This window comes from Mirounga angustirostris, unplaced genomic scaffold (genome assembly GCF_029215605.1).
Source record: "Mirounga angustirostris isolate CCGP_5_RB_7025 unplaced genomic scaffold, mMirAng1.0.hap1 SCAF_17, whole genome shotgun sequence".
NCBI classification, from domain to species: Eukaryota; Metazoa; Chordata; class Mammalia; order Carnivora; family Phocidae; genus Mirounga; species Mirounga angustirostris.
Window position 1 is genome coordinate 40,043,876 of NW_026991725.1, and position 60,948 is coordinate 40,104,823.

Below are 60,948 nucleotides of genomic sequence, written 5' to 3' on the forward strand. Positions count from 1 at the left end.
GCCTTCGGCTCAGGTCATGGTCCTGGAGTCCCTGGATCGAGTCCCGCATCGGGCTCCCTGCTCGGCGGGGGGGGTCTGCTTCCCCCTCTGCCCTCTGCCCTCTGGTGCTCTCTGTCTCTCATTCTCTCTCTCTCTCAAATAAATAAATAAAATCTTTAAAAAAAAAAAAAAGACTGCTGGTTTGACCAATGCAGGAAGGAACTATGCAATAATTTCTGCTATAACATTACCTATGGATGCCTAAAAACCACCACACTATGCAAAATGGGTGCAGTCAAAACCACAGGGCTTTTGGGGAAATGGGATGAGTGGCACAACACTCAAAAGCTTTGTCAGTGATGGATGACAGGACAAACGAGGGGCCTAACAAAGATGGAGGCACAGCCTCACACGTCCTGTGGTTAAGATCTACCATGTTCCACTAAACATATGGCCCTTGACCTTGGAGAAGACTTGCCGTTTGCCTGTGTGAGTGAGCTTCAGGAGGCTGGCAGCTGGTGAGTTACTGTGAAGTAGTGCAAAGAGGGTTAGAGAACAATGAAGTGCATATCTGAAGGGCGCATGTGTGTACATTTTGTGAATTCCTTCGAGGCTCCCTTCGGTTGGGTGCAGTTCTCTGCATTTAACCTTAGTGTTCTCAATGACAGAGTCACTCAGAAGCAAACAAAAGTTTGTGTTATGCTCAAATTGTTTCCTAAGATACCCATCTTATTGGAACAAATTCACATTTTCAAAGCAAGCATTGTAGCAGAACCAACTACTAATTTCACTACCTTTCAGTTCATCTTTGGGATGTTTTCCAGGGCCTTCTTTAAGAGATGCCAGGAGAACACTCTTCAGTCTTTGTATTAGGAAAGGCTGTACTTCACTTGGGCAGCTGGCTTGCTATTACCTCATGGACACAATGGCAAATTTCCCTCTTCACTGTGGCCACCAGGAAGCTCAGAGCCAGATCTATGGCCTATTCCTTATTTATGGGATAGGGAATACGGAACGATGTGGCCCATCGTTCATGCACTTCTCTACATGACACTGTCTTATTCTCCTACCTTTATTTTTCCTTTGGCCATTTCTTCATTTTATTCTATTTTATATTTTTGCCTTGGTGTGTGTATCCAAAAGCCACCTCGAGTCCTTTTTTTAAAACCCAGTGGGGAGGGCGCCTGGGTGGCTCAGTCATTAAGCGTCTGCCTTCGGCTCAGGTCATGATCCCAGGGTCCTGGAATCGAGTCCCACATCGGGCTCCCTGCTCGGCAGGAGGCCTGCTTCTCCCTCTCCCACTCCCCCTGCTTGTGTTCCTGCTCTCGCTATCTCTCTCTGTCAAATAAATAAAAATCTTAAAAACAAAAAACAAAAAACCCAGTGGGGATATGTCCGTTCGCATCAAGCAGCTCAAGGTGCTCAGGGCTTTAGGAAACTTAAAAGATGTCCCATAAGATGCCTGAGGCTTCTTTTTAGCCTTGCAGGCCAAGTATCCACCCCACCTCTGTTCTCAAGACAGGGACCCCTCACCGGCCCAGGGCTACTTGCTCTGTCTCTAAAACAGCTTAGCTGTCACTACGTTCTACATGAAGTGGAATCTTTTTCCCCCGCAGGCCTCAGCTAACAAGTCCCAGGTTGGTCTCTTGGGCATGAACACAACTCTTAAACCCAGGACCTGATCTCTCTGTGCCTCGCTGTGTCCATCTGTAAAAGCTACAGGACAGGGTTGCCATGCGGCTTTTGTGAGAGAACATGGGTAAAGTGCTCGAGGCAGCACAATTTGTGATGGAGCAGGGCCTAGAAGGTTCTCAACCCCCTGTGCAAGCATGGAGCATCTTTCCAAGGTCGGCTTGTTTACTCCATGGAGAGCAGGTTAAAAATGTGTGAATTTTATAGTAAGAAGGCACCTGGCCAGCTCAGTCTGTACGGCATGTGACTCTTGATCCCGGGGTCGTTGAGTTCAAGCCCCACGGTGAGTGTAGATTACTTACAAATAAAATCTTAAAAAAAAAAAAAAGGTACTTTGAGTAGATTGTCAAATTCACATGCCTTTTTTTTTTTTTAAGATTTTATTTATTTATTTGACAGAGAGAGACACAGTGAGAGAGGAGCACAGGCAGGGGTAGTGGAGGCGGGAGAGGCAGGCCTCCCGCCAAGCAGGGAGCCCGATGCGGGGCTCGATCCCAGGACCCTGGGACCATGACCTGAGCCGAAGGCAGACGCTTAACGACTGAGCCACCCAGGCGCTCCTCACATGCCTTTTAAAGATAAGACTTCTGGGCTCCTGGGTGGCTCATTTGTTAAGCGTCTGCCTTTGGCTCGGGTCATGATCCCGGGGTCCTGGGATCGAGTCCTGCATCGGGCTCCCTGTTTGGCAGGAAGCCTGCTTCTCCCTCTCCCACTCCCCCTGCTTGTGTTCCTGCTCTTGCTATCTCTGTCAAATAAATAAAATCTTAAAAAAAAAAAAGTTAAGACTTCCTAAGAACTCTTCTCCTGGCTACACCCCTTCTCTGCTCCTGGGGTGCAGGGAACCCTGGTGGCCAGGACTGGCTGGCTGCTCAGCTTGACGTGTCATGTTTAGAGGGTCCAGAGAGCTCCTGCCCAACAGTCTCACGAGAATGTTCTCGTTTGCTCTTCTTTGTCCCCTCCTCCCCGTTAACTTGAAGATGCTAGACTGCCAGAAGAGTCGACCATTGTACCTTTCTTGTTCCAGCATTTGATGCCTTGCGTCCAAAGAATGCTCGAGACGATGTGGCGTTCCTGGGGGAGAAGCAGAAGTAAAGCAGGGGTCGGACCTGTCCCTCGGAACCTTCTGTCTGACTCTTAGCTCCAGGGGCTGACAAAGCCTGTCAAAGTCAAAGATGGCATTCCTTTGATCTTGCCAGGCTCTGATTTTTGCCCATGTCTCCCTCTTTAGGAACAAAAATATTGTCACATTAGTATGTTTTGCTCAGCCTTCTAAACCCAGAAATCCAAGAAATCCCATGGCAAGCAGCAGAAATGTGGAGTTTACAGAACAGTGAGATCTGGTTCAAGGATGAAAACATACACTAGGCAAGCTTGCCAGCCCCCTGCCGCCCTCTGAGGGAGCTCCCTGCCAAGGCCCCAGAGGGGTTGGTCCCAGATGACTGACGTGGTCCCCCTTCCTCTTGGGGTCAGTCGTCCTGCCGTTGTTCCTGGCTCCTGCCCTGTGGCTCCTTGTGGAGGCCAGGGGTCTGAAGCCTCACTCCCTAGGTTTGTATCCCGTGATCTAGGGAAGTTACTTCTCAGAGCCTCAGTGTCTGCATCTGGACCGCAGATATAATCAAGTGATTAATTATCATTATTAATCATATCACATCTCCAGTTGTTAGAAGGGTTCACATAGAGACTCAAGATTATCTCATACAAAAAGCATCCTCTAAATGGTAGCTATTGTTACCTAAAGGAAGAAGGGAAAGGACCTTGTACTGTCCCTTCGGGAGGGAGGGAAGGGGCTGATGTTACTCTCCACCCCCACTCCCACCTGCCAGGCGGCCCCTGCATCAGAGGAGAGAGCAAACAGAACAGAAGGACTAGGGGCCTTTGCCTATTCAAAAGGGTGTCAGGCTTCCCATGGAAGCCTGAGGCTTCTTTTTAGCCTTGCAGGCCAAGTATCCACCCCACCTCTGTTCTCAAGACAGGGACCCCTCACCGGCCCAGTCACAAGAAAGCAGGTGGGGAAGATTTTGGATCAGGAGGCAGTTTGCAAGGAAATAAAGGTCTCTTGTTACTTGCTTTTTTTTTTTTTTTTTTTTTTTGCTTCTGACAGTGCTGAGCCCATTGGGCTGCAAGGGAGCGTGCGACCTGCCTCACTTCAGGTTTCCAGAGGACCCTGGAGGGGCAGCCGGGGAAGAGCAGGGATGATTCCTTCCCGCATCCCTCTCTTTCCCCCTCGGATGGCCACCTGCCCCACCCCCCATCCTGTAGTTCTTCTCCTCAGCATAACAGGACCCCCTTTGAAGAGGAACTGGGACCCCAGTCAGGGCCGGTGAGAATCCCCAGGGAGCTTCTGAAAAACACCTTGAGCCCAGGGCCTCACCCCTGTAGTTCTGATCTGACCGGTCTAGGCCTCCTCCCCAGGTGATTCTAGCGTGAGCCAGGTTTGAGAACCAGATGAGGGAGCTGCTGGCCAGGGCAGCTTGGGGACGGGCTGGAGAGCCCCCCACCCCAGTTCTGTTTTGCTGTCCTGAACACCCCAGCCTCAGGGAGGCCTGCTCATCTCCAGAGCACCCCTCCGTGCTCAGTGACTTCTCCCAGACCTCCTTAGGAATCCCAGGGCTTCTAGACACACCTGCGTGGAGAGCCTGGAAGGGGTGGGCAAGGGAGCCAGTCCACCTATGCCCCTCCCAGAAGTGTCACCGGCCTGAGGAGAAATAAGGACCTTGTACAGTAGACCTCCCCTCCGCTTGGGTAAGCTCCAAGACCCACAGTGGATGAAACTGTGGATAGTACCGAACCCTGTACAAGCTATGTTTTTTCCTCTACATACATACGAATGATAAAGTTTAATTTATAAATGAGGCACAGTAAGAGATTAACAACCATAACTGATAATAAAATAGGACGATCGTAACAGTATAACGTGAGTGTGGTCTCTGTAAATATCTTACTCGGTAAATATCACCCTTCTTGTGACAGTGGGAGATGACAAAATAGGCCAGGTGAAGAGACGGAGGGGAGCGGTGGCCACATTGTTGACTACCATTAGGCTCCTACCGACCTCTGTCTCTATGTCAGGAGGAGGCTGATCTGCTCCCAGACCTGGTGTGCCTGGGGGTGACTGAAACCGGGGAAAGCCAAACTGCCATTTCTCATGAAAAGAAATCTACTCAATTTCGATCACATGCTTAGGAACTCTGGGCCCTTGGATGTCCTTTCTTTTACAAAATAATGTTGACAACAGATACTGGCAGCTAACTGGTGGCCTATATCTCTATCCTCACCACTGCCCCCTCCCCCACCAATGAAAAAGATTTATTTATTTATTTTTACAAGTCTAGCTATCCCAATGCCTGGAAACTCCTGACCCAGATTCTTCTGCCATGGTTAAATTCCTGGGCTGGGTTCCACTCTCTAGCCTTCAATGAGAGCTGTCAGGTGTGGTTAAGACCGGGTCCCAACACCACCCCTCATCCCTCCCGGGGCTCTCCAGCTAGCCAGGCCATCTGCTTTCCCACCCCAGGTGGGGGGTGGTGGGGGGCGGTCACACAGCCTGCTCCCAGTTGCTCCAGACGGTCCAGTTTCCCACCTCTCCCGGCACTAAATACCCTCCTCCTACAGTGAGGCCCTCCCAGCCAACCCCCGGGGTTCAGCTACATCGCCAACATTAGGGGAACAGCAAGAAAGCGGACAAGTTCTTGGCTTGTACTAGCTTTTTAAAAGATGAAAGACCTTTAGGGCACCTGGGTGGCTCAGTTGGTTAAGCGACTGCCTTCGGCTCAGGTCATGATCCTGGAGTCCCGGGATCGAGTCCCACATCGGGCTCCCTGCTCAGTGGAGAGTCTGCTTCTCCCTCTGACCCTCCTCCCTCTCATGCTCTCTGTCTCTCATTCTCTCTCTCTCAAATAAATAAATAAAATCTCTTAAAAAATAAAAAATAAATAAAAGATGAAAGACCTGTAAAAACTTTGTTGAGGCATAATGGATGTTCAACAACCTCACATTTAAAGTTTATTAGATACTTTCAAAGGATGCTGAAATATGTTTCAAAACATCTTTACGTAAAATTCACAAAGGATTCTCTTAACACCCTCAAATTTTCAGTCGCTCACCTTACGCAATTTCTGACTACAAGGGGATGAAGTAATTCCAGGTACCAGCGGCTAGAACACCCTTTGTTCTAGAGGGACTGGGCTCATAATGAGTTGCAGGTGTTTCGTGTTGTTTTGCAACTTTAGATGCCTTTTGACCACGTTTCCTGAGAACAGATAACTTTCCTTTCATCCCGTTATGCCTGGAGCAAGGTTTGGTGAGGGGCGCGCAGGTGGGAAAGTGCTCTGAGGGGAGAGCCCGGCCCCGAGGCCGGTGGGCGAGCCTGTGGGGGCCCTCGCGGCCTCCCAAATCCAGACTCCCGCACAGCTCGATCCGCCTCCCAGACGCAAAACCAAATTCTCTGGAGGCTTCCTCAGTAACTGGCACCATCACCTACCAGACACAGGCTCGTAGGTTTATCCTCGCGGAGCACAAATGCAAGGAAGGTGCGCTGGGCGAGCGGGAGGGAGGGGAGCCCGGAGGAGGCTCGAGAAGGGGAACTTGGATGGAGCCCAGGATCTGCCCCTGTTCCCGGGGGGGGGGGGGTCCGCCGCTTCGCCGGATCGCGCCCAGACGGCGCGTTATCCAAAATGAACAGAGCAAACAGCGGGTGGGCAAGAGCGGGGCGCCGGGCGCGGGGAGGGCGCAGGCCGAGCGAGCGGGAAAGGCGAGCCGCCGCAGGCGAGCCGAGGATCCCGGCAAAGTTGGAACCGGGAGTCTCGGGTCCCTCCCCCAAAAGTAGAGTCAGAGAAATGTGACGTTAGGGAGGGAGCCTTCCTGACAAAAACGGGGCTGTTTTTTATCGGACTCAGACGACCCAGCCAAATCTGGACAATAGAAAAAGTGTTTCGAATCACGGCCGGAGGGAACGAACCCACAAGGCTTTGGGGAGCGAGTGGCCGGTGCGCAAGGCGCGAGGTCCCTCTCGCACCCCGGCAGAGGCTGTGGCCCGGGCAGCGCAGGTTGGTCGCCCGGGTGGAGGCTCCGGGGACAAAAGGCCGCGGCCCGAGTCCCCGCTGCGAGCCACCCCAGCGAGGCCAACGCGGCGGGCGGACGGAGGGCCCGGGCTGGGCGCCCCGCGCGTCCCCCGCGCGTCCCCTGAGCCACCCCCGTCGGACCGCGCCGCAGCCCCTACCTGGCTCCGGACCGGGGCCCCGGGTACGGCCCCACTGCCGAGGAGTACAGAGTGAAGAGGACCCCCGAGCAGGCAGCCGCGAGCAGGAGCAGAAGCCAGAAGAGGGGGCCGCGCGGGAGCCCCATGCAGCCCCGGCCCGCGGGCGCCCGGTCCGCCGCCGTCCCGGGCGGAGGGCAGAGGCCCGGTGAGCCGGGCCGGCCTCCCCGAGGCTGCCGCCCTGCCCTCCTCCAGCCCCCGCGGCGCCTCCCCGCCCTGCCGCTCCGCGCCTGCCCGGGCTCGCAGCACCCTCGCGGGCCGCGTCGGCGGGCCCCGGGAGCGAGCGTGTCGCCCCCCGGCTCGCGGAGCTGCCCGCGCCCCTCCGGCGCTGCTCTCCGCCCCGGGCGCTGGGGCGAGCGGGGGTTTGGGCCGGCCGCCGTCCCGCTGCGGTCAAGGGCAGGCGCGCGCGGGCCGGGGGCCGGCGAGGGGGGCGGGGCGCCGGGAGACGCCGCCACCTGCCGGGTGGGCCGCGCCCTGCGGGCTCCCGGCCCGCACCCGCCGCTTCCGCGCGCCTGGCGCCGGGAAAGCCGCGGCAGGGGGGCTCCCCTCGGAAGGACCCTCAGGACCTGTCGGCCTGGCCCCGGCACCTCGGCTCCTTCCAGAAGGGCGGGAGAAATGAGGGGCCGGTTCTCGAGGACGGCTGAGGCGGGGCGGGGAGGATGGAGGAGCCCACCCTGGGTTGGAGGTGGAAGGGGCGGGGTAGGTAGGACTCCCGCCGGGGTGGAATGGATGGGGGGAGCTGGGACCATTCCTCCCCTCGTTTGGTGACTGTCCTGGGCCGCCGGGGTCTCTGGTGTCACCAGGTAGGGCGTCACCTAGAAGGGCAGGGCAGCTTTGCACCGCCCCCCCCCCCCCGCCCCGAAACAGAGCCCTCCGCAGGAGTGAGCAGTAGGTGGGACGGTATATTCTCCAGCAGGCAGTCCAGGGTCTTAGACCTCCAAAGCTTGTGAAATACCGCAGCCCCCAGCTGTCAGGAACTTCAAGGATGAAAGGGACCCCATCCCTTCCAGGAATGTTCTGCCCTCGCCTGTCCTTCACGTGTGCGAGAAGTCTGGGTGCAGCAACAGGTATCTGTCCCACTGCAAGTCTTCCCGAGAAGCTGGGGCCTGCGCCTCTGGGCAGGAATGGGTCATTCAGGCTCACCTCCTCCTATGTGGGCCAAATCAGGGGGGTCACAGGAGGGCACTCACAATGGGATGGCTCTTCCCTTCACTCCAAGACTGCCCTCCGGGTGAGCTGCTCCTTGCTACCCTCTTGGCAGGCACTACTCAGAATCAATGGCTTCAACTCTTTCATTTCCACCTTTGTGGGTTTTAGTCCTCAAAATCCCTGTGGATGTCACTTATCCCTTGATCAGCACCTTATCCCCTTTCTTCAGTGGTTAATAAAACGTCAGACCCTCTCTCTGAGCCTGTGAATCCCTCGCCCACCCTTGCTCTCACCAAATGTCTCTTCTACTTCATAGAGAAAAAGGGAATCCCTATTAATTTCTCCTCCTCCTCCTCTTCCTCCTCCTCCTCCTCCTCTTCCTCCTCCTCCTCCTCCTCCTTCTTTCAGTCTTTTCAAATTTACTGAGACTTGTTTTGTGGCCTAATGTGTGATCTATCCTGGAGAATGTTCCATGTGCACTTGAAAAGAATGTGTATTCCACTGTTTCTGGATGGAATATTCTGTATATATCTGTTAGGTCTGTCTGGTCTAAAGTGTCATTCAATGCCAACTATTCATTTCTTCAACTTTCCATCCTTAAAACTATAAACTTGACTCCCACCACAGCCCAGCCTCCACCTGTCTGGACTCCAGCCTTAAGGTGTGTGTGTGGGGGGGGGGGGGAGTTCTCTTCCTGTGTGGGAGTTGGCCCCCCACCTCCTGTGTTAATGACTCCAGTCTACCTCCTATGCCTTTAATACCTCAGACCAAGGCCTCCCATCTGTCCATCTAGTGTTCTTTTTTTTTTTTTTTTAAGATTTTATTTATTTATTTGACAGAGAGATAGAAGAGCACAAGCAGAGGGAATGGCAGAGGCAGAGGGAGAAGCAGGCTCTGCACTGAGCAGGGAACCCGATGCGGGGCTCGATCCCAGGACCCTGAGATCATGACCTGAGCCGAAGGCAGACGCTTAACCATCTGAGCCACCCAGGCGCCCTGTCCACCCAGTGTTCTTATTCCTCACCTACAACCTCACCCAGCTTCCATCTCTCTGCCCCTGTGTGCCTCCCAGCACATCAGCCCTGAAGCTTTCTTTCCTGTCCAGGCAGGAAAGATTATGACCCCTGGGGGTCATCATCTGAGCTACTCTCTCATCATAACCCCGATTCCCCTGTGTTCCTGGCTTTCTGCCCAGCAAAACCCTCACCTGGATTCATGCTCTGAGATCTGCCTGTGCAGCGTGCCCTCCACCCTGCTGCCTGCACCCTGGCCTGGCTGACAGGGCCTGGGAGTACCTCCTTCCAGAGTAGAATGGTGCCACGACGCGTTCAGCTTCAGCCGAGCTCTCTACACCTGCCATTTCCCGGTCCTTGGTCAGCTCCAGCCACCCTCCTGCTCCACTCTGGCTGGGGCAAGTCCATGCTGTCTCTATGGCTACCTACCGCACCCCTGAAACTGTCACCCCCCACCCCGTTGATGCCACCAGGGGCCTTCGTCATTCCTGAGAGAGCAGACGTTTTCCATTCTAATGCTGCTACTTCTGCCTCTGAATCTGAATTTGACAGTGTCCTCATGGCTACTTCAGGTCTTTGTCTGTTAAATCCAACATCTGGCCACAGTCACAGGCAGTTCCTGTGGCCGCCTTTTTCCAGTGTGAGAGCAGAGTCCTGCTTTCCTGCTTCTTTGCTTGTCTCATATGTTTTTGTTGGAAACTGAACACTTTAGATAATATATTGTAGCAACTCTGGATACTGGACCCCCACTCCCCATCTCAGGCATGTTATTTGCTTGTTTAATGACTGGCTGGCTTATTTTAGTGAAGCCTCCCACCCCCGACTCCCATGAAGTGTTAAACCTTTGATGTTGCCCCGCAGGGAAGTGTGGTTTGGGTTGTATGTCACCCTAGGTTGGCAGCGACTTGGGCTGGGCTCACTGCACTTCTTTCCCTGACCATATCCAGCTGTTCGGTTCCATTAATTGCTCTCTGATTGCTCTATGGTTTATAATAATGCCCTGGGGCAGAAATTGTTCGATAGACTCCCTCTCCTCTGAAGGAGTAGCACCTGAAGTTAGTGTTCCTACTCAGGAGGGTTCCTACTAGCTGTCACTTTCCCTGGTTCTCTCCTGCAAACCCGCTGGCTTACACTTGATCTTCATCAAATCTACCAATCTGCTCTCAGTTCCCTTCACCACAACCTCCACTGTTTCTGAGAGCACCCTTAGGCTTGAACTTCTCCACCCTCTTTGCAAATAAAGTCAATTCCTTTGGGAAGTGATTAGGACCTATGTATGTTATAGCCTGCTTCTGTTCCCCGCCCCCCACACACACCAAATCTCTGAGCCAGGGCTCTGGAGCTGGGGTGGGGACAACGGTGTGCTTCTCTCTGAGTGATACATTTAGGGGTTGAGCACGTGAAGGATGGGAGGCAGCTTGCCTCTCTTGGCGTGAAACCACCACCTTAACGAGTCAGGGCAGGGACGACAACGCTCAACGTGACACCACTCTCAACGCAGCCTCCATTCCATGAGTGGGGGCCTAACAGAAGAAGGGAGTCCCCACCTCTTGGCCACACTTACCCAGAACTTAGTCTCAACAACAGGGAGCTGGTGGAGGATGACAGATGCTGATGTCCTTCCTGTTCCTCCCTGGAAGAAACCCTCTGACAGGGAGCTGAGAGGGGAGAGGGGCCCTGGGTTCTCGGCTGCACCAATCTGGAGCAGGGGTAAGGAGAGAGAGAACAGTTTGGGCTCAAATACCACACACTCTTTTAAAATCCTAGTGGATTTTCTTGAATAGAGGTTTCTTCATTTGTGTATGCCTTTAGGATCACTTCTACATACTGTAAATGGTTGCCCTTTTATACTTTTTACCTGTCTCTCTGGACACTGGGTCTGTGGGGTCCCTCATATTGCCATGCTGAAGTCCATCTTTTTTTTTTTTTGAAGTGAGCTCTAGGCCAAACGTGGGGTTTGAACTCATGACCCCAAGATCAAGAGTTGCATGTTCTATGGACTTAGCCAGCCAGGCACCCCTGAAGTCAGGCTCTTATAATGGTTTTTGCAATTGTTACATCCTCTTGTTGGGTTGATCCTTTTTTGTTATATAAGGTCCTTCTTTGTCTCTTGTTATAGTCTTCATTATACTTATTTTCATTTTTTTAAAAGACTTATTTATCCATTTTAGAGAGAGAGAGAGCGTGTGGGCAGGGGGAGAGCAGAAGGAGAGGGAGAGAGAGAATCTCTAGAAGAGTCCCTGCTGACTGCAGAGCTGGACATGGGGCTCAATCCCAGGACCCTGAGATCATTACTTGAGCCAAAACCAAAAGTCAGATCCTCAACTGACAGAACCACCCAGGTGCCCCAACACAGTCTGTTTAAAGTCTATTTTGTCTGAGGGGCACCTGAGTGGCTCAGTGGGTAAAGCGTCTGCCTTCAGCTCAGGTCATGATCCCAGGGTCCTGGGATTGAACCCCGCATCGGGCTCCCTGCTCAGTGGGGAGCCTGCTTCTCCCTCTCCCTCTGCCTGCCGCTCCCCCTGCTTGTGCTTTCTCTCTCTCTATCAAATAAATAAATAAAACTTAAAAAAAAAAAAAGTCTATTTTGTCCGGTGTAAGAATTGCTAGCTTGACTTATTTTTCTCGTTTCCATTTACATGGCAAATGTTTTTCCATCCCTCACTTTCAGTCTGTATGTGTCTCTAATCTTGCAGTGATTTTTAAAAATATTTTATTTCTTTCTTTGAGAGAGAGAGAAAGAGCACAAGCAGGGGGAGGGACAGAGGGAGAGGGAGAAGCATGCTCCCTGCTCAGCAGGGAGCCCAATGTTGGGCTGGATCCCAGGACGGTCCTGGGATCATGACCTGAGCCGAAGGCAGACACTTAATGACTGAGCCACCCAGGCACCCCTTGTTTTTAAAAAAGATTTTATTTATTTATTTGACAGAGAAAGACACAGCAAGAGAGGGAGCACAAGCAGGGGGAGTGGGAGAAGAAGGCTCTTCCCTGAGCGGGGAGCCCGATGCGGGGCTCGATCCCAGGATCCTGGGATCATGACCTGAGCCGAAGGCAGACGCTTAACGACTGAGCCACCCAGGTGCCCCGATTTTTTTTTTTTAAGATTTATTTATTTGAGAGAGAGAGAGAGAGCATGAGTGGGAGGGGCAAAGGGAGAGGGAGAGACTCTCAAGCAGACTCCACGCTGAGCATGGAGCTGGACATGGGGCTCCATCTCACCACCCCGAGATCACAACCTGAGCCAGATGCTTCACTGACCGCGCCACCCAGGCGCCCCTCTGGCAGTGTTTTAATGTTGGCTTCATTGTTGATTTGTTATCTTAAAATTCTATTGTTGAATCAAGGAAATTTGAAATACAGACTGATTATTTGATGAATCTAAGGAATTGTTCACTTTTTTAGATGTGATAATAGTATTGCGGTGATTTTAAAGAGTTCTTGTGTGTTAGTAAAACATACTGAAGTATTTACAGATGAACAATATGATGCATGGGATTTGCTTAAAATAATCCAATCTGGGGGTGCCTGGGTGACTCAGTTGTTAAGCGTCTGCCTTTGGCTCAGGTCCTGATCCCAGGGTCCTGGGATCGAGTCCCACATCGGGCTCCCTGCCCCGCGGGAAGCCTGCTTCTCCCTCTCCCACTCCCCCTGCTTGTGTTCCCTCTCTCACTTGTCTCTCTCTGTCAAATAAATAAATAAAATCTAAAAAAAAAAAAAAATCCAATCTGAGCTGTAAGTGAGGAAGGCATGGGAGCTTCAGATGGAAGAAGATTGGCTCTGAGTTAATAATTATATTAATAATTACATTAATGTTTATTCATATAAGCTGTGCAGTGGGAGTTCATTATACTCTTCTACTTTTGTATATGTTTGAAATTTTCTAAAATAAGAAGTTATTTTTTCTTTTGTCTACATGTGAAATAGCCTTAGTTTTTTTGAGAAACATAAGGTCATCATTAAGTTGAATTAAAGTCTTGAAAAATATATATACATACTTTTCACTTAAGATGTGGATGGATTACGGCTTTATAAAACCAGAAACACTTCAAAACATGAAGTACTCTGTGTTCTGAAACAATCTTGTGTAAGCATCTTTGTAAAAATACATTTTTACTAAAATCAATTTTTATTTTTCAGTCTCTGAAGTGGCATGAATTTCAAGCAAGTTTCTAATCAAAATTTATTAGATATTCTAATTATGTATCAGAGGCTGGTTTTGTCATTTCAATCAAAACCTCTTTTAGATGATTAACTGTTTTATGAAAAAAAAAAGCCATGATGAAAATTGTCCCAGTTGTATTTCAAGTATTTATAAAAAGACAAATTGATGCACTGAATTGAAGCTGAGTAGAAATGAGCTTGCAAAAAGAAAACACATTTGATGACCAAATTTTGAATATCAGCTGGGATGTTCTGGATCAGTCAGAATATGGATTAGCATTTGTGACTCAAACAATTAGAACCTAATGCCTTTCAAGAGTTAAAAGATTTCTTTTTTTATATTTTTCTATAGGCCTATTAATGGGAAGGTTTTTTTTTCAACCTCTTGAAAATGTCAATTTCTTGAAAAACATAAATGTTATTTTATATGAAATGAGAAACTAGGTTTGACAATAGCTAATTTGCCCACTTTTATCACACAGCGCAACTGATAAAATTTTGTGCAATTATAATTGGTCTTGGTAACAATAGGAAACAAAAATGTTAAAATTACAGAACTTAAAATGATTTTATCGTTAATCTTTTTTTTTTCTTTTTTTTTTAAAGTAGGCTCCATGTCCAATGTGGAGCTTGAACTCATGACCTTGGGATCAAGAGTCGGATGCTGTACCGACTGAGCCAGCCAGGTGCCTCCACAGTGACTATTTTTTTTTTTTTTTTTGTTATTAGTTTGGAATCCAAATCTAACCCATTTGCCATCTTGATGCTAAATATTTTGCAAATCTGCTCATTTCTCCACCTCTACTATAAGTGGCCAATAGCCATAGGGATTATAACTGTCTTCTAATTCACTTCCCTGACTCCCAGTTTGTCCTCCCAAATTCACCTTGCACTCAGCTAGCTGCTGATGTGATTTATATAAAAGTCCACTGGACTGTTGGCAAATACCTGGTAGCCTAGACACAGTTGTCCCTAAAGGACAGTTCCAGTGGCAAGATTTGGCTACTGTCTCAGCTGCCTAGCAACATGACCACCTATCTGGACTTTTGCTGTATTTGCGGTGAGGGTGCCCTCTGATAGCTGGGCTCAAAACATGAGAGTACACTGAAATTTTGTCTGTGTGTATATACATAGGTGTGTGTGAGGGAAATGTGAACCAATGGCCTTCAGTCAGTACCTCGAAACTGCACGTGCCTGCCCTGTCTCCTCTGGCTGAGTCCCCGTGACAGTCCGCACCTCAGCCCTGAAACCAACCCAATGCTTAGCTGCTTCCTTCCCCAGCGAACCCTGGGGTTCAGATGTCCTTGCCAAGCCCCACCTGCTGGCCTCCCTGGCTGCTCTGTGACTTCAGAGTGGTAGCTGGGGAGAGAGAGAGGCAGGGATGTATATGCTCCAGCCACTATGCCCCTGAATTCCTGGGATTAGACAAGGAGGGCGGGAGGAGTGCCAAGGAGGAAGATACCTCCAGGTGCCTTGGAGGCGGACCTTCAGAAGGTGATGGAGTAGAATGCTCCACAGGGTGGTTTGCAAAGCCACGATCTCAGTGCCGCTGTGTGGGCTGGGACAAGTCCTCTAAACTCTTCCCTTATGCCTCATTGTCCTCATTTGTAATGTGGGAATGACAATAGTCCCAATAGAGATTGCTATCTCACTAAATGTGCAGTTCGAGAAACGGAGGAAGCACCATACAAAGGTGGGCTGTTACGGCCCTGTGCAGACTGTTGGGGACCGACACCAGACCGTGAGAAAGACTGGGCCCTTCTTGGTGAAGCTCTGTGTCTGCCCATCCCACCAGGCCCCAGACAGTGAGAGCAGTGTTAAGTGTGCGAACCCTGCGTCACCAGGCGCCGCAGGTCCTGCCATCCGAGAATGCACACACCCCTCCCAATAAGAGGCCAAGTCCATTTCTCCACACCTTGACTCTGGACTGGCCTTGTGACTTTCTTCGACTACCTGAACGTGGCCCAAATGACGTTGTGTGCCTTCTGACAATCGGCCTCCAGTGACCTTGCGGGTTCTGTTCATGGGCTCTTGGGTCCTCGTCCGGGAGCTTGCTGTAGCCTCCTCGAGGATGAGAGGCTGCATGGAAGGGGATGGAGACACCTGGCCAGGAGCCAGGGCCGACATGACCTCCTGGACCGGAGGGAGGCCATCATGGACCACAACCCCAGTCCAGCCCCTGGATGTCTGCACCTGCAGGGTGCACCCCGGGCCAGAGCAGAGGGAAGCTGACTCCAGCCCCAACTACTGGTCCATAAAATTATGATTTTATCATAATATCCTTCAGATTTTGGAAGGCCTGGAGGGCAGCCTCCCAGGCAGCCGGGTTGTGCTTAGGGCTCTGCCGTTGGGGTAGAGCTGCTGAGAGCCCCTGAGCTGTGAGCACTTCCTGCCTGGGCTTCATGAAAGACAGGGCTTGTGGTGTCCTGTTTGTTCACATCTTGCCCACAAATGTGGAAACTGTTGTTCTTACCTCACTTCTCAGATCCTCAATACCTGGCCTGGTCGCTGAGAAAATACAGAGCTCTAAGCAAGCCAAAGGAGAGGGCTAATTTAGAAGAAGGATTGCACAATCGAGGGCGATCAGGTTGAACCACCAGCGCCACCGACCGCAGTGAGCGAGAGAGGGAGGGGCTGATGGGAGCTCTAACTCTAGGGTAACACAAATCCTTTCCAGGGGGGTTTGTTAGAACAGCTTTAAACAACTTTAAACAACTTAAACAAACAAACAAAAAAACTTTAAACAACTTAAAAAAAGTTCTGAGATTAAAAACGAAACACAAAACCCATGATTTTTTTAAATTTAAAAATTCACTAGACAATCTGAAAAAAGAAGATAGCCCTTTGTTGAAATCCAAATAATTTACACAGGGAAACAACAACAACAACAACTCTGTTTTTAAGATGTGAATTATAAAGCAGAATGGGGTGGGGGAGAGATCTGGGGGAGAAGCTGACACCCAGAAAAGACAATGAAAATGTACATTACAGGTAAATGGTAAAGGATTTCCTGATCTGAGGGAGCTGGGTTTGCAGGTTAGAAGGACTCTCAGACACCCAGGTGGGATTACCTCTGCAAAGCCAGGCACAGAGGCCTCTCCTGGCCACACTCTGAAATTCCAGGGACCAAGAAGCTCCCAATGGCGAGAACAGGTTAAAAAGAAGAGAGAGTTCACCCAATGCTAACGTGGACTCTCTAGTTGCCAGCACCGGAGGCTGGGAGACAGGAAGGCAGAGGGAAGAGGCTCCTCCTGTGTGGGTGTATTGGTAAGTTCATAAAGGCCCCCAGCGAGAGCTGACTTGCGTCTCTATACCCAGCCAGGCGCTGTGATGGATGATGCTCTGCTTCTCGAAATGGTATCCACTGAAGTCAGAAACCTATCTATTCCCTCGCCTCAAATGCCTCCTCGCCAAACCTCTCTTTCAGACCCAAATCATATCACCTAAAGTGATTTTTCTGATTTCATTAGCCCCTAACTCTGAGATACTGACAGTCACTGCAGTTTGGGGATACCCCAAGACAACCCTTAGATCAGTCAGGCATCTGTGGGTGAGAAATTCCCCGTCTATGACATGGGTTTGGCTCTGCCAAGTTTGTCTTTCATTCAGAAGGAGTGTGGTGCCTACATGGAATGAAAGGGCATGCCGGGCCATGTTTTTCCCTGCACTTACCGTCAGCTAATGGTGGAAACTCTGTCATGTGTTACCCTGCATGTGCTATGTGCTTTGAGATCTTTGTGTGTGTGTGCACGCATGTGTGCACGTGTGCGTGTGTGTGTGTGTGTGTGTGTATGAAGGGGGTCAGGGGAAAAAAAAAAAGAAAGAAAGGAAGCCTATGGTTTCCCGGTCCCCAGGGCGCAAGCATACCACTGCTCTGTGTGACTGCCCAGAAGGTGATAATCCAGAGAATGCCATGGTGTTTTGTTTTGTTTTGTTAAGATTTTATTATGAGAGAGAGAGCACGAGCGGTGGGCGGGGGGGGGGGGGAGTTGGGGGGGCAGAGGGAGAGGGAGAAGCAGACTCCTGGCTGAGCAGGGAGCCTGACACAGGGCTCGATCCCAGGACCCTGAGATCATGACCTGAGCCAAAGGCAGACGCTTCACCGACTGAGCCCCCCAGGTGCCCCAAGCCTGCCATGTTTTAGTATAAACTGATTTGCAAACAATTTTGTGGACAAGTATAAATCCTCAAGTGTGGTAAGGGGTACTTTTCTCCCGGGAAGCCAGTGTTTGACTTGAACTTTTCCTTTCTATACAGGTGAACAGGGTGTGTGAGGCCCACCATCGGGAGAAGCCCCAGTAGCCGCCATCCTCTCCTCAGTAAACTGACGCCTTCCTTTACCAGCAGGAACCTCCATCCTGCTTCTTAATCTCTCTTGATCTCTGTGGCATCTGGGTGCAACAGAGGTGGACAAAGTAGAAAATTGTGGGCAGTGTTACAGTTACAACTTCATCTTTCAAATCCCCTAAATCTATTGACATAGCAACATGAGCCCGAGGAGAGATGAGAAAGGGGGAACAGCGTTACCCATGGGCGGGGCGGGGGTGGGGCGGCGGTTAGGAACAGGGTGAGTACCTGATCTGGGACTCCAGAAAGACCAGGAAAGGAGGGAGACTGGAATTTGTGCAAGACTGTGAGCTGCACCCTGGAAAGGACAAACCATGACTCCACCCGTTGGTAAACAGCTCCATTCCTGGGGAAGCTTTGAGTCCTGCTGGCAAGAGGCCTTAGGGTTCAGAAGTGTGAACTTGGAGCTATTTAGTACAACAATTTCTCTCGTGGAACTATATGTTCCTGTCAACATTTTACTTCAAATTTGTGAGAGAGCTAGACTTTCCAGAAAGCCAGTTCAAGGAGCACCTGGGTGGCTCAGCTGGTGAGGCGTCCAAGTCCTGATTTTGGCTCAGGTGGTGATCTCAGGGTCATGAACTCGTCTGGGGTGGGGCTCCATGCTCAGTGGGGAGTTTGCTTGAGATTCTTTCCCTCTCCCTCTGCCCTTGCCCCTGCTCTTGCATGCATGTACTTTCTCTAATACATAAAATCTTAAAAAAAAAAAAAAGCCAATTTGAAATGTATTTCTGGTTGAGTGTCATTATAGCAAGAAAGAGCGACCAGATAATATTGTGAGACCAGATATAACAAACTAACCTCTGCTTAAAGGTGTTGACCTCCCCCACAATTAGAATCAGCTGTGTGGGTTCAAGGTTCAAGCCCAGAAAGGGCTCTGTCTCAGGTTGGCTTCCCAGAAGCAGAGCCTGAGGCAGGGATTTGGTGGCACGTGGTTTATCAACAGAGGGTCTTCAGGAAATACCCGGAAGGGGGAGAGGAAAGGTACAATCAAGATGAGGTCTCAGGCAAAGTCTAGACATGGGGACCCAAGCATAGATAACACCACATAATTGTCCTGACCTAAGCAAGGGGACAGGACTTTGTAGTCCCTTAATGAGGCACTGGCCTCCAGGAATGGGGTGCAGGGTGGAGGTTCCCAAGTGTGTTAGAGCAAAGGGTCCCATCTGCCAAGGGCAATCCTCCAGAGAAGGGCACAGACGTCAGCCAACAGCCTGGGCGCGGCCACATGGGCCCTTGGCAGGGCATTTGGGTGGGTCCCCTACAATAGTCTGTTATTCATGCGAGGTCGGAGTTATGCTTCTGATGATCCATCAGGAGGTTGCTCAACGATTGCATCAGAAATGCCACATAAAGAGACTTCACTTTTTTTTCAGGCTTAAGACTGTTACCCTTCTCAGCAGCATGTGCCTTATTCCCCCTTCCCACAGGCTTGTGTGTTCCTTGGACGCACAGGTCATACAAAGGACTGTAGCTGATGAACAGTAAATGATCACTGTTTCTGCTTATTTTTTTCCCCCTTCCTACGTGAAATGTAGGATAATCTTTTATTTTTTTTAAGGTTTTTTTTTTTTTTTTTTTAATTTAAGTAGGCTCCATGCCCAGTGCAGAGCCCAATATGGGGCCTGAACTCAGGACCCTGAGATCAATAACTGAGCTGAGATCAAGAGTTGGATGCTTAACCGACTGAGCCACCCAGGCAACCCAAGGATTTTTTTTTTTAAGGTTTTATTTATTTATTTAACAGAGAGAAAGCACAAGCAGGGGGAGCCTAGGCAGAGGGTGAGGGAGAAGCAGGCTCCCAGCTGAGCAGGGAGCCCGATGTGGGGCTTGATACCAGGACCCCAGGATCATGACCTGAGCCGAAGGCAGATGCTTAACCGACTGAGCCACCCAGTCGCCCCTCAAAGATTTTTTAAAAAGTTTATTTACTTAAGTAATCTCTACTCCCAACGTGGGGCTTGAACTCACAACCCTGTGATCAAGAGTCCTATGCTCCACTGACTGAGCCAGCCAGGCACCCCCAGTTCAATCTTTTAGATATGTTTAGTGGCCTGTGAAGGTGGTAGAAGAATCCTATTCTTTCATCTTTATCAGAGTGGGTCTTATGGACTCAAGCATTTTTGAAGGTTCTCCTTACTTCCTGGGAAGATAGATAACATTTCACTGCATCTTTTAGGGAGTACAGTTCAGTGGATTTAGTATAGTCATGAAATTGTTTAAGTTTTCCTTCATATTTACTATATCAGAAGAACCCGGTCTACCCCTGTTTCTTTAATTTTACACAAAACACTTCACTCCTGACACTTGCGGTCACTAAATGTGTGGGGCTTCTCCTCACACCAAACAATTCTGTGACCCGGCTGGGTGTCGGACAGTTTAACTCAGTTTAATTCCATCCTGACACTATTCACCTGGAGACAGCGTCAGATTCCACAGGTTAAGGGCTCAGTCCTGATGAGGGAACAGAAGGCTGGCTGAAGACAAAGCATAAGCTGACACCCCCCCAACCCCCCCCCCCCCCGCCCCCGCCAACTCCTGGGTGGGACATGTGACGTTCCTCCAGGAAGCTCCCAGCTGTCTTCATGTTACTGCCTTGCTAGAGGGAAAAACAACCTTAACATTGACAATGGCAAGGTCTCCAATATTTTGTAGGTCCTCTTTAGCAGACGGAAGTTCTTTTGAAAACCTCCCTTTTTCCTTACCCCCAACTCCCAAGTATATAATCAGCCACCCCTCACAGCCCCTGGGCAGCAGCTCTTTCTGCCCAGGGGTTCTGTCCCCGAGCTTTAATAAAACCACCATTTTGCACCAAAGATGTCTCAAGAATTCTTTCTTGGTCGTCGGCCCCGGACCTCACCCCACCAGACCTCACCTATATTCCAAAACGACATCAGTCCCACGAGACTGGCCCCCACCCCACTTCAGATGCCAATTGCAAGCGCAGGTTGTCTACCTGTGTTTCTGACTGATGGGCAGGAAATCTGAGTTCCCACAACCCCCTCCTCGGGTTTGACTAATTTGCTAAGGCAGCTCACAGAATTCCGGGAAGCACTTACTTAATCAGTTCATTATGGAGTATGATAAAGGAATACAGATGAACAGCCAGATGAAGACATAATAGGATGGGGGCTGGGAGGGTCCATAGCACATGAGCTTCTGTCCCTATGGAGTTGGGATGAGTCACCCTCCCAATACATGCATGTGTTGGTCCACCTGGAGACTGTCCAAACACCATGCTACCGGGGGTTTCATCACGTAGGCATGATCATTAATCCATTGACAGCCCCTCTCCCCTCTCTGGAGGATAGAGGGTGGGGCTAAAAATTCCAAGCTTCTAATCTTGCCTCGGTCTCTCTGGTGACCAGCCCCCATCCTGGAGTCCACCTAGAGTCACCGCATTAGAACAAAAGCCATTCCTTTCACCCAGGGAATTCCAAGGGTTCTAGAAGCTGGGTGTCAGGAGTGGGATGAGTTGGGGTGGGGGAGGAGGCAGCAACCAATATATATTTATATTTTTTCTATTATCTTACATTCAACAAAATATTTATTTATTTATTTTTTGGCTCAGCTTCCTTCTCACATTTCAGACTTTGGTAGGACCATTTTCTTTCCTCTAGAAATACATTCTTTAGAGGTCCTTATAGTGCATTTCTGTTGGTAGTAAACTCAGTTTCCAGACATCTGAAAAAGCCATTGGTTCACCCAGTTCTTGCTACTTTTATAGACGTCAAGGTTGACATTCTCTCTCAGCACTTTGAAGATACAATTCTACTGCCTTCTGGCTTCCATTATGGCTGTTGAGAAAAGCTGGCTACTGATTGAATTATAGGTCCTTTGTAAGTGTTCTACATTTTTCTCTCTGGCTGCTTGAAAGATCTTTGCCTGTGGTGGTGTGCATTTCACCACAGTGTCTCATGCGGATTTCTTATTTATTTATCCCGCTTAGTATATGTTGTGCTTCCTGTGCTGTAGATTCATATCTTGGGGCGCCTAGCTGGCTCAGTCAGGAGAGCATGCGACTCTTAATCTCAGGGTCATCAGTTCAAGCCCCATGTTGGGTTTGGAGCCTACTTAAAAAGATAATAATAGGTAAATAAAAAAGATTCATATCTCACTCACATGTCAACAATTGTCTGCCTTTAGCTCTTCTAATATTATCTCAATTCCATTCTCTTTTTTAATTTATTTTTTAGTGGGGGAGGGAGGACTGTTTTGGCTTATATTAGATGTTTTTATCTCATCTTCTATATTTTTAAACCTCTCTTAATTAAATATTTTTATACCTCTGTTTATCTATCCTGGAAAATTTCTTTAGATCTATCTCTCAGTTTACTAATTCTTCTCTTTTTAAAAAATATTTTATTATTATTATTTTAAGTAAGCTCTACATCCAACACAGGGCTTGAACTCATGACCTGAAGATCAAAGGTCACCTGATCTTCCAACTGAGCCAGCCAGGCACCCCTTCCTTTTGTAATTTGTAAGTATTTTATGGGAAAGAGTTTGAGGCTATGTAGATACCTTATTCCTCATCAAACTTTAATCTATTAGTTGTAGCATTCATTAATGATTCTTGTTTAAACCTATAAATATGATGTTTGTCCAATGGTGATTGATGTGGGAAACAAGTTAGAAGAAAAATTATTAAATTTCCTTATTACCTAGAACCCATTGACAAGTTCTTGAAACAGGCAGAGTGATATTCCTCTAGGGACTCAACTGTCTCAATGTTAATACTTTGCTAAGGACAAAAGGCAATCCTAGCCTGACCCCAACCCCCCACCCACCCCACGATCCTGTAAGTCCACTTTAACATATAAAAATTCCTTTGGAAACTTCCTTTACCTCTAAACCACTCTCAAGATAAGTGTTGGCAATCATTCCCCAGGCACATGACCCACCGATATACATCTGAAGGGTCTCATGACTAAGGTTTTATTAGATGGTAATAAATGACCTTTTCCCAACAATAGCTGGCCCTCTCAAGGTCCTGGAAACCTTGCTTTCAAAATTCCCTAGAGACTTACGCTCTCCCTAACCTCCTCCCAACCTGAAAGTATATAACAGGCCACTCCTCATGACCACGGTGCCACTCTTTCTGCCCACGGGACTTGTCCCTGAGCTTTAATACAACCACCTTTTTGCACCAAAGCCATCTCAAGAATTCTTTCTTGGCTGTCGGCTTCAAACCCTAATAATGTCTTTCCTACATCAGTGATTTTCTAAATTCTTCATCTCACCTACAGTTATTGGGCAACATTTTTTTGTGTTGTTTTGTTTTTAAATGAGGTATGCCTGTAATTAACTTTTCAGATTCCTCTGCAGAATCAAAAAGTTATTTTTCGCATTGCATTGCCATGCTCCCTGCTCTTGGTCCTCTATTCCCTGTACTCATTCTTCAAGCATTTTCTCATCTCTTGATCATGATCATTGCCATGACCAAAACATTGCAGAATGCCCTGCCATCTCGTGGCCACACTGGAAGAGCTGAAACGACAGTGACCAGGGAAGACCCCCAAGGACTAGCTCCGCTCAAGGTGGGGAAGACTCCCACGCCCTCCACTGCTGAACCTGCTCAGCTCAGCCATCCCCCGCTTGGGTAGGATTCTACTGTAAGAGAAAGCATTTCTTTTTCCCCTATTATTTCTTTATATCAGTATAGACCTGTTCATTCCTATTTTATTGAATGTGTTGAAATTCATTATTATCATTATTTGTTTTGGGATGCCTGGCTGACTTTCAATTAGTAGAGGATGTGACTTTCAATCTCTGGTCGTGAGGTCAAGCCTGAGTTGGGCATAGAGCTTACTTAAAAAAAAAAAAAAAAGAATCCCTTATCATGATTTCTTTTCAGTCTCAGATTGTCCCGTGTATAGCCAGCGGGAGCGCCTTCAAACTGGTTTCTGTGGTCTTTTGATGTGTTGCCCATGGTTTAAGCACTTCCTTACTTTCTGGGATCATAAGATGCTCCAGGTTCATTTTGTGCCTTCCTTACCTCAGCTGTGGAACCAGCCATTTTTCTAAAAGGCCCTGGTTCCTTCTTGTGGAAAACAGTGTTTAGGAGCCCATGATCTGGTCCCTACATGTGGTCATTGTTACTGGAGTGTCCTTGCTTCTAGGCCCTCCCAGCTGAGAGAGCGAGGAAAGTGTGTGCGTGCGTGTGCGTGTGCGTGTGTGGGGGGCACGTATCCATATCCCCTTACATATGAAGCTGCGTCTCACACGTGCATACTGATGCCTCCATTTCCGGTCCAATATACAAGGTTCGTTGTTAACTATCGTCTGGCCCCTTTCCATATTTATAACTTTATTTTCCTTTTTAAAGAAGAAAACAAGAAAAGTACTATTTTCCAAATATAGAAGGGAATGGTGGTAACAATTCTCAGCCCCACTTTGAGCTGTAACAGAATATATAAACATTTTTACATTAACTCCCATGTTCATACTTATCAATACATATATTCACATAGTCTGCCACATCTTCTCATGCTAGGGATGTGGACAACAAAGGCAAAAGTAGAAAAGTTAAATCTCCTCACAATTGGCCGCCCATTGACAAATACTTGAGGTGGGCAGAGTGACCTTCCTCCAGGAGCTCAACTGCCTTCATGTTAATACTATGCTGGAGGCAAAGGGCGACCTCCATGTAACATTAGCGCGACCTCCCGGATACTGTAAGTCTTCTTTAAAAATCCCTTTGAGGGGCGCCTGGCTGGCTCAGTCACTAGAGCATGTGACTCTTGATCTCAGGGTCATGAATTTGAGCCCCATGCTGGGTGTGGAGCCTATTTAAAAAACAAAACAAAAGAAAAAAACAATAAAAATCCCTTTGAAACTTCCTTTATCTCTACTCCCCACCCCCCTAAGATATATGTTAGCAATCATCCTCTGAACATATGGCCTACTGATACACATCTGAAGGGTCTCATGAACCTTATCTTAACAGCAGCTAGCCCCTCAAGGTCCTGGAAGCCTTGCTCTAAATTCCTTCAAGACTTACACTATCCCTAACCCCCACTAACTAAAAAGTATATATAATCAGTCATTCATCACAACCCCAGTGCAGCTCTCTCTGTTCATAGGTCCTGTCCCAATGCTTTAAGAAAAACACCTTTTTTGGAGGCGCCTGGGTGGCTCAGTTGTTAAATGTCTGCCTTTGGCTCAGGTCATGATCCCAGAGTCCTGGGATCAAGCCCAACATCGGGCTCCGTGCTCAGCGGGAAGCCTGCTTCTCCCTCTCCCACTCCCCCTGCTTGTGTTCCCTCTCTCGCTGTGTCTCTATCAAATAAATAAATAAAATCTTAAAAAAGAAAGAAAAAAGTTTAAAAAACAAAACAAAAAACCACTTTTTTTGCACCAAAGACATCTCAAGAATTCCTTCCTTCCTTCTTCTTTCTTCTTTCTTTCTTTCTTTCTTTTTCTTTCTTTCTTTCTTTCTTTCTTTCTTTCTCTCTCTTTCTTTCTTTCTACTTTCTTTCTCTTTCTTTTCTTTCTTTCTTTCTTTCTTTCTTTCTTTCTCTTTCTTTCTTTCTACTTTCTTCTTTCTTTCTCTTTTTCTTTCTTTCTTTTCTTTCTTTCTTTCTTTCTTCCTTTCTTTCTTTCTTTCTTTCTTTCTTCCTTCCTTTCTTTCTTTCTTTCTTCCTTCCTTCCTTCCTTCCTTCCTTCCTTCCTTCCTTCCTTCCTTCCTTCCTTCCTTTCTTTCTTTCTTTCTTTTTCTTTCTTTCTTTCTTTCTTTCTTTCTTTCTTTCTTTCTTTCTTTCTTTCTTTCTTTCTTTCTTTCTTTCTTTCTTTCTTTCTTTCTTTCTTTCTCCTTCTTTCTCTCTTTCTTTCTCCCTTCCTTCCTTAGAAAGAAAGAGAGAGAGAGCACATGAGCACGTGCGTGGGGGGTGGGGATAGGGAGAGAGAGTCCCAGGCAGGCTCCATGCCCAGTGCAGAGCCCCACGTGGGGCTCCATCTCAGGAACATGAGGTCATGACCTGAGCCGAAATAAAGAGTTGGACGCTTAACTGACTGAGCCACCCAGGCACCCCCAAGATACTAGAATCCTTTAAAACTGTCTAGTAATCTTCCCAGAAGACTAGAAGAGGTCTGCTGTGGGTGACACAGATCAACTGACCTGCAGCACTGAAATAAGTAAAGTGCTGTTGCATTTCATTTTGGATATAACTTTCTTTTCTGATAATGAGAAAATTGGTTTCCATTATCCTTAATATATTTACTTATTTGCTTTAATCCTATAATACACTGAAAGTGGTTTCAGCACTATGTAAAACAAGCCTGCCAGTCAGAATTCAATATTTATTTGCAATTCTTTTTGTCTTTAGTCTGAGCACATGTAGTTGAAATATAGTCCTGCACCCCCCCCCCACAACGTCTGCGTGGTTATAACTAACATCTTAATACAATTAGGTTCCATTTTCTTTTTTTTTTTTTAAGAGTTTATCACTTTGTCCATTTTTTTTTTCAATTGCTTATCTTTGTATTCCATGTTGGGATTTCCCCCCAATCCTTGCTGATTTTAATGTCCTTTGAGGATTAAGTTTCTGTTTAAGGAAAAAAGAGACAACAGGCTCAAAATGCAGTCCCTTGTGCTACGCCACATGTCAGCAAACCAAGACTTAATATCTAATGTAATTGCAGTTTTGCCTTTTCCGGATGGTGACCTTTAACGAATCAATCTGGAATTACCTGATCAGCACTCATGAAGCGATCTGCATGATATAGCCCCACCCTTTCCCATAAGGGAAGGTGACTTTTTCTGAAACAGTCCACTCTTTTGTTAGAAACTGCCCCTCCCCCAGCCATCTTCTGTCTATGAAAGCCTTTTATTTTGTATAGCTCCTGGGAACTCCTTTCTGTTTGTTAGATGAGATGCTTCCCAATTCGTGGTTGTTAAATAAAGCCAGTTAGATCTTCAAATGTACTCAGTTGGATTTTTTTTTTTTTTAACAGTACAAAGGCAAAGCTATGCCAAAAGGGACAGTTGGAGAAGTGTCTCTCCCTCCCCACACTCTGTTCTACACTCTCATCCTTTCTGTCCTGTTCCTATTCACCCCTGAAGGGGCTCAGAACAAGCCTTTCCAAAATGTGCCCCTTTGGTTGTGGACTACTTAGAACTGAAGTCAATCAAGACCTGTGGGCTCAAGAGAAAGTTTTGACCTTCCTTTAACTACCTAGAAGAATCTACATTGCAGTTCTTTCCCAGAATAAGAGTTACTTCCAGAGATAGATTTTATTTGAGTGACCCATCTGTATGGCAGGGCAAACATCTAGTTATGAAAGATCTGCTTTTCTCATTGCCCCATGAATTGCCTTCCTTCCCTTTGAAGCCTGAGTTTCCACTCCACTCCTTTGCTCAGGATGGTGATGTGGGAAACAAAGGCAAAAGAAAAAATTAAATTTCCTTTCCTTATAACCTGCAGCCTATTGACAAATACTTGAGGCAGGCAGAGTACAACATTCCTCTAGGAAACTCCCAACTGTCTTAAAGTTGATGCTTTGCTAGAGGAAAAACAACCTTAGCTTGACAATAGCAAGTCTTCTTTAACATATGAAAGTCTTGGGGCACATGGGTGGCTCAGTCGTTAAGCGTCTGCCTTCGGCTCAGGTCATGATCCCAGGGTCCTGGGATTGAGCCCCACATTGGGGTCCCTGCTCGGCGGGAACCCTGCCTCTCCCTCTCCCACTCTCCCTGCTTGTGTTCCCTCTCTCGCTGTGTCTCTCTCTGTCAAAGAAATAAGTAAAATCTTTAAAAAAAAATATGAGGGGCGCCTGGGTGGCTCAGTTGGTTAAGCGACTGCCTTCGGCTCAGGTCATGATCCTGGAGTCCCGGGATCGAGTCCCGCATCGGGCTCCCTGCTCGGCAGGGAGTCTGCTTCGTCCTCTGACCCTATTCCCTCTCATGTGTTCTCTCTCAAATAAATAAATAAAATCTTAAAAAAAAAATATGAAAGTCTTTTTGGAAGCATCCCTTTTTCTTTACCTTCCCCAACTCCCAAGTATATAATCAGCCATTCCTCACAACCCAGTGCAGCAGCTCTTTCTGCCCATGGGTCCTGTTCCTGTACTTTAATAAAATCCCCTTTTTTGGACCAAAGATGTCCCAAGAATTCTTTCTTGGCTGTCAGCTCTGGACCCCAACACCACTCCAAAATGACATCAAGGGCATACATACCTCATTTTACCTTTCTGTCTTTGAACCTCTCATGTATGTGGGGTTCCCGTACATATGAAATTAAATTAGAGTTTATCCCATTAATCTGTGTCATGTCAATTTCATTCTTAGACCAGCCAGAAGAACTGTTGAAGGGTAAAGGAAAATTTTTCCTACCCAACACCCGGCTTAGGTAAACAATCTCCCTGGTTTTTGGTATTTGCAAAAGTAAGCAGGTATATGTATATTTGATTTCTTCTTTCCTATGTAAAAGGTATAAATGCTATACTCTTCTCTTTTTTAAAAAGATTTTATTTATTTATTTTTGAGAGAGTGAGCAGAGGGAGGAGCAGAGGGATAGGGACAAGCAAACTCCACTCTGAGCGCAGAGTCCCACGTGGGGCTCATCTCATGACCCTGAGGTCACAACCTGAGCTGTAACCAAGAGTCAGATGCTTAACTGACTGAACCACCCAGGGGCCCCTTGTCTTTATTTTTTGAAAAAAAAATTAACAATATACCCTAGAAACCACACCATGTCAGTTCACAGAGATCTTCCTCACTTTATTTCAGCTGTTCAGTCCTCCATTGTGTGGATGTACCATTCTTCATGTTTATATTTCTTATGTTTAAGTACCTCAGCAATTCCCAATATTTTGCAATTTTGAGCAATGCTGCGGGGAACAACCTTGTGCATATTTATTTTTGTATTGTTGGAGATATATCTTCAGGGTAAACTCCTAGAGAGGGGATTTTTTGGTCAAGAGGCTGTTGATTTCTGTGTTAATTTTATATCCTGCTGATGTAGGAAAGACGTTAGGTTCAAAGCCAATGGCCAATAAAGAATTCTTTAGACGTCTCTGTGCAAAAAGGTGGTTTTATTAAAGCAGGGGGACAGGACCCGTGGGCAGAAATAGCAGCACTGGGGTCATGAGGAGTGCCACATTATATGCTCTCAAGTTGGGAGGGGATTAGGCACAGCATAACCCTCCCAGGTATTTTGACAACAAGGTTTCCAAGATCCTGAGGGGTCTAGCTATTTTAAGGAAAAGTCATTTATTACTGTTTAGTAAAAACTCAGTCATGAGACTCTTGAGATGTTTATCGGTGGTTCACATGCTTGGGGATGATTACCAACATGTATCTTGTGGGGTAGAGATAAAGGAAGTTTCCAAAGTTATTTTTATATATTAAAGTAGACTTACAGGATCCTGGGGGTTGGGCTAAGATTGCCTTTGCCCTTAGCAAAGTATTAACATTGAGGCAGCTGAGTTCCTAGAGGAATGTTACTCTGTTTTAAGGACTTGTCAAAGGGCTGTAAGTAGTAAGGAAACTTACTTTTTCTTTTGCCTTTGTTTCCCACATCACTGCTACCTAACTCTATCAACACCATATAGCATATTCTATCATATACTATCAGCAGAGGACCTCCAAACCTACCTTCTCAAATTTAAATTCAGGCTACCCAAACTTAAAGGCTGAGCCTCATTTATCTGGATCCAAAGTGGAGTAAACTGTTGTGTTAGCTCACTCTGGGTGTACCAGTCAAAAGATTTAGAAAAGAGATAATCAGAGGCATAAAGAATTAGAAAATAATCTGTGTGCACGGGGCACCTGGGTGGCTCAGTCGTTAAGCGTCTGCCTTCGGCTCGGGTCGTGATCCCAGGGTGCTGGGATCGAGCCCCACATCGGGCTCCCTGCTCAGTGGGAAGCCTGTTTCTCCCTCTCCCACTCCCCCTGCTTGTGTTCCCTCACTCGCTGTGTCTCTCTCTGTCAAATAAATAAATAAAATCTTAAAAAAAAAAGAAAAGAATCTATGTGCAGATGATATGATAGGATATCACACCCTTCACAAACAATTACCAGGGAGAGGATATAATGTAGAGAAAATCCACTTACAACAGCAACAAAGATAAAATACTGAGCAGTGCATTCAACAAGGAACGTTCAAAATCTGTATGAGCAAATATTAAAATACTGAAAGACACAAAAGTAAATTTGGACAAGTGGAGAACCGTCTCTTGCTCTTGGAGAAGAGGACTCAATGTAATACATCTGTCCATTCTTCCCAAGTAAATGTATAAATCTAATGCAATTCCAATTAAAATACCAAAACATTTTTTTCTAGATCCTAAACGGATACTAAAATTCACACGGAGGAATAAACATGTAAGAATAGCTGGGAAAACCTCAAAAAGACAAGCTGAGCATTCCAGAAATAGGTGGGGTGGGGGTGCGCAAGGTGCTGCCACCTGCTGCCCAGAGCTGGTACCGCAGCCCTTCTGAGCAAAGCAAATCCTGTCCTATTTGTATTAAATTAGCTTTTGAACTCTGAGTATGAAGTCTAAAAGACAGCTTATTTTTTTTTTTGCCGTCCACAGCCTCCATCTCCTTTATCGGGGGCCTTCATTCGGTTTAGGATCTTTAGAGTTCTTCTGGGCTTCAGATTCCAAATTCCGTAGCTAGAGCTCAAGGGGGTAAGATGAGCTGAAAAGCCTTTGGCTTGGTCCAGCTTCTCAACGTGAGGTTTGAGGAAATGCAGGCTGGCAGGAGGATAGAGAACGAAAGGGGAGGAAACTGGGTCCTTGTTGCATCAGGCTTTTTACAGACAGTAATTTTTAAAATCCTTGCGGAATGGGTACCCTAAAAGTCCTGCTACAGATTATAAAACAGTGGCCTCAGGACATGATAGAAGATGTTTTTTCAAGGATGAAATGGTGACTTTCATACGAATATAAAATCAACGCATGTCAAGGATTTTATTTGGTGTATTAATTAATGAAGGAACCAGTAAGATGTAAAAACTGGTTTAAAGGAGAACCTGAGTACAGACACACATGGGAAACGCTAACATGAATTTGCTTGTATGTACAAAACAGGTCGCTGCCCCCAGGGGAATCGTCACTGGCATCTTCACTGTACAAGATTTATTTGCATCTCCATGGGCAAGAATTATTTTTATTACTATCAGTTTTCTGCAACCCAGAGAGTTGTCAAAGAGCTCAAAGACAAGGACAGGTGCAGATCCTTCTAGAATCAGATAAGCCCCGAAGGAAGGTTCCTCCAGACAATCTCTATGAAATTAAGTAAGGCCTTCAAGATTTCACAGCTGCTAAGTACAGATTTGCAATTCGAAACCAAATCTACATGTCTCCATAGGTTCAGACTTTTCTCTGCCAGGGTCAGGCGGTGAAGGGTGATATTCAGCTGAGATTTGCGGTATTGACTGGTCATCACCCCGTTTAGTTCAAATTCCTTGGTCTCAAGACTGGAGTCTTCCCTCCTTTGAACAGAGCCCGAAGCAACATTCCAAGGTCTCCAAAGCCTCAGTCAGTCATTTGGCGTCTTGAAAGTGTCTCCCCCTCGATGCCAGTGTTCCCTAGGGAGTCTGGAGGGGCCGGGAGCCTGGCCTGAGCCCTGGGAAAATGGTGGTAGAATCTCAAGACTCCCACCGTGCCCCGTGCCTTGGAACGGATGAAGAGACTGCTGCGGCCCAGGCTCCAGTCACATCTTTGGTTTGGAAATTATGGGATGCTGATACAGCCGGATTATACCTTCATCATGCAGCCGCTTCCAGAGTGTTCTCTCTAACGGGAAGTCATGGTTGATGTAAAAGATGGTTCGTTTCCAGGACTTATCATAGTAGTGATCAGAAAAGTGCTCGTGGCCCTCGGTGATGAAGCCGTAGGCGCTCACCTATGTGAAGGTTGGAGGAGAAATGGGGCCTGAAGTTGCTCCCTCCCAGGTTTGTTCTCATGGGCTGTGTGTTACTGGGGGACCCTTCATCGTGGTTCCCTCCCCAGGGGTCCGGGCGCAGGCTCCCTGATGGACACTGGCCTATGTGTGTACGCGCACTCGCACCCCTCTCCCGCCCCGGCCGTCGTCCCCTGCTGGGCAGGTCCCGGGATAGGGCTTCCGCTCCTCCAGCAGAGCCTTACCTGGTCACAGAGCTGAAGGGCCGTGAGCAGCAGGAGGGCCCCCGTGGTGGGACGATAGATTCTCCAGTGGCGAGAGTTCAGGGTCTTCGACCTCAGAAACCTGGGAAATAGCCCAGCCCCCAGCGGTCAGGAGGCTGCAGGGATGAGAGGGACCCGATGCCTGCCCCCCGCGCCCTGCCGTTCTGCTCTCACCTGTTCTTCATGTAACGGATTACGTCTGGGTGCAGCAACAGGTACCTGTCCAGCTGCAAGCTTTCCCGGAAAGCCTCCTGGGGCCTGCGCCTGTGGGCGGCAATGGGTCGTTCACCTCCCCCGATGCGGGCCAAGTCTGGCCAGGGCCACGACAGGGGGCCCATCTCCGGGCGATCGCCAAGGCTGTCCCCACCTGTCCAGCCCTTCACAGCCGCTCAATACGCAGCTCGGCCTGGGGTGGGGTAGGGGGCAGTGAGTACCTGAACCAGGAAAGGCTACTTTTCACCAGGGTCTGATTCAGAAGCAGCGCTTCCAGCCACTCATAGTCTCGGGTGCCCTCCAGGAAGTGCAGGTAGCGGACATCCTGAGGACCAAGGACAGTGAGCGCTCCAGGAGTCCTGCCTTCAGGCCCCGGGGCTGGGGGGTTGGGGGGGGTGGTTGGCTCCGACGCCAGGCTGCCCACTTGCTCCTCGCAGTCCTGTCTGGCCGTCCTGCCTGCTCTTGCCCCTCGGATGAACAGAGCCCGCGCCAGCCAGACTCCAGACACAGGACACCAGGCTCCCTTTCTCAGCTCGTGCTCCCCATTCAGATTCTGTGGGTGGCCAGGCCGGTTCCTCTGTGCTCACCTTCCCCAGAGGCACGTGCGGGAAACCCCGACCGCCCAAGGCAAGCAGAGACTGCGTTATGGAGAAGGCGGTGAAGCCGTAGAAGGACGTCCGGGTACCCACATCCTGTTCGTAGCCCTTAGTGATGGCTCCGCTCAGTCTAGGTGGCAAGACAGAACCACACAGGACAGGACCCATGAGTGCCCGAGGGAAAGGCGTGGCGGCGGGCGGGGAAGGAAAAGAGAGATGGGGAGGCAGCAGGTATAACAGGACGTTCTCTGGAGAGCCCGGGCATTCGGCCTCGGGGATCCAGGCATAGAACGCCCTACCAGATCTCTCAGTCTGGATGGGGTGCTTGGGGCGGGACGCTTACCGGAACACGTGATCGTGGCTGTCTATCTCCTGGCCCATGTGGGAGTTGTTCAGGATGCCCCCGTTACCCACCACGGCACAGGTGATGCACTGGGAGCTCCCAGCAGGGAGGCTAGCCAGGAGCAGCTGCTGCTGGGGCACCGGAGGGAAGCGAGTCACCACCTTCTGCACCACTGGAACAAGGGGGGCTCCGCTCAGAGCACTGGAAGCGTCAGGGAGGGCCAGCCCATCCTCTTTCCCCGCGCTGGGGGCCCCCAGGGAAGAGGCAGACCAGAGCCAGAGGCTCAGCTGCCCAGGCTCCTCCCCAGGAAGACTCACAGGAGTAGTTGAGCTCCATGAAGCCGAAGGGCGGTGCGAAGTGCTCCAGGCGCTCCCACTCTCTCTGGTTGAAGCGGCTGGAGTCCAGGAAGAGGGTGAGGTTGGCCAGAAAGAGTTTCTGGAACCAGGGTGTCTTGGAGGCCTTGACTTTCACTGAGTCGGGGCAGGTCTACATGCAGGAGGGTGGGTCAGGCAGGGAGAGGCCCAGGAAGGCCATGGCCAGGCCGGGCTCGGGGCAGGGGCAGAAAGTGGGCCTCAGCGTTTGGAAGGCACCACCTCTGCTGCCTCTTCCATCCTGTTCGGAGGGCCTGCTGATTCTCCCTCGCCATTGCCCTGGCTGCTGTAGCCCTGAGGGTCCCAGAGAACAGCCCCTTCTTGGGGCTCTAGGGGATGCACCCTGGCGGGCGTGAGGAGGATGGGGCTGTGGGAGAGCCTGGAGCGCTGGCCAGGGCCCAGCTGCAGGTCTGTGCAAACATATGAATTTTGAAGGTTTCCCTCCTGAGGCTGTGGGCCCAGGCAGCTTTTCTTCGGGATGGAAGAGAGGGAAGGTTGGGGAATTGTGTGTACGGGGAAGACAAGGCATTCCCAGGAGTCAGGGTCGGGCCTCAGGTTGGGGTGTCCTCGGCTGTTAGTCCTGCTGCTCTGTGCCCCCTCTCAACCCTTGCCCCCTCCCCCTGCCAGAGGATGGCCCCAGAGCAGGTAGCACTCTCTCACCCTGCTCAGGGACCTTCCAGGCCTTCTGGGGGCTCCAGGGCAGGGCTCCTTTCCCTTACCCCTTCCCACGCTATAGGGGAGAGCACGGGGGGTGGGGGTGGGCATGAACAAGGCAGAGCCTGGGGACAGAGCCTCGGAGGTCAGGGAGGTGGGGGGCAGGAACTGGGGGGGCTGTCTGCATGGGGCTTTGGAGCAGGGAGGTAGTGGCCAGACTCACCGATCTTAGGGCTCCCGTGTCAAAGCTATATTGTTCCTCAAAATCCCACTGGGGCTCAGACTTGAAGTTGGTGGCCCGCAGACTTGGACTTCTCTGAGTGATGAGGCTCTGGAAAGGGGTGGAGGGTGGCGTGACCCGGGCTTTCTCCCAGTGGGGGACAACCGCTGTGGTCACTCCTTTCATTGCCCTCCCCGGTGACCCTGCTCCTGGCCTGGTCAGCGCCTTGTCCTGGCTTTTCAGCCCGGGTGTCCTTGCTGTGGTCCGCACTTTGCCCTGAGGGGTTTGGGGGCTCCCTCCTGGTGGCTGGGGGCTCCTTGTTCTGGTCCTGCCTTCCTTTGATGGTCCTGGCATCCTGACTCCTCAGCGACAGTGTCTCTGCCCCGTCAGAGGCCACCCTCCCATCCCGTACCCTCGGGGGCAGCGTGTCCAGCACGGTGTCCTTCCTCTCCTGACCCCTCGGTGGGGCCGGCCCAGCTGAGGCGGCCACGCTGGCCTCTGCTCTGGTGTCGCTGTGGGTGGGGCAGGCGGTGGCCTGGGCCGGGGGGGCCTGTGTGCTACCCTCCTGGGCTGACGCCCCCCCCGGGGCCCTTGTCCTTCCTCCCGCGGTGGCGGCCTGCCATGCAGCCTTGTGGAGTGACTCTGGATACCTCTTCTTGCCAAGCATGTGCTGATCCCTAGGGACAGATGTAAATCTGGATTAAGGCCGAGGATCGTATCCACAGGGTGGATGCATAATTAGTATGTTTTCTGGTGCCTTGGGTAGACTTCACACCAGTTTCCCTAAGACATGAAGGCAAGGGGTGTCACCGTCCATACCCCAAATTAAGCTGCACCTGTTGGCGATGGGTCTGGAAACTTACCTCTGGCCCATAAAGAGACCGTGGTGGGCTCGCCCTTGGGAGCGTGTGAGCTCGGTGGGCGCAAGGGAAGGGGCTCTGTCTGGGCAGGGGATGGGCCCAAACAGGTAGGCAGAACCCGATTAGTATCTGCCTCGTAGGTCAGACTGAGGAGTTTGGACTTTATCATTCATCTTCTTGTCCAGGGGGAGCTACTGAAGAATTTCAGCTGGGAGATGGGGGTGCTGGATCAAGAGGGTGGGGCACAGTAGCTGAATTCCAGCCTGGCAGTGCTTTTTTCTAGCATCAGGAGAAGATTGACGCGGGCTGCCTTGTCTGGCTTCTGGCACTCCAGGTTTTTGGCTCTGAGGATTAGATTTCCTTTCTTTTTATTTCCCCCTTTTGGGGGAGGCTGCCAAAAGTATCCCTTAATTTATGCAAATTAGCATCAGGTGTTCTGCTGAGGAAAGCGTGGGTCCTCCGCTGTGCAGGTTTCTCTAACTGGACTTCGAGGTGGGTTCTCTGTGCTACACAGGTTTTGGGGGGGCTCCTGGGAGTCTTGGGGAAAAGAATCATCCTCTCTGGGGACCCATAGCCATCACCCTCATGGATTTCCAGGTGTCCTTAACTCCCGCTCCTTTCCCTGACATCCTAAGCCTCCCTAGCACCTTGATCACCCTTGTCCCAAGCAGTTCTCTTTTGTCTGCTTCTATCATTCTTCTTCCAAGCCATATCATCACAGACTTACTGAGGCCCCAGAGAGAGAACATGAAATGTGCAGCCAGAGAGACCCGAGTGAGAATCCTTAGCACTTCCATTTATTAGCTGGTGTGACTGGGAGAAATCTTCACCCGCCTGACCCTGGGTGTTTTTATCTATAAAACTGGCCACTGCCTTTTGCTTCTGCAAGAAGTCTGCTGTGAGCATTAACTGACAACATGTGTTTAGCCTCTGGCACAAAATACATGCTCAGATAACAAGTTCCCAGCTCCTCAGCCCTGCCGTGGTGCTCTGTTCCCAGTGACTCTTGATTTGTCCTGTGCAATGTGGGGGTCTCCTGAGTCTGGTCTCCTCCTTCTCTGGTTGCAGCTTCGACTCCCTGCCTCCCAACTCTGTGGCCACTAATTTGTTCTTTTATGCAGCAAATATTTATTGAGCACCCCCTATGAATGCTGTGCTAGTTACTGGGGCCTGGGTGATGAGCACAACCAGACACATTCCTCCCCCCCACGGAGCCCAGGATATAAAGGGACAACAGATTGTCACACAGGTAGACGTCAAGTTGTAACCCGGAGACATGCTGGGGAATGGGCGAGCACGAAGAAGCCATGGGAGGTAGCCTGACCCAAGCTCCGTTTCCTGTGACAACGTGAAGGCTAGAATCCTACGTGTGGTCAAATTGGGCGTGTTTGGGGATTGTATTCGTTCAAGGGCAACGTCAAGCTCCTCCCCAAATCGCAAACTTGGAGGAGGCAGAGATCACTCTAAGCAGTCCTTACTACGAAGCCCGCCACGATGCCACATCATCACATCGGTGCTTCCGAAAAGCTTTCTGAGCCCACCAGGAAATGGATTTAAACAAACTGAATAGAATAGACCCTGAAATATGTAACAGGCGGAACATCTCGTTCAACAGACGTTCAGTAATTGTCTAGTGCAATGTGCTGTGTAGGTCCTGGGAATACAGATTTGAATAAGGCACAGACCTTCACCCGCAGAGTACAGTGTAGTCACTGTTATTAAAGGTGGAAGACAGAGGAGACTTTCATCACTAGAAGAATACAGGGCTGGCCCGGGTGGTGGTATGTGCACTAGGCCGATTACCTCTGTCACTCCTTCCTCATTTAGGGCCTCCCTCCTGCATTGTGGCCAGCCCTCTGGTGGATACTGTATTTCCTGCTTCCTGGGCCCCAGGGAAGCACATTTATTCAGGTCTTCCAGGAAGGGCACTCTCTGTCCTGACCTTGAAACGGACAGAGGATCTACCTTCTCTGGAGGTTGTTAGGGAAAAGGCTAACAGTGGGGCCTTCCTCGTTGGAGTACACACATTTTTAACTGTCCTCACGTAGCAAATGCCTCTTTGCTCAAAGAAGTAACTTGGAGGAGAGGTATCCCAGACCAGAAAGCAGAGAAAGGCTGGACTGTGACATGAAGCAGCCTGGAAAAGCTAACAGCCTTCAAGACTTTAAGCCGTTATTCCTTTTTTTGTTTTCCATTTTTAACTAAGAAAAAAAAATGGGGGTTTGGACTTATCATAAGGCTAGAAAATGTCTTGAGGAGCCCAAGAGCAAGATGTGGTTGAGCCTCTAGAACGGTCTGGAACCTGGAGTCTCTCTCTTAGGCTGCTTTCCGCTCTCTGCTCCTCAGCCCTCATGGCGGAGGAGGATGGCCGCCCCATAACACCTGCTTCAGGGACCGAAGACTCTCTGCTCCCAGTTTTTAATTTTTATGGTTCTGGCCCACTTGTGTCCTTTCGTGTCCCTGGTAACATGGCAAGTGACACGGATCCTGGGGTCCACCCTGTACACGAGAGGAGGATAGTCTCAAAAGAGAGGGTTGTTGGCTCATGAACTGGGTAGACATCCCTAAAGTGTCCATTCTGAAAGGATACCATCCATGCAGAGTGGAAATCCTGAGTTAGTCCTGAACATAGCCTTTTTTTTCTTTTTTTAATTTATTTATTTGAGAGAGAGAGAGCGAGCTCTCAGAGAGGGGCAGAGGGAGAGGGAGAAGCAGGCTCACCGCGGAGCAGAGCGCCCGATGCGGGGCTCGATCCCAGGACCCCGGGATCATGACCTGAGCCGAAGGCAGACAATTAACCGACTGAGCCACCCAGGCACCCCCATCCAGAACATATTCTTGAGGGATTTGGGCCACCTTTGTTTTGGTGCTGTGAAGTTTGAGTACGGTGAGACTCACTCTTCTCCCCTTCAGTGGCACAACTGAGCTGAAGCTCCCAGCCCGGAGGTACAGCAAAAGCCTAGGTGTTTACTCCATTAGCAAATAGCTCTCGTTACTCAGCCGGGAACCTCGAATTCACCTCCCCCTGCATTTCCCACCCCCAAACCACAAGAAGCCTCTAGAAGTTTTCCTTCCAAAGTGCAAGCACCTTTGCATGGCTGTGATCAGGGAGATGGTGCGGCAGGGTGGTCTTCTCCACTAGACTTCTCAGACAGCTGGCCCTCGGGGACGGGGCACCCCGAGCTCCTCTCTGCAGTCCTTCCCAGAGGCAGGAGGCACAAGGTCCCTGACGGGTTACTGAGGACTCCTTTATGTTTTACAGGGAGTCGTGGCAATGACCCAGCTACTGACAAAATTATGTAATTAAGTTTCATTTCAATTCCCTATAATTAAACACAACTATGATTGCTAGGAATGTGGGTGTTTACGTAGGCATTTCCTTATGCTCATGCATGGTATTTACTGAATGCTCAAATTCCTTCCGTCCATATGGTGAGTGCCCTGCATTCGTCTTGTCCAGACCCTGGGTAATCCTGGATTTAAACACCACGAGCAAGGCCAGGGTAGGGTGAGGGGGGAACCTGTTTTCTATTAAGGGTTCAGAGGGACAGGCAAGTCATGCAGGGGTCACATGCAAGCAAAAAACAACTCAGTATCAAATCTGATCTATTTGGGAGATAAAAATAAAAAATGCTGCACTTCAAAAAATAAATTTATCATTAACAGGGTTCACATGGCTCCATGCAATAAATGAAGTGGGTACAAAAGAATAATTATCTGGCATCCTCTTCCCTCTAAATTCTGAACTACACAACACCACAGGGGACGTGGAAGCAAAGAAATGGCAAAAGGCTCAAAGTTTATTTATACTTCAAGCCATGAAAAGACTGTTGGCAAAAGAGCACTATTCTCCCTTGAATAGAGCACAGCTAATCCTCGAACAGTGTGCGGGTTAGGGGCACCGACCCACACACCGTCGAAAATCTGCATGTAACTCTTGACTGCCCCAGAACTGAACTACTGTTCAGCCTGCTGTCGACCAGAATCCTTACCAATAGCATAAACAAGTCAACACATATTTTGTATATGTATTATGTACATATTCTTACAATACAGTCAGCTAGAGAAAAGAAAAGGTCATTCAGAAAATCATAAGGAAGAGAAGATACATGTACAGTACTGCACTGTAAAAAAATCCATATATAAACGGACCCATGTGGCTCAAACCGTATTGTTCAGGGGTCAACAGTATCTACTAGAAATAGGATAGGGGGTGTTGAAAGTGTCTCCCACGCGGGAGAGGTCGTCCAAACTGAAATTTAGCAATGACACCCTGAATCAAAGGCCACTAATAAAACCAGTAGGACTAGAAGATTATTTCATCAAGGAGAAGACAAGAACTCAAAAAACCTCCTTGATGATCTTGCAATTCCATTTCGAGATATTTATCCAAAGAAAATAAAAACACTAGGGGCGCCTGGGTGGCTCAGTTGGTTAAGCGACTGCCCTCGGCTCAGGTCATGATCCTGGAGTCCCTGGATCGAGTCCCGCATCGGGCTCCCTGCTCAGCGGGGAGTCTGCTTCTCCCTCTGACCCTCCTCCCTCTCATGCTCTCTGTCTCTCATTCACTCTCTCAAATAAATAAATAAAATCTTTAAAAAAAAAAAGAAAAGAAAAGAAAAGAAAAACACTAACCTGAAAAGACATACGCGCCCGTGTTCACTACAGCATTATTTACAATAGCCAAGATATGGAAGCAGCCCAAGTGTCCATCGACAGATGAATGGATATATATATAATGGAATATTGCTCAGCCAGAAAAAAGAATGAGGTCTTGCAGCAACATAGATGGACATAGAGGGTATTATACTAATGAAATAAGCCCGACAAAGACAAATACCATATGATTTCGCTTATATGTGGCATCTCAAAAACAAATAACAAACGAAACAAAACAGAACTATTTCTGTATCTCATAGATACAGAGAGTAGAGTGGGTTGCCACTGTGGTGGTGGGGGATGGCGGTGGGGGGGGGGGTGAGAGGTGGGTGGGGGGGTGAGAGGTGGTGGGGAATGGGAGAATTAGGTAAAAGGGATTAGGAAAGACAATCTCCCCATAATAAAATAAATAAGACACGGGGATGTAAAGTACAAGCCTGGTGAATATAGTCAATAATATTGTAACAACTTCGTATGGTGACAAATGGAAACTAGCCTGATGGTGAGCATTTCATAATGTACATAAATATCCAATCATTATGTTGTACACCTGAAACTGATATACAGTATTGTATATCAGTTATTCTTCAACGAAACCCAAAAAACCAAAACCCCTTTGATTTCCTAAATAATTCTGGGCTCTGCCATTCAGTGGAACAGACACTGGAAAAGACTCCAGGCTAGGCAGCCCTGCCCTGTGGTGAGTGGCCGGGTGGCCGGTCACACACATGCCTCCACCTGGCGTCCTCACAACCCGGACCCCCTCCCCCACCAGCACTGCCTTTCCTCACCCCCCGCTGAGGACCCTCCGTGATGGGCAGCTCTCATCTCCAGTACCCCACATTGTTGTTAGCCCAGGCTGGAGCTGGTGTCCACATAGCTCTTTAGGGGCTCTGGTCTTATCTGAAATGGAAACCAGTCATTCTGTTTCCCCCAGCCCCAAACTTTGCAGTATATTTTCCCCAGGAAATCCCAAAACTTTTTGCACGGTTTACATTTTAGAACTTTACTTTGACACTTTAGATGTGTCCACAAGTTGCTTCGATCACCAAAAGCTGTACTTTGCTTTAATCAGCCTTAATTCTCTTTGTAGGCTGGGAAAAAAAAAACAAAAAAAACCCCAGAAATCTGTATTCTGTTGTTATTCCAAATGTTCTTTTTTCAAATCAAAGCCAATCCTCTTATTTGTTTAGTTTCTGGCCAGTTAAATCCTAATGGGGGACAATATAAATATGGGAACAGAAGAGGAAAAACACATCTAAGCCACTGTTCCTAGTGCTTTAGTAGCTGGATCCAATTTCCAAAGCTCTCCCCCAACAGAGGGGCCCAGAGCATTCTCTGAGATCCCTTTCATCGAACCATGGCCCGGGAGATGGGAAGCTGGTTTAAAATTTGGACGTGCTCCCTCCCTATGATACACAAACACAGACACAAACACATAGCTCTCACCACAGGGGTGAGTCTTGAGAGTTAAGGAGAGTAGGGAAGACCTTGAACAGGGTGGTGGTGGGTGGGACGGAGGTAACTGGGGAAGAAAATGTTTTAAACAAAACAATGGCAGGTACATAAAGGTCCAGAATCACAGATACAAGACAAGACCACGTGGTCCCGTGGCTGGGAAACTCTCCCCTCGAACCAAGATTGTTTAAAGCAAAGTCAGTTTTCATCGCCTGGATCTGGTACCTCGCTTAGCTCTTTTGGGACTAATCACACCTGCGAGTAAACTTTGTTTCAGGGGTTAGCCCGAGTCCCGGTAACATTTTTAGCCTGGCATGTTTGAGATAGTGACCTTGGGGGAAAATAACATTCCTCCCCTTTGCCATCCCTCTGCCCAAGAGAGGAACGAGAAGAACAAGGGAGTCCAGTGGGCAGCTACCGCTGCCCTCCGTTGGGGCCGGAAGGGCTCCCTGAGAAGCTGCCAAACCCCACAAGCGTGGTGGCACTTAGAACTTGAGGATCAGGCTTCCTGACAGCTCAGAGCGGGCTGCCCGTCTCCTGCGAGGTCGCTGAGGGGAGCTGCCAGGCGTGCCAAGACTTAGCCTCTGGAACTCTGGCTGTCCTCACGTATTGAACTTGAAAGTCTGACAGAAAACTAAGTTCTTGGCACTTGGCAAACGGGTGGTGGTGCCACTGGGGCAGGAAGGAGCCTGCTTGAGTTCCAGCCAGACCACTAACCAGCCCTCTGTGTGACTTTGGGCAAGTCACAGAACGCTTAGAGCCCCTGTTTTCTCATCCATTAGATGGGAATCCTTTTTTTTTTTTTTTTTAAGATTTTATTTATTTATTTGACAGACAGAGAGAGAACACGAGCAGGGGGAGTGGCAGAAGGAGAGGGAGAAGCAGGCTCCCCGTTGAGCAAGGAGCCTGATGACACGGGACTCGATCCCAGGACCCTGGGACCGTGACCTGAGCTGAAGGCAGACGCTTCACCGACTGAGCCACCCAGGCGCCCCTAGATGGGAATCTTAATACCAGTCTCACAATACTGTTGGGAGGACTTCACGGTGTATAAAAGGCACTTGGAAAAATACCACGTTATACAAGTGGGTCAGGTGCTAACGTGTATGACACACAGAGACCGTCAGAGTCCCCAACCGCCCCCATTTGGGTTCACGTGTCTAGACATGAAAGCCTGAAAGGGCAACAGGCGTCAAGGCCATGGGTAAATGGTATTTCATTTACAGCACTAAACCACTTAATTGAGAAGTCAAGAAGTGGCAGGTAGGCATGTGGCTTAGAAATAGGATGGTAAATACCAAAAGAAAGAGCAGAAAGAATTGAAGTAGGCACCTTGGGAATCAGGATTCTGGACTAGGGAGAAGGCATGGGCACCACTCAATGTTGATGTAAAATTTGCAATACTATTTGGAACACGTGCATGTCAGCTTAATAATAAAAAAATAAATAAAGGGAGAAACATGAAAACTAAATGAGACATCTTATCGAAAATTCTATGAAAATTTGAAAACGCAATGCAACATTTAGTCCACAGATATTTACTGAGTGGTGATTAGATGCCAGGCATTTAGAACTATCTGTTAAGGATTAAAGATGAGAGAGCAATGGTCACTGATCTTAAGAAGCCCCAGATCTAAGAGGGGAGCAGACATGAACATAAATAGCTGCTATAAAGAGTTAGCGGTCCGATGCTATTAGTCAAATGTGTGGGAGAGAGTGTAGATACAACCTAGGGACAGGGTTCTGCTGGGGGGGACGGGCACTTCACTATGGAGGTGGTACCTAAATGGGTCTTTTGTTCCCGAATCTTTCTTCAGAAACGAACTTTGCTGAATTACTCTTCCTTTTATAAAAGCAATGTGTGCTCATTACCGAAAAAGCAGAAAAGGAATTTAAGCAGAAAAGGTTATCAGCCTGTGATTGTAACCCCTCAAAGAATCTGCTGGTGGCACCTTAGGGCGTGCACATCCAGATCCCCCTTCCTATGCCTATTAGACTTACAAATGTAGTCGTGTACTATGTTGGAATGTTATTTAATTGTTTTTGTCCTTATATTTTCTCCCTTTCCCACCGGTGCCCACTTCTCACCCACCAGCAGCTGTTAGGAGTCCCATGTTCATTGCCTCCATGGACACATGTGGCCAATAAGAGCTGGAAAGTAAAGGACGTCCTACAGGACCTCTGGCTTCCCTCCATACCTAAGCCCTAAAGCGGGGAGAAGATTTGGTGGAATAGATAAATGTCTCGGAGAAGGATTTCTGTTTCCTCCCTAGAAAGGTTCCTTTGGGTGAGGAGGAGGGAGAGGACAAGGGAGAGAAGAGAGGGATCTGTGGGTCCCAAGGTTGGAGGGTTCCTGCACCCTACTTCCTTGTAGTGTTCCTAGGGTCTAATAAGACCCCGAGAGGAAATGACAGCATGCTGATCCCAGGAAGACAGTGTCCGAAAATTCTCACACCTAAGCAGGTGGACATGAAAGAGCCAAGAGGCAGAGGCGATGGATGTCTCAAGGGCAACACGATGGCTAAGAATCAGCTGCCCCCACCCAGGCCCTGGCACCGCATCAGGTATCCAGGAGCCCTTGATGCCATCCTGGGAAGGGGGACAGAGGACCAAGAACGGCTGAGATTAGGTTTCCCTGAAGCTCGGTGAATGGGGGTCCAGGATTGGAAATCGGGAAGTTCTAGAAAATGAAGTTATGTTTCTTAGACCAAAAGAAAAGAAAAGAAAAGAAAAAGAAAATCCATAGCCCTGATTTTACAGCTCACTCTTACCCATCAGCTCTAGAGCCAACACAAGGCATAGAGTCTTCAAAGGCAAATTCATTCCAGACCAGGAAACCTAAGCAGGTAGAGACATGGTCTCAGTTGTATCTACATATTCGGGAGCACCCTGGAGACTGGGACCAAATTAAGAAGATATGAGAGGTAGTCCAATACCTTCGGTTTGAAATCATACAATCCTATCCTATTTGTTGCCAAATCCAGCCGGTCTGACTTATTCTCAGTCCTTTCTCCCTAACGTCCTTCCGCCAGAGCCTCCCCGCCCAGGGCTCCTACCCTAAACCATTGCAGGAGCCTCCAACCCAGCCCCCCTGAGACCACCTTCCCCCCCACTGCCTACCCTATAATCTGGTAGCAGAGGAGTTTGCACAACGCACAAATGTCATCAAGTTCCTCCTTTATGGCTAAAGTTTTCCGTAGCCGTAGAATAAAATTTAAACTGTTGGTACATTACTGATGGCCACACATTTACTCTTTCATCAACAATCATTTAAAAAACACCGAATTAGGCCTGTCCTGTGTCCAGGACCTGTTCAAATTACTGAGGAAAGAGACAAATAAGACCATCCCTACGCCCAGGAAATTCATTGTCTGGCAGGAAACAAACACACTTTGGGTTCCTGACAACTGGTTCTGATGGGTGTGATAGAGGAAGCCGGGCTGGGGGTGGGGGGTGAGGGAGTGGCGAGGTCTGGGGGAGTGACGCCAGCCCGGGGCTGTGACTGGGAACGTGGACTCTGGAGCTAGCTGGCTTGGGTCTGAACTTAAGTGACCAGGGTGACCTTGGATAATTTGCCTAACCTCTCTTATCTGCAAAAGAGGGTGTTGTTAATAATAGTATTTACCCCAAAGCCTTGATATGTGGTCGCTAATCAGGGGTTTTGGAGACCAGTGCCTGGCATGCCAAGCCCCCAGTCAGCATGAGTTACGTTAGTCATCAGCCTCCCCGCGTCCACACCATTGCTCCGGCTGCTTTCTTATTGTGCAATGTTCCTGCGTGCTGGAATGTCACACTGCCTTCAGGAGCTCTACAAACACCACCGTCTCCAGGATGTTCTCACCTTGCCCCCCAGGGTTGAAATGACTCTTTCCAATTTGCTCCCATAGCACTTGACACATGTGACTTAACTGCGGTGATTTATCACGACTACTAATATCACGCACCCTCTCTGGTCTATGTCATTCTGCTCCATTAGACTTTGAGTCTCTTGAGAGTCAACACGTCCGAGGGAGTGGAGAAGCAAAACATCAGGGTTTGAATCCTGGCCCTGTGACTTCCTAGTGGGGTGACCTTGGGCGGTTCACGTCAGCTCTCTGTGTCTCCGTATATTCATAACCATCAGAATTAGTTAATGTACATAAGGCACTTAGAATAGAAGTGTTGCCTACAATTACGTAATAATTATATGTATACCAAAGAATCAAGTGTGGTCACCCCTTAAGAGTGGGTAGACATGGGGATGTGATGGAGAGACCTTCACTTCTTGCTTGGATTTTTCTAAACATTATGAGAGCATGTATTATTTTCAAAAAAATTTAGGAACAGTGAAATAGGGACACCTGGGTGGCTCAGGCAGTTAAGCCTCTGCCTTCGGCTCAGGTCTTTATCCCAGGGTCCTGGGATCGAGTCCCACATCGGTCTCCCTGCTCAGCGAGGATCTAGCTTCTCCCTCTGCCTGCTCTGTCTGTGGCTCTCTCTGCTTATGTTCTTTCTCTCTCACAAATAAATAAATTAATTAAAAAAAAAAAGAACAGTGAAATAAAGTCATTCCAAAAAAACTTGAGTCTGGAAAGAAAAGGGTCTTCCTCTGCTGGAGATGTGTTGATTTTATAAGAAAACTGGTCTATAAGGTCCTTTTGAAGGATGAACTTAGAGCCCAGATTTAAGCTAAGTGAGAGGTCTCCCATTTTCTGACCAACTCCTCAGGGAGAGTGTGATTTGGAAGTGAATGGCATCCACGGGATAAATCTTTTGCTTTAGGACGCGGTGAATGGCACGTGAAAACTATCCCCAAAGTCGCCATTATTACTCACAGTCCCGGAGGGGAAGTTGTCTCCTGTCTGGGCCTTCCGGAGACCCAGACCCATAGTTTGCCAGGCCCTGCCTGCGTTTCCCCTGGACATGCCGCCAGGCATCCGGACACCTTGGTTTTCCCACTCCTGCCCCCTGTGTGTCCCCTAGGTGCCCCCTTGGATCTTCCTTGCCAGTGGTTGTTGACAACATTCCTGATTCCTGACACCTCGTGTGGACATGGTAGTGTCTCAGAGCTCCCTGGGCTTCCTTGGGCTAGAGTCTTTTAACGTGCCTCCAATAAATTATGAGGAATTCGGAAAGGGTCAGAACCTTACCTGGAAGCTTTTGTATTGGGCTCCTTCATAAAGGAGGGCAGCATGAAGATGAAGAAGACCAACACGGCCAAAACCAAGAGCCATTTGGTGGCATGGTCCAGACGACTGAGTCGAGGCAGCCAGGTCCTCATGGTGGTGGGTCAGGCGCTGCAAGAAGGTTCTGCATATCCTGGAGCTTCGCTTCGATGTAGACCGCCGATAGTTTGAGCGCTGAGGTCTCCTGGCCAGGGAGTGCACACCTCTTATCTTAACAATGAGCCACTCAGTCTATCAGGAGCTGCCACCCCTGCTTTGTGAAGGCTTATAGGCTGGTGTGGCTTGAAGGAAGAGAAACTCCTTTTGTTCAAACAAGTTTACTTTCCTTTTCATTGTCTCAGAAGCCAATTTCTGCATGTAGAGCTTTATGAGAAACACACATGTGTTATAGGGAACCTCACTTTTATCAGGTTCCAAACCCTTGGGGACCCTGGGCAGCTGCACGGACTGGAAGATTCTTGCGTGGCCTCCATGCGCAACATGATCTTTACGAGAAAAGTACAGGGAATCTGTTTAGCTTGGAGATCCCTCTAGCAATCTTCCCTCAAAGAACATTGTGCCGCCAGAGACTAGAGCTATGAGGACAATCTCATTTCCAAAGTGTTCCAGAGTCATACACAGCTCTCAATCTTGGGTGCACATCTGAATCACTTGGGAAGCTGTACTACACCCCAGTGCCCAGACTGCACTGAAAATAACGAAGCCAGAATCTCTGGGGCTGGCTATTTTTCCAGCAGGGGTATTTTTTTTGAGTTCCCCAGGTGATTCCAATGTGCGGACAAGCGGAGGAGTGATTTACAGTCATCTGGCTCAACCTTGCCTGCTTTTCTTCTGCAGTCATGGCCTTGACAGCCCTGAGCAGCATGCTTGCAGACGAGAGTGCTGAGCCAGGCCCCCGGGGGCCATCCATGTGCAGTAATGCTCTTGCAGCTACTCGAGGCGCTGGGCATTGTTGTCAACCCCATTTTACCGTTGGGGAAACTGCCTTTGTGAGCAAGCACCTTGCCCTAGATCCGAATGAGCCATCAGCTTGGAGACCCATCCAAGTGACCTAGAGATTGCATAGTAGCACCTCTGAGAAATCATTAACTCTGCTTTAATATGAAGAATAAAAGGCATGATGCTTAGAGGAAATGTGCAACTCAGAGGAATAATGCCGAGTTTGGTTGTAGAAAACAGAAAATTCAGAGAAGCAGCCCCCCCATAAAGAACTGCGGGTTATTAATTTTTTAAATATTGCTCACAGGATATTAAACCACACAGGTGTTTCCCAGCAGTTGAAATGGGGAAGATGCAGCTTGGAATAATAAGCCCTGTAGGTCACGGGATCTGGATTCATTGTTCACACATGACAGGGTATATTCAGAGGAATGCACAGCTTCCCATTCTGTACCCAACGTCCTTGGCCTTCACCCAGGACACGCACCAGTAAATGCTTAAACTGCCTTCCCCAGGCAGGATGAAAAAGGTAAGACATGCTTCTGAGTGGCTGGGAGTAATATAGACACACGATGGGCTTCCTTTGCTCCATACCATGCACTGGAACTCGGGGCACTATTACAGGGGATGGGCTGGGAGCAAGGAGAAAAGTTCCTCTCAGTACTTTTTGAATCTCTCTCTCTCTCTGAACACACCTAACCTGTAAGTGCCTATAAACATTTTCTGAATAGACCAGGGTCAAATCATAACCCTGCCTTAACTGACCCTTAACTGACCCGAATTCCCCTGTGCACTTGCCATGAACAATTACCCTACACCCTGGTGGCTGTTTGCAATGCCAGGCAAATGAAGTGCACAGGGGGAAGGCATTTTCTTACCCTCAGCCCTGGTTCGACGGTAAGGAGCGTCTCTTTCATCTCACCCCCTGCTCTGGAGAAGGCTCTCGGGGTCAGTGTTCTCTCTGACTTCCAGAGTGTGGAGATCTAGGTGGGCTCCTGGGTGCAAGCTGAGCTACGGAACAGTCTGTGCGGCTCACCACCTCAGGGGTGGGTTGAACTTGGAGCTATGGAAAGCCTGCAGAGGGGGCGGGGGCTGGGCACGGAGAGGGGGCCCGATAATCCAGAATTCTAGCTTCCTGGTCCTCAGGGGCCCCCAGTGCTGCTGCAATGTGTGCTTATGTGCCACGTGAGATCCAGAGAAACATGGGTTCTAGTGGAAACAGGCTCTCCAAATGGGTATCCAACCTTCACCACTGTTCCACGTTCGGTAAGGTCGACTTTCCTCTCCCTTTTAAAGCTTTTGACTTTAGTCTTTATATACCTGCCAACAGGATGCATGAGACCTTACATGCAGATAAGATTGTTAAAAAGATTATTTTCAGGGTGCCTGGGTGGCTCAGTTGGTGAGGCGTCTGCCTTTGGCTCAGGTCATGATCCCAGGGTCCTGGGATCGAGTCCCGAGTCAGGCTCCCTGCTCCTCGGGGAGTCTGCTTCTCCCTCTCCCTCTGCTTGCCGCTCCCCCTGCTTGTGTGCTCTCTCTCTGTCAAATAAATAAATAAAATCTTTAAAAAAATAAAAGATCATTTTCGGTAAAAGGTAAGATCGCGACTCTCATATGGATAGGAAACCTGAAAATATGTTAAGGATTTTTTACTACTCATGAGAGAACTGGGCAGATGTAATAATTTATTCAAAAGAGAAGGTGCAGAGGCACAAATTAATATAGAGTAAGGATTGCTAACCATGAATTGCAAGCGGGGGCAAAACTGGTTTTTCCACAGGGAGGACAGACAGGACAGAACCTGCATGGCTATCAACTCCCTACAATTTACAGAATTGTAAAATAGTTCAAAGACCATGCTGGGCTAGAATCAGCTCCGCTGGAGGGATGTCTCCTAGACGATGCATCCTTCTCCACAGACATACAGCTGTGTTTCTAGAGTGAGTGTACCTTGGAACCACTCCAGGACTGGAGTTGTTGAAAACGTCCCCTCCACTGGAAGAGACTTTTGGTGACTTAGGGGAATGCTGGATTAAATGGAAAGAGGTCAGTTTGTTAGGGACGGTGAGTAGCGGCATTCAATGCCCCTTTATATGTCCTGCCTTCTCTATTTTCTGTACCAGGCCCACCCCCAACTTTTTTAAAACAGCCTGATTGAGATATAATTTATATACTATCTAGTTCGCACAATTAAGTGTACAATTCGATGGATTTGAGTCTATTTCCAGAATGATGCAACCATCACAATAATCTAATTTTTAAATTTTTTTTTTTTAAGATTTTATTTTTAAGTCATCTCTACAGCCAACATGGGGCTTGAACTCACAACCCCGAAATCAGGATTCCCACGCTCCGCTGACTGAGCCAGCCAGGCACTGCTCAGTAATCTGATTTTAAAACATTTTCATCACACTCAAAGAAAACACCTTATGCCTTAAAGGGGAGCAAACTAAGAAACTGCAGGCATGAGAGAGAAGCTCTGAAGACCAAGTATAAGTTTCCCTTTTATAAGAGACGTTCCTATTATAAGGGAAATCTCCATTTGTAAGGGTGTCTCCTTCCATGTACCAGGAAGAGAAGGATACTGAATTCTCTAGAAACTCTTGCCAATGAAGATGGCATGGACTTAAATCTGCACAGCAACCTCACCCTCATGAGCAATCAAAACTGGGACACCTGAGTGGTTCAGTCAGTTGAGCGTCCAACTCTTGATCTCAGCTCAGGTCTTGATCTCAGGGTGGTGAGTTTGAGCCCCGCCTTGGGCTCCATGCTGGGCATGGAGACTACTTAAAAAAAAAAAAAAAAAGGCAATCAAAACCCGGCAGATTCAGGAAAAGCTCCACTTCTTCCTCCCCCCTCCCCCAATTGCCTAAAAAGAACTCAGGCAGAGGACCTGCTCCAGGAACTGAGCTGTCACCATGGATAACTTTGTTAGGTTGGGAACAGGGAGGCTAGGCAGGGAGGAAGCTAGCAAGCCTGGTCAATCAAAGTCCTCTCTGTCCCATCATTTCCGAGTGGCCCCGAAAACGTTTCCGGGTTTTCATCTTCCTGTGAAGTACATTCCTTCCGCTTGAAGTCCCAGGACCCTACCCGCTCCTCCTTAGTTCAGGATGACCTATGCACCTCATTGCACCTGACTGTCTTTGGAATTTCCATGTCTGTGTGGATTCCCTGCACGTATGCTATTAAATTGGATTTTCTTCTGTTAAAGTTCCTCATGTCAATTTGATTCTTAGTCCAGCTAGAAGGCACTTGATAGTATTTAAAGTGATGGTTTTGGCCATTTAGGGGAGCTACTCTTGTTTTCCTGGGTCTCTCCCATGTATACAGGAGGGATGCATGTTATTCAACCTGTTTTTCTCCTGTTAATCCGTCTTGTGTCAATTTAATTCTTAAACCAGCCAAAGAACCTAGAAGGGCAGAAGAAAAACTTTGCTACCCCTGCAGCCCCTGACTTGGCCACTTGTTGCCTTGTTGTAACCATTGTTTGTCTGGATACTTCTTTATTTGTTTAATTCTTAAGTAATTCTGTAAAGTCTATTTCCTGGTTTGTGTGCAGACTGTGAAGCTTCCATTGTCTCTGCTCAGATTATTCTTTTTCTTTATTTTATTTTAAAGATTTTTTAAAAAAATTATTTATTTGACAGAGAGACACAGCGAGAGAGGGAACTCAGAAGCAGGCTTCCCGCCAAGCAGGCAGCCCAATGGGGGGCTCGATCCCAGGACCCTGGGATCATGACCTGAGCCGAAGGCAGACGCTTAAAGACTGAGCCACCCAGGTGCCCCTCTTTTTCTTTTTAAAATATTTTTTATTTTTCAGGGGTGCCTGGGTGGCTCATTCGGTCAGGCATCTGCCTTCAGCTCGGGTCATGATCCCAGGGTCCTGGGATCCAGCCCCAAATTGTTACTCATGCTCTTTGTCGTTATCTCTGTCTCTCTTTCAAATAAATAAATAAAATCTTTTAAAAAATATATTTTTTATTTTTCAGCCTGGCTTTCTATAGGTCACCCTAGGTCAGCATAAGCCACTTGTTGGACAAAGATTGTGCTTAAGCTCCCTTAGACAGTTAGGTTTTTATTTTTTTAGAATTGAGTGTGTGTGTGTGTGTGTGACTTGGAATCTGCTTTCACAGTTTAGGATCTTACAATTTTGCCCCTATTCATCCAGGCACTAGTAGCTTAAAAGTTCCCCCTTCTAACTATTTTCCTTTTCTTTTTGTTTCTTTTTCTTTTTCTTTTTTTTTTAAGTAGGTTCCATACACATTGTGGGCTTGAACTCATGACCTGAGATCAAGAGTCACATGCTCTACCAACTGAGTCAGCCAGGCACCCCAAAAGTTCCTCTTTCTGAGGGGAAGCAGCCTTAGGCATTTACACAGTGTTCCAGGCCACCAAGAATAAGTGTGATTTTATTTTATTTCATGTACTTATTTTTCCTTTTAAAGTAAGGCAGACTGCCATGTGCAGTCCCTCATTTGGATGTGTCTGGAGTCTTGGAAGCTTGACTACCCTTATGTTCTCCTACAAATGGACCTTGAGAGCTCCTTTAGCCATTCTAGCAGGAGAGGGCAGATATTTGTATGCCCTTGACCAAATAATGGTCCTCCTCTGTCAGGGAAGGTCTTCCTATTACACCGAGTACACAGCTTTGGGAGGGATGCACATGGAGTGGTGAGGGACGATGGGGACACCACCTAGCCAGCCAGATCGGCCAAAACAACCCTGGAGGTGATGGTGTGATGGGTATCATGGCCTGATCACTCTCACAGCCAGTGTGATCTTATTTTTAAGTCTGAATTCTTGGGTCTGAGTAGCTTTCTGGTCAGATGTGTTTGGTCAGATGTGTTTCAGTCCCTTGAGCCCACTAAGGCTCCTGCCCTTTGCTGATGGGTCTTTGTGGTATGGAAAATTCTCTGAACTCTGTTCCACATCCTGCTCTGACTGTTTCAGCATGGGTATGCATGCTTTCTGGACCCCCAGGAATGAGTGGGATCCTGTGAGGACTCATCTTGGCTGTCTCTTTCTCTGGTTCTCTCTGTTAAACTTCTGGGTGGTCTGCTATTTTGCTTGTCTCTACTAGGATCATGGAGCTACCATACCTTTTAATGGTTTGCCCAAAATGTTTATATCTCTGAAGAACCTACAAACCTTCACAGCACCGAGACACTGTCGCCTTTGACTTTGAAGATATAGGGCAAAGGATGTGAAGAAGCCTTTCTCTGGGGCGTGAGCAGTGTAGTCATAAAAGCATATGTTGAGCACCAGCTTCAAGTGACAGGTGTACACCGGTCTTTGATAAGTCTGTGTTTGAACATCTGTGACATGGGGCCTTCTGAAGTGTGGGGTCCAGGCCCAGGGCTCCTCTTGTCTCTGTCTTAATGTAATATTATTCTACACCCCTTCGGCCAAACTTCTCTTCTTTCTCTTCTCTTCTCTTTTCTCTTCTCTTCTCTTCTCTTCTCTTCTCTTCTCTTCTCTTCTCTTCTCTTCTCTCTCTTCTCTCCTCTCCCCTCCCCTCTCCTCTCCTCTCCTCTCCTCTCCTCTTCTCTTCTCTTCTCTTCTCTCCTCTCCTCTCCTCTCCTCTCCTCTCTCTCCTCTCCCCTCCCCTCTTTTTTCTTTCTTTCTTTCTTTCTTTCTTTCTTTCTTTCTTTCTTTCTTTCTTTCTTTCTTTCTTTCTTTCTTTCTTCTCCTCCCTCCCTCCCTTCCTCCCTCCCTCCCTCCCTTCCTTCCTTCCTTCCTTCCTTCCTTATCTAGAATGCCCTGGTACACAAAGCTACAGTATTTTACAATATTTGTCTTTATAACAGGCTCAACTGGCATATTCATTTCTTAGAAGTTTCTCACAGAAACAGAAAGGCAAACATAATGCCAATTGGTTAAAAAAAAATAGAATTTTAATTCATGAGTCTTTGTTGTCTGATGAGGGAGTCGATGATTAAGGGTGCCCTAGGCAAGGGTTCACTATTACTAGACAGCCTCTCTTCCATACAGAATGTCCTATCTCCCGGTGGTCATGGTCAGAGGTGTGCTTGTCTTGGAACACTGAATCTGGATGGGGTGTCCTGTCAAGAGCCCTCTGGGCTACTGTGGTGTTTGTGGAGGCGGCTAGAAAGGCCAGGCGGACCCTGATGGACCTCCTTGACAACATTTCTTCAATCTCCAGATGCAATGACAGTATTCCAATTCTCTTAAGACTAATAACAAAGCAGAATCCTACTTCATTTTCTAAGATCATAGCCTCTCCTTCCTCAGCACATGGGAAAGCGTCTGCCCTTCCCACGTCCTCTCCTCATGGAGAAGTTCGTCCGATGGAAAGGTGAACGTACCGCCACAGCCCAGTGTCAGGGTGAAAGTGCTATTGAAAAGAAATGTGGCACGTGGGGCGCCTGGGTGGCTCAGTCATTAAGCGTCTGCCGTCGGCTCAGGTCAGGATCCCAGGGTCCTGGGATCGAGCCCCGCATCGGGCTCCCTGCTCGGTGGGACCCTGCTTCTCCCTCTCCCACTCCCCCTGCTTGTGTTCCCTCTCTCATTGTGTCTCTCTCTGTAAAATAAATAAAATCTTAAAAAAAAAAAGAGAGAGAGAGATGGCACGAGATCAAAGTTTTTCCTGGTGAATTTGTTCATTTCACACTTATTGAGAGACTCCTGTATGCTGGGCTTCTGGGTGACTCCATAATGGAAGACATGCAGGGTCACTGGAGGCCCAGGGCTAGGGGGTGCTGACCTGGGGGTGCATGAATACAAAAAGGTTCCCCGGGCAGTGCTCCCAACATGACCAGTGAGGCCCACAGGATAACGTGGGACATGGACGCATAAAAGGCAGCACCAGGAAGGCTGTGGACGTGCTTGAAGCAGGAAAACTCCACCCTGCCCACATCCCAGCCCCGAGTGCCATCAGTACCTAGAGAGGAAAGGCTGAGAGTGAATGGCCAAATTGTACTGCAGGCCACCTGCAGCGTTAATAATTGCTGTGCAGAAGGCAACTTTGTGGAGAGGTTTTCTGGGTTGGCAGGAGATTGATTTTTTTTTTTTTTAAAGATTTTATTTATTTATTTGACAGAGAGAGACACAGCGAGAGAGGAAACACAAGCAGGGGTAATGGGAAAGGGAGAAGCAGGCTCCCCGCAGAGCAGGGAGCCCGATGCAGGACTCGATCCCAGGACCCTGGGATCATGACCTGAGCTGAAGGCAGTTGCTTAACCAACTGAGCCACCCAGGCGCCCAGGAGATTGATTTTTTTTTTTTTTAAAGATTTTATTTTATTTATTTATTTATTTGAGACAGAGAGCACATGAGAGGGGGGAGGGTCAGAGGGAGAAGCAGGCTCCCTGCAAGCAGGGAGCCCGATGCGGGACTCGATCCCGGGACTCCAGGATCAGGACCTGAGCCGAAGGCAGTCGCTTAACCAACTGAGCCACCCAGGCGCCCCCAGGAGATTGATTTTTGATGATACTTCCCCAACCCCAGGCCCTATGGGTGCTGCAGACACACAGATAGAGTCCTGACCTCACGGACACTACCTGCCAGGGCAGAGACGGATGAGAATCAGTTAAACGGACAGTGATTGGTTCTGGGAAGGGAAATGAGGGGCTTGAGAGCTGTGGTCAGGGACGGCCTGTCTGGGGAGTGAGCAGGTGAAGGAAGGAGGCGAGCCACGAGACAGACATGGGCAATCACCTGTTGCTCCCCCTGCTTGTGTTCTCTCTCTCTGTCAAATAAATAAAATCTTTAAAAAATATATATAGAGGGGTGGGAGGATGGGTTAGCCTGGTGATGGGTATTAAGGAGGGCACGTACTGCATGGAGCACTGGGTGTTATAAGCAAACAATGAATCATGGAACACTACATCAAAAACTAATGATGTAGTGTATGGTGATTAACATAACATAATAATAAAAAAATAATATATCTATATAAAACAAAACAAAAAAACAATGACTAGTCCTCAAGTAAGAGGGCTGGACAGCACATTTGTCACACGGAGTCCATCCTACTGGGGGGACCATCTGTGTTAACTGGCTTTGAACAAAATAAATGAGGCTCCTGCCTTCCCACAGAAACTGGGTGAAGGGGGTGCCATCTTCCTCGATCACGTTTCCAAGAGATGCTTCCGGGAGTCTTTGAGAAAGACATTCCTGGGTCTGGCAAGAAGATTCTTCAGCTTTAAAAAGACTCACATACATTTCAAATGGACAGAGGAAGCACTTACAAGTTTTCTAAAGCAAACGCTAAGAAAAGGGAGGGGGAGCGAAATCTCTATCTTTATTCTCAACAGAGGAATTAAGCGTCTTATTTTTTTTTTTTTTCATTGTATCTGCTCTTAGCCTAGAAAAGCAGAGCATGTGGGGGCCTCGCAAGTCTCAGTGAGGAGTTTGGGTTTATTCTGAGCTTGATGGGAAGGCTGGGGAGGTATGAGCAGGACAGTGTTCTAAAGGCTCAGTCTGGGTGCTGAGCGGACACTTGGTCCCCAGGCTTGGCCTGATGCCTGTAGCAAGGAGGGGGACTTCGGAGGCTCCAGAAGGTTGAGAATGGCGCTGATTTCCTTTGATGGCTTGTGCCTAGGAGCCAAGCGGGTCTGCTAACTCCAGCACTTGTCGCACTTAGCAGGGCTGTTTCTTTGCATTGTTCTGCCGAAGCCCCGGATTCCTGTATAATGAGTGTCATCTGGTCGTTATGGAATATACCCATCATTTTTCCACTTTTCTGGTCTTTTCTCTAGGACAGTGCTCAAATGTTTCAAACTTCTCCCTAAAAGGTGGAAGTAAGGTGGAGCTTTGGGAAACAAATTCTGATGATTCTGAGGAGCTATTTATGAGAAGAGTAAAGAAATGCTAATGAAGGCAGGGCACAGCGAAGTCAAGTAAAGTAGACGGTACTGTGTGCACCCGTAGGGCAAGGCTGTGAATGTGGCCAGCTCCTGAGAAAGCCAGCAAAGAGAGACGGCATTACTCGAATCAGACCCAAACCAGGGTTTTTTTTTTCAGGTTTTCCACCTGGATCCTTTGTGCCCTCAATCCTCCTTTATGTAACCGTTTGTCAGTAGAATATTCCATCTAAACAAACAGGTCTCTGAAAAGAAGCAAACTGATTACATAGTTTCTTTTATGCTTGTGGCATAAAATCATAAATAGAATTACACACCACAGCGCTCTGAAAGTTTCCTCTCTGCCTTGCAAGCTGGGAGCTCATTCTTACCTGTCGAGCTCCACCTGCTCACCTGAATTCTTGGGTTTGTGGTTGCTCTTATTTGCTCTTTGGCTATTTGTTGTTGTTGTTGCTGGTTCGTTTCTTTGTTTTGGGGCACTCACCCTATTTCTGGACCGCTGGCTGTTCGGAAATAAGAAGCTAATTGGATCTTTTCTCTCCATCTGCAGGAAGATTCGTTTTGTTTTTATTCTTTTGCAAGGTCTTGGCTCTCAGAAAACGCACGTTTAATCTCACATGGGACATGGATGCTTTACCGTGGAGACCTTAGTCACCTAATTGCACAACTGCCACTGATAAAAGCAACAGTTGGCCAAGTCGTAGAACAAGAAGGGTCTTCGGGTAACTTTGGGAGCGAAAGCCCTTTCGTCCTTGGGCAGTTCTCTCCCTTCTCCGGGGCGAGAGGCTGTTTTTCTGCAGCTCTGTGCTGTAACTGGGCATCAGTGGGTTCCACAGTGAGCAGGCCCCTCTTGGCAGCAACACTGAATGCATTTCATCCCTTCCCTGTCTCGCTCATTACACCCAGCCACTAGTTAGCTGTACAATCGTGAGCAAATCACACATTAATGGTTATAATAACAGTTCACAAGGGCGCAGACTCTGTTCTAATCCATTACATATATTGTCTTATACTTCATAACAACCCAATGATTGGCAGTTAAAATCCCCATTTTAGGGCGCCTGGGTGGCTCAGTCGTTAAGCGTCTGCCTTCGGCTCAGGTCATGGTCCCAGGGTCCTGGGATCGAGTCCCACATTGGGCTCCCTGCTCGGCGGGAAGCCTGCTTCTCCCTCTCCCACTCCCCCTGCTTGTGTTCCCTTTCTCACTGTGTCTCTCTCTGTCAAATAAATAAATAAAATCTTTAAAAACAAAATCCCCATTTTAGGGGTGCCTGGGTGGCTCAGTCGGCTAAGCGTCTGCCTTCAGCTTGGGTCATGATCCCGGGGTCCTGGGATCGAGCCCTGCATTGGGCTCCTTGCTCTGCAGAGAAGCCCCGCTTCTCCCTCTCTTCCCCGCTTGTGCTCTCTCACTGTCTCTCCTTCTTTGTCTCTCAAAGAAATAAATAAAATCTTTTTAAAAAAATCCCCATTTTATCAATAAAGTGAAGCACACAGTACCTTGCCCAAGGCCCCTCAGCTGGGAAGCAGCACAGGCAGGATTTGGGCACTTGCACCACGATGCTGTGTGGCCCAGGGCTTTGTTAAACCTTAGCGTGGTCATCTGTACCATGAGCTAGTTGACCAGATGTTCTCAAAGGTTCCAAAGAGCCCTCATGCGTCCGTGATGGTCAGCGGCTCACTAGTTTGAGTGCCAAGAGGAATGTTCTATATCAGCTCTGTTCATTCCCCAGAACTTACCCCAGCAGACAAGTTCAGGAACCACTGCAGGCGGGAGGAACCGAATAGGGCTCATCTTCATGGGCCAGTCTTCATGGAGCTCTGTGTGTCTGACTATCAGTGTCTTGCCCCATGTCATCATTCATACACTAGATGAAATTCTTGCCTCAGATAGAGTCTCAAAAGTTTCTGGAAACAACTGGTTCTGGGGCTGTTTAATGAAACGAAAGTAAGTTAAGCCCTTCTACACCCCAACTGGAATTGGTTTCTCTGTTCTTCACACTCACTTGTACCCTACCAAGATTCAATCAATGATGCTTGTCCCATGTCTTCTTGGTTTCTCCCTTGACAATACAGTGTTTGGTTTTTTCTTTTTTCTTTTTTTTCTTTTTTTTGAGCCAGGGACCAACTCACTTGTATGTCTTTCCCGTGGCCCAATCACTATTGTGTAGTTGGCATTTAGTGAATGTGTGGCAAATCAGCTGAATCAAAACAAAACAAACAGACATGTAGCATAAGCCCTGGCAGGCGTTTCTCCCTCTCTCTTTTGTGTGATCCAAGTGTTTTATTTAAGCTTTACTTGCCAAGGCATCCACTTCTCAGAGGTACCCACTTCGAAGACCACTATCTCAAATAAACACATTACCAGCGACCCCACTCGATAAAGAGCTGGCTGTCTCCTCTGCACTGAGGATCTTGGTTGGATTCAATAACTGACCATTTGGGCCGCCTTGCCTGTTCTCTTCCCATTTTTAAATTCCTGCTGTTGTGTTTTAAATTCACTAATAAGGCCTAAGCCCTCCTCCCCTCCCTCCACCCTAATAAAAGCAAAACCCCAAGCCTGCACTCCTCTCTCTCGCTCTCTCTACCTGTAACCTCGCTCTGTGGCCCCAGCTGTGTGGTGTAATTTCCAGGTTCTGTTAAGTCATCAACCTCTATCTTTCAAAATTTCCTGATGGTTGTTGCTGAAGGGCACCTTGGCATCGTGGTAAGAACCATCAGGGCCCGTCCACTTGTAACGCTGGTTTGGAGGAGAGGGGGATGTGTGAGGGAGGCTCACCCAGGCTGGGACTGCCACAAAGCAATAGAAGACACTTGTTTTCCAGCCCAGGATTAGGTGTGGTCAAAGAAGCACCCAGGCTAGTCCAGGAAAAGGGCTTGGGAAGAGATAGAACTAAAGCTCTCTGGGCCTGCTATTATGTTGCACGTCCAAAACACCTGCAAAATGGAAATTTCACATTAGTTACGTAGGGGCCAGCGCAGGCTGCCCCAAGATGGGCCATTTTGGCATGAAGACTATCTTGAGATAAAAAGTAATCAAAACCCAGCAGATTCAGGAAAAGCTCTTTACTCCCTCCTCCCCTCCAACAGCCTAAAAGGAACTCAGGCAGAGGACCTGCTCCAGGAACAGAGCTGTCACCATGGATAACCTCGTTAGGATGGGAACAGGGAGGTTAGGCAGGGAGGAAGCTAAAAAGGCCGGGTCGATCGAAGTCCTCTCTGTCCCATTGTTCCCAAGTGGCCCCGCAAACATTTCCTGGTTTTCATCTTCCTGTGAAATGCGTTCCTTTGGCGTGAAGTCCCAGACCCCTACCCCCTCCTCCTTAGTTCAGGATGACCTATGTACCTCATTGCACCTGTCTGTCTTTGGAATTTCTTTCTTTCTTTTTTTTTTTAAAGATTTTATTTATTTATTTGACAGAGAGAGACACAGCAAGAGAGGGAACACAAGCAGGGGGAATGGGAGAGGGAGAAGCAGGCTCCCCACTGAGCAGGGAGCCCAATGTGGGGCTCGATCCCAGGACCCCGGGATCATGACCTGAGCCGAAGGCAGACGCTTAATGACTGAGCCACCCAGGCGCCCCTGTCTTTGGAATTTCTGTGTCTGTGTGGATTCCCCAGATGTACAAAATTAGATCTTCTCCCTAATCTGTCTCATGTCTGGTTGACTCTTAGCCCAGCCAGAAGGACCTTCAAAGGGACAGGGAATTCTTGCTCCGTGACAATTAACCTTCAGTAATATGGCCATTCCATGCATCCGATGTTCCCTAGGATTCTGTGTGTGACACCAAACTTTGCTGTCTGCAGGCCCTTAACAAATAAGAGGCAGGGTGAGTAAGGGTCTTCTGTCTGACATACTTGTACCAAGGATAGAAACCTAGGAGGATGTCCATGAACGAGGAGAAGGGGCTCCTCTGGGCACCCCTTTTGAGCCATGCCTAATAAGAAGAAAATGCCATTTCTCTAGACTCAATATATCAGCATATTTTTGCTAATATTTGAATTTTTACTAACCTTCTTCCCAAGGTTCAAATTTCAAAAATGAATCCCTCAGTCAGAATTGTATCTTGAAAATGGAAAAGCTGGATTTCCTCCGAAGGATCTAAGCAGGAAATACCTTACTGCCCAAACCAATGAGTGATGGTGGTTGAGAAGGGGCAGTAGCTTCGGGGAGTGGTCAGAATCCAACTTCTCTGTCATACATGCCAAGGTGTTGAGTGGTATTCTCCATGTCATTCCAGAAATACGGCTAAGACTCAAAGCTGAAGACCAGAGATGCCAAGGGGCTGTGGGTGGGGGCGGCAATGAAGACAGGGCCTCCGTGGAAGGGGAGCCCAGTGTCTCCTGCTTACTGAGCTACAGCACCTTGGTGCTGCCAGCAGCATGCATCTTTTTGGGGTAGGAACTTTTTTTTTTTTTTTTAAGATTTTATTTATTTATTTGAGAGAGAGAATGAGATAGAGAGAGCATGAGAGGGGGGAGGGTCAGAGGGAGAAGCAGACGCCCCGCCGAGCAGGGAGCCCTATGCGGGACTCGATCCCGGGACTCCAGGATCATGACCCGAGCCGAAGGCAGTTGCTTAACCACCTGAGCCACCCAGGCGCCCTGGGGTAGGAACTTTTGAGAACAATTGACGTATGTCCCCTGGGGCTTGGGGGTGCATACATGTGAACATACAGAGTATTCACAATAGAGTGACTGTTATTTCCAGTCTAGGGATTTCTTTCTTTCTTTCTTTCTTTTTTTAAGATTTTATTTATTAATTTGAGAGAGAGAATGAGAGAGAGAGAGCACATGAGAAGGGAGGAGGGCAGAGGGAGAAGCAGACTCCCTGCTGAGCAGGGAGCCCGATGCGGGACTCGATCCAGGGACTCCAGGATCATGACCTGAGCCGAAGGCAGTCGCCTAACCGACTGAGCCACCCAGGCGCCCCCGTCTAGG

General features: G+C 48.3%; 2 protein-coding genes across 2 annotated transcripts in view; both read right to left on the reverse strand.

The window, feature by feature from the left end:
- The window catches only part of ST6GALNAC2 (ST6 N-acetylgalactosaminide alpha-2,6-sialyltransferase 2), a 15,397-nt gene extending 8,281 nt beyond the window's left edge, over positions 1–7,116 (reverse strand). The window contains exons 1-2 of the mRNA XM_045888391.3: positions 6,890–7,116; positions 2,682–2,742 (exon numbers count right to left, since the gene is read on the reverse strand). Of these exons, the coding sequence (XP_045744347.1) occupies positions 2,682–2,742; positions 6,890–7,014 (186 nt within the window). The 5' untranslated portion in view covers positions 7,015–7,116. The remainder of the gene's footprint in view (positions 1–2,681; positions 2,743–6,889) is intronic.
- Positions 7,117–31,234: 24,118 nt separating this feature from the next.
- ST6GALNAC1 (ST6 N-acetylgalactosaminide alpha-2,6-sialyltransferase 1) lies at positions 31,235–48,714 on the reverse strand. The gene is given in 11 exon segments (XM_045888004.2): positions 31,235–31,447; positions 31,690–31,789; positions 31,882–31,971; positions 32,142–32,245; positions 32,508–32,646; positions 32,860–33,031; positions 33,177–33,345; positions 34,108–34,386; positions 34,388–34,781; positions 46,211–46,609; positions 48,064–48,714. Coding segments are annotated over 10 exon segments (1,770 nt in total). The 5' UTR covers positions 46,342–46,609; positions 48,064–48,714; the 3' UTR covers positions 31,235–31,255.
- Positions 48,715–60,948: the final 12,234 nt, after the last annotated feature.